Source organism: Dryas octopetala, chromosome 1 (assembly GCF_963921425.1).
Source record: "Dryas octopetala chromosome 1, drDryOcto1.1, whole genome shotgun sequence".
NCBI classification, from domain to species: domain Eukaryota; kingdom Viridiplantae; phylum Streptophyta; class Magnoliopsida; order Rosales; family Rosaceae; genus Dryas; species Dryas octopetala.
Window position 1 is genome coordinate 24,201,046 of NC_141366.1, and position 56,428 is coordinate 24,257,473.

A 56,428-nucleotide genomic window follows, 5' to 3' on the forward strand; every position below is an offset into this window, starting at 1 on the left:
CTTAAAACGTGTCCAACTAGCTTAAACATGTCCAATAATTGATATGTTTTACCTTAAAACGTGTCCAACTAGCTTAAACATGATATTGCAAACGAGGTGTTTCAAGAATTTATTTAATTTTGTTATTCTTTACATAACTTTTATTACCATAATGAATTTGGTAACTTGAGATATTTGGAAGAATGTAGTAGCATAATATATAGTTTTACCTTTCATCCCTTCTCATTATAAATGAATTCAATAGACTAATTATGATCGTAAGATACTATTAAATTCAGACAATTTGGTTTATATTTTATCAAATTATTGAGTTCAAGATGTTTCTATCATATAAAATACAAACATATCACTATAGTCTATACCTTAAATTAAAGGTAAACGTGTCCAACTAATACATTAAAATGTTTATAGCAAGTAAACTAAACATTCATGCTCACATTTCGGACAAGAACAAGATATATATATATACATAGACATAGACATATATCTCATTTACACCTTTACCATAAAAGGTCTATTCAAATTTCAGATCAATACATGTCCATTCAAATTTCAGATTAAAAAAGTAAAAATCACAACCTAATGTCCCAACTTGTATTATGAGTGGCCCAACTTCTCAAGAATTTCTGAGAAAATGACACATCCAGCACCTCCCACCACGACGGAAAGAGTGAGCCTTCCTCCTGGAACTAACTGAGGCAATTTCATAGATGAGGATGGACTAGAGTACCTATCGGACCAAGACATTGCAGCTGGAAGAATTCCAAACAGCACCAACACTAACAAACACGTGAAATGAAAGCACGTTAGCTGTATCAGGTTGAAAAGGCCTCTAAGATGAATATATGAATTGAAAAAAATGTGGAAATACAAAATTTTAGTTTAAAAGGAATAAAATTGAAACGCATTGCTATGCAAGACAAAGTTATGATGATGGTAGCCATCTTCAAACTTAATCCATAATGATAAAAAATAAACAGTTATACACATCCAAATTAAAAATGTAACAAAGACTAAACAGAAAAACTACACCAGGCCAGGCCACACCTCCATATGTTCCAGCAAAGTCCAAGGCTTTGAAGAATATTTCTGGGTCTAGCAATGACAACACTATTGGTGGAATCAACGTTAATAGGTATGGCAAAGGCCTACGACCAGCCGGGAGTTTCAGCACTGGATATTCAGAAATTGACATTGGATATTAGATTAGCATGTTATACATATCAATATACCACAGTATTGTACTAATGGTTATAGGCTATGATAGTTAGGACTATATAAGTGATACCCCAAAAAAAAAAACTTCACAGTCCACAATATAAGTGATGCCAAAATTAACGCAACTACACCAAATCTCACATATCTAGAAAATTTCTTCAAACCAAAAAACAAATAAATAAAGGTTCAATGGGTGCTTATACCGAACTGGCTTCTGGAAAATCCAAATGGACTCCCATCATATAGGATTGCAGTAAACAAGGTCATATATATGCCTCTTCCATATCTAGCTTCCAAAATGGAAAACACGATATCTGGTGTCATGAACATTCATTCGCTAAAGTAAACTACAACCTTCTATTGCCAAAATTGAAACTACGGGGACTAAAGTGGAAAATCTAGTAAGAATTGCTGAACTGATCAGTAGGGGGTACAATCTCATGGACTGATTCAAATATCAAGCAAGCCGTTACCTATCTGATCGTCTGGACTGATTGGACAACTGATCACTATGATCTGGTCAAATGACTACGATGACCTAGAAGTACATAAAGCACGTAATTGCATGCATATGGCAAAACCACTTGGATCAAGATCCACAAACTCAAATATGATCACAGGAACATGGAAGCCAAAGAACCACATACAAGAACACCTTTATAAAGAATCAGAGTTTAACAATCAGGTACACAAAACTTTCCTTGTTCAAATAGTTAGAATTATTCCAGAAGAGATTAACATGAGCATTAAAGTGTTTTTGGGAATTACCCCCACCGTCTCCCCAACAAGAAAAACATTTCTCTCGAACTGAATTGTAGTCTGTGACATAGAGAATCCAAATGCATGACCTTATCATTCATACCACATATGCTACTATTGAATCTCTGATATAAACTTGATTTAATAGTTGGCTTTTTTACCATAAACGCTCCATGAGCTTTGACTTGTGTGTTGTTTGGCTCCTGAACTCTAATTTTTCTCATTTAGAACTGTTTTTTGATGTAATGATTTGTGTCACATCCTAATGTGGACTCCTCGTCCATGCATTGTATTTTTTTAAAGGTTTTTGTTTTATTATTATTATTTTTTTACATTAGTGGGAATCAAAATCGAATCCTCAACCTATCATAATCCTAACCCTTTACACCAGTCACTCTCATCACTTGGGCTAATCCCAAGGGATTTTCAAGAGAATAGATAAATGCCATTGGGTTTTTAAAAGGAGTTTCGTAAGTCTAGAGGTCGTTAAATAGAGGTTTTATAAGGAGTCTTGTAAGTCTAGGTCATTAATGCTTGGATATCTGCTGTCTTCTGGAATATACAAGAAGTCATTAAAACTTATATTAAAGTTATGTATTCTAGAAAGTTTAGGGAGTCTAAGAGCCATGGTTTTACAACTATATACGTCATGTAAGTCTGTTATCTGTTATTTGGCAGTAATGAACAGTATTCCGAAAATTACAATTGTCATGTGAGAGATTCACAATTCCAAGGTGTGAGGCCTTATCCTATATGGGAGTGGTTCCAGAAATCTAAATTCATTAAATTTCCTTCATTTCCTATCCTTCCCTTACTGTTCTACATCAACGTAAGAGTCGGAGACAACCACAGAATGTCAACAATTCATTAACAAATTATCAAACAGGTATGCTAAATGAAAAGAATGACTCATCTTCAAGCTCTAATGCTCTAGGGATACTACACCCAGTTACAAATTATTGCCATTCTTTTCTGGGTCACACATCTTCTTCCAGAAGTACATATACACATTCATATCAAATAAAGATGAATAGTTAGGTAGAAAAGAAAAAGGCACTTACGATCAGAAAGGAAGTCAGAGAGACCCAAAACAAATCCGATGTACGATGTTGCAATAGCAAAAAGTGAGAACACCTCAACTATAGGCTGAATAATTGTTATTTTTTTCAAGTAAAAAAAGGGGAAAAAAAAATCAGTCCTTTAAATCCTATTTGTTACTTAAAAAAAAACTCAAAAATTGGCTGATAGACTTACTCCAACAACTTCGTTGGTAGATCGCAACTGCTGTAATGGATCCATGATCTTATCTGAGCCCATTTCAACATTTGTGATGCTTCCTAGAATCACAGCATTCCAGACTAGAAATAACAGAAGTGGTATAGTTGTGCCTAGAACAATAGCAGTCCTGAAAAATAACAACGTACAATATTACAATGACAGAATACTAAGATAAACCTATCAGACAGAAAATCATGTTTTCCTTTTTTGAGAAGAAAGAAAATTTTACTGTACAAACTCAAAAAACAAACAGTGTCCACTCTTATATATCACAACAGAACAAAGCAAAACAACCAACTCAACATTACACACACCTAACTAACAGATGCTTTCCAATTTACAAAATTTATGAAAGACCAACTCCCCTAAAAGCAACCAAAACAGATTCCCAAAAGGAAGACCAAAAAACCACCCTATCCCACAATTCCTCCACCCCAGCCCCTCTAAGATCCTTGCTTGTTACCTGAAACATCCTATCATCTTCCTACATTCTTCTATTTCTCTCCACCCCAATCACCAAAAAAGAGCTAGCACCTGACAGTTCCACAGTACTTTTGTCTTTCTTCTCCCCCTTCCCCCTGCCTGCCCGCAAAATGCATATTTAACAAAAAATTGCTGAAGCTAATTGTAGGACAACCCAGCCGATTCCAGCAGCTTCAAACAATAGCCACCATAATCTCAAAATCCCAATGCATATGGACAATGAAAAACGTATGTATGTGTGTATGCATGCATATATATATATATATATGCATACATTTAAATACATACAGATTCATGCGTGCGTGAGTGCGTACGTGTCCATGTTTATTTGAAAGTAGAATTATGAGCATCAGCTATGTCATGAACTTCTATAAATTTTTTTATATTAGTACAATGAAAATTTCCAACATTTATATTGTATAGATGAGATTCAAGTTCAGGTAAATTGTCTGCATTTATCAATCTTCATTATTATATCACCAGGTATTGTTCGGCTGTTCTATTTAAATCATTTTAATACCATTGACTTAGCATGAAAATGATACCAGGTTTGTTTGTTGGTTTAGATATTACACTTTTAAAAACCTTGTTATCAGAAATAATCACATCTATATAATTTTTCATATCAGGAACTAATCACATCTATACACTTTTTCAGCCTCAAGAAAAAGTTTTATAATTTATCACCTTACTTTTGACAGGTCTCCTTCAAGATCCGTACAAAGAACAGGCACTACATTCTGGAAAATTCAAATACAAATTATTAAAACCGCTTCAGTATTGAATGACTACAAGATGGTGACGTTACCTGGTAAACAAATGACAGCACAATTATGGGTATACTCATGGGAACCGCTTGGAAGTTGGCTTTCAAAAGAGCATCCCATTGTAGGTATCCACTTGCAACTGTCTAAGAAAGAAGACTCAATATTTGTTTGTTGGGAAAAATGCATTTTTAGTCCTTGTGTTTTACCTTGTAATCAATTTTGGTCCTTGTGTTTTCAAAATTGCCAATTTGGTCCATGTGTTTATGTTTGCAAGCAATTTTAGCCCACCCCCACCAAAATCATCCCTCTATTCTCTTCCACCACCGACAGCAACACACCACCACCATCCTCACCCTCCCTCCATCCCTCTCTCCCCCATCAGCTTTCTTTCTCTTTCTCTCTATTGGGCATAATAGGTGAAATCCACCACAAACCCGCCACCACAATTGGTGGTGGTGGACTAAAATTGCTTGCAAACATAAACACAGGGACCAAATTGGCAATTTTGAAAACACAAGGACTAAAATTGATTGTAAGGTAAAACACAGGGACTAAAAATGCATTTTTCCCTTGTTTGTTGTAACATGCTAAAAAGTACACTCACCACTTGGATCATTTTTTTTACTTCTATTAAAGCATAAGAAACTGACAGTGCTTGTGTCCACAGAAATAATTTATATAACACATTATGTGAAACAATAAAATTGTGCATGACAATAGATATGAGAGAAAGAGGAGGGTTGGTATAGCAATCTAATTTAAATTTTCCAATCACAACATACCCAAAAGAAACTCTATAATCTGAAATTTCTTACAAACTCTGCTGCATACAAAGCCTCTTAATAGAGTATTTAATTATTTATACTACAGTTTCAGAAGCCCTAGCATCCTATCCCTTGATTACTTAACTTACTATTTAATCCTAGCCCTCCAAAATACTTAAAAGCTCTCATGACCATCACATGACTATTTAAAAAGACTAGGAGCAATAACTACCGACAACCAAATTAAACATTAAAACCAAACAAACCAAATAAAAGATAAACAAACAATTAAAACCCCAAAATAATTAGAACCCAAGCCAAGTGGTTAGGGGATTATCTGTGTCAGTGATTTTATTAGACAGAAAGCAGGTGTGAGGTAAATATTTGATTAGGTTTGTAAGGTGTGCAATAGTTGTAATTCTTCTGTGCTTTCAGTGGACAACTTGTCCACCATGTTGTATTGGTTGATATTTTTATAAAAGTTTTTTTCTGCTAAAAAAACATTGTCGAAAACACTAATGTATAAGAGTAATAATTATGCAAGTCCATTTTCATATATTGCACATAATTTTGTTACTTTTGTGACAGAAGATGCATTTTCAACAAAAGAAATGTGAACATCTTTCTCTGCATCAACTGCATAATCATCACAACTAGTGTAACCGATTGATCCATATTTATTATTTGCATAGGCTATACTAAGGCAAGTAACTATAGGGGAACTAATATAAATTCACTATTGCACCAACCAATTGGTCTGCAAAATCTACAATGCTAGTTTCCAATTTGTGCTTTCAAAATGAAAGGAAAAAAAAAATTGTGAAGATACTACCAAAACAAAAGGAAAAATAAAACAATATGTGGACACTTACTCATAATCTTATTTCTATACGAAAGTGTCTGCTTTATATTTTGCATCATTACTCATCAAATTGGGGATTTTCTTTAGAGGCCACAAGTTAGTGCTTTAAAGTAGAGTAATGAAATTTGGGTCCACCTTGTGTATAAACTTTAGGAGGTTATTTGGAGAAGTAGTTATGTTCACCATCTTCAAAGATTAATGAGTTCCATTACACTTCTATTTTAAATATTATTTGTACCGTTATATTCTTGCTAGGAAAGCCCCGACTCTCTAACAAGCCATACCCATAATGTGGACATGTTGCAGATATGTTTCAAGCTTTTTTTCTTTCATGTTTTTAATCCTACAGAAAGAATTTGAACTTCTTTGCATGATTGATCTCGGTTCAAAGAAGTTTTGTTTGATCTTTGTTAAAGGAAGATATTCTAATTGATTACTGTGCAGAAAAAAAATTTAGCCAAAACTGGACTAGAGCATCAATTTGTAGTCGGGAGAAAAAAGTCATGAAGTGAGTGGAGTGTGTGTGTGTGTGTGTGTGTGTGTGTGTGTGAGAGAGAGAGAGAGAGAGAGAGAGAGAGAGAGAGAGAGAGAGACTTACCACAAGAGCAACAAAAGATATGATGATTCCAAATACCAGAACCCCATTAACCGCACCGATGAAGCGCTGACTACATATGAAGATATGTTTACAGTCAAGTTTCAACTGGAAAAGAGAGAGAGGGAGGAGCTACAGAATTCCATCATATTTAAGTTGTTTTGGAAGTTAGCATGTCCCTCTTGTTAGCTTGATAAACATTTAGCCAATTCACTAATATTTTTAGCTTTTGGGATCAAGTGGTAATCTAACATGGCATCAAAACTTTGGTTCTAAGGGGTTCTGCATTCAAAACCTATCATCCCCATTCCATACTTATTTGCAAGGTTGCAAAGCGCAGGGTGAGGTTGAACCCATATACTTCTCTCTATTTGTATTTGTGCAACTCTTAGCGTATATGATGAGACTGCACGTAAAGGAGAGCATTAGCTTGATATACATTGTTGGCTCATTCCCTAATAGCTTAAGTTTTTGGGGTCCAATGGTTGTCTAACAAATGTATGTAAATACATTCTCAAATTTCCTCTATAAACAAGTTAACTTTCCAATTTGAAATTGGCAACGATTTCATTTTCTTAAATGGTGTAGAACTTAAACCATGTGAGAAAAACTTCAAGGTAAGAGTAAAATAAGCATGGCACAAACATGCAAATTATTTTATAGGCACATCTGCACACACACACTGATGGAGATTAGTGTCATCTACTTTCATGGTTATCACATTTTATATTTATCACTTTTCATATGTATCACTTTCATTATTGGTTGTATGTTTTTTTATGAAAATGTAGGTAATTATCTAGGGTTTTAGTGTTTATCGTAGGATTAAGTTTATGAATATCATTTAGTTTTGGAGTCTATTTATTGGGCCTATGTAACTTCTGTTAGTCAGACTTGAATATTGAATTAAAGACTTCTTAACTCTCCTCCTGAATTCTTCACGTTAAGCTTCTCTGCCTATTCCCTTCTGATTCTACATCACACACACTCTTGCTCACTCCTGCATGTGATCACACTCACACATACAGACACAAGCACACTCAAAATTAACCTGTATAATCTGACCGTAAGTCCACAACCTTGTTCAAGCATGTTTCTAAAACATGCAGCATAACATTCTATTTTCTTTATTTTTTTCAATAATGATCGGCATTCACAAATAGTGGTGATCTTACTATATCAAAAAAGCCCTGGGACCCCAAAACTGCTTGCTTTGATTCATTCAGTATATAGTCTGTCGACATTAATTATAGGAACTTATTACTAGAACAAAATTGATTACTTTCACATACTTGGTTTACAGTATAAAACAATAAAATAACTGTAGAGAACTCAGACCAACCTTCCAAAGTAGCATATGCCTCCGAAAAGCAATGAAAACAAGGTTGCACTTTCCCATCTGCAACCATAATGCTGCTATCAACACCTAACAAACATAGAAATGTACTTCAAATATAAAATGTACAATTGCTACTCATAAAAATACAGATGTGAAAAATAAAAAGTCGGCGTGGACCAACATTTTGGCACAAAGGAAATGCTATAGCTTTTGGTCCTTACAAGGGAATGCCAAGAAAATTTGTCAAAGTTTCTGAAGAGCGAGCCACATAGGCAACAAGAAGTGCGTAATGTATAAAAATGTATGACCAACTGCAGGAAAATGAAAGTCACCGTCAGAAACTGATAAAAAAAAAAAGTGCAAATAAAATTGCAGTAGGTCATAGTATGTTTAGATTATTATTGATAACTATACCTTCCACTCCACAACAGTAAACATTCTCAAAAATCCAAACCAATTACATTGGTTTTCTTATATCCTCGAAACGAGATTTAGGTAGAATACATTTGAAAGCAAAAAAGGACATTTATTCAAATTTATTTGAAGAAAAGTAAAACAACTAGTAAACGCATTAAAAATCTACAATAATATCACCCTACCAAGCAATTTGAACTCCCACATTTCCTACAGTCCTCCTGGCCATTGATACCTGAAGTCAGTCACAAGACAATGGACTATGTTAGGTTTCAAATGTTATGAAATTGACAGCCTAAATTTGTTCTTGAAAAAAGACAATTGCAAACATAATGGAGGGGTTAACAATTGGAACAGATAGTAGACTAGTAGGCTATTGATCACATATTTCTATATTGTTCTTTCACTTCTCTTTTGTGGGGGAAGTTGCTTCAAGTGTTTGGTATCATGAGTGGGCTGCCTAGTGATCGATTGCAACTCTTTCTTGAAGGAGGATCCTCTAGGGGTTAGATCAATAAGAAAAGTACTTTGTGGCGGTTTTTGAAAATTTGGTGGAATGTGTGGTTGGAAAGAAATAGAAGAATTTTTTAAGGTAAGAGGGAGGAGATGCAGATTTATGGCTTCTATACGGGCGTCTTGGATAAAACATTTTAGGAGCATTCCAGTTAGTTTGATCTATCTAGATTGGGGAGGTGTATTGTTTTGAGATTGGGGTTTTTGTATATTTGCTGTTCTGGTTCTTTATGGTCTTCTCTTGTTTGTGATGTACCATACTTCTGTAGCCTTGTCTTCTGTAGATTGTGGGTAGTTCATAAATTTCTGTGGACTGCTGGTCCACATTGATTGTACTCCCTTTCTACATCTTATCAATATAATCATTATGTTTCCTACCAAAAGAAAGATAAGAATTAGAGTGGAGATACCTCATTTACAATTTGCAGATGATACTATCTTTTTCCTTTCAGGAACAGTGGAACACACAATATATTGACATTGCTAGAGATTTCTTGTGCTTTGTCAGGATTCGAAATCGATAAGGCAAAATGTTTACCTACTGGAATGAATTCACAAGCTAGCTTCATCTTTGGGATGTGGATGGAAAAATGGCCTTTGAAATATTTGGGACTCCCCCCTGGAGGCAATCCACAGGCAATTAGTTTTTAGGACCTAGTTGTGAAAGGTGAAGATTGGAAGAAAGCTTTTCTATCAAGGGGAGGAATGCTTACTCTACTTCAATATATCTTCAGTGGTTTGCCAATTTACTATCTTTAAGTCTTTCGAATTCCAAGTAAAGGACAAAAAGGTTATAGAAATTGATGAATTAAATTTTTTTTGGGAAAGTGTTGAGGAAGGGAAGAAAGAACACTTGGTGAGTTGGGACGTCGTGTCGAAACACTTGGTCAGTTGTAGAGCTTTCCTTTGGATAGGGATTCCTTATGGAATGCTGTCAACAAAAGCAAATGCGGGTTGCTTGAAAATGGTTGGGATTCCTAATTAGTGGTCAGGGGATTAAGTGGTTTCCCATTGAAACAATCTCACAGGATTAACTCATTGTCTTCTTCTTATTGTTTTGTGGTGGATGATGGAGAGAGGGTCAGGTTTTGGGCACAGTTGTTAATATTGAAACATTATCATTCTTCAAACTGAAATTTCATCCTATAATCAGTATACCACATCTTTCAGGTAATCCAAAAATTTGTGTACAGATAGGAGAAAAGTTTGACAGGATCAATAAATGAGTATGTCATGTTATGTGTCTCTTTTTCTCTTGAGGAAAAAAAAAATAGCATCCTATTTTTAAATCTGCAAACTGAGGACAATACTCGAGAAAAGAAGACAAAAAACTAAATTTTTGTACAAGTGATACACCACCAGAACCCAGCTCGCACATAGTGTTAACATTTACTTCAGCTAATAGCAGTCCTGTTGCAACCTGCAGTTCACAAATTAGCAAAGGGAAAAGAAAAATAGAAACAGATTACGTTGATTGTGAAAGAAAGCGACTTAATGGACCTAAGTGATCATTTATTTAGAGAGGAAAAACAAAAGTTAAATAAAAAACAATGCACAAACTGAGGTGGTTACCATGTATGCCCAACAAAGGATGCATGTAATTGTAGAGGCCAGAAATCCAGATTCTTCGGTCACTGCAGGTATTGCAAGGATCCCAGCGCCCACCTACAATTACATGAAATTCAATACCAACTGATCGTTCTGAAAACTAAAAAAATAAAATAAAATAAAAATACACCCAATAGGAAAACAGAAAACAACCCATTATTCCAATTAGTTTCCTAACAAGAATTTGTGACTTTCCACAAAGATTTGGTTGAAAAAAAAAAATATATATTACTCTTTCAACGAGGAAGTATGTAAGTGAGTTAAACAACCAGCATTTTAGCGTTATTGTAGTGTCTTAGTAATTAACATTAAAGCATATAACTTTCATATAACTAAAAAAAAAAACAAGAAGAAGAGTTCCATTTCCGTACCGTAGTCCCTGCGACTAGAGCAATAGCGCTGGATAGACTTCCTGTAAACCAGCAAAATTAGAGAATGAAAAATAATAAGAATAATAGTACTAAATTTTTTTTTTTGGACGTAAATAATAGTATTACTATTAATATTAATAAATAAAAGTGAAATTCAAGTGAGAAATAAGTATAATATGGAGGGCAGGACCAGGTTCTCTCTTGAATGTGGTTTGGTTGAGGTTGGAAAAGAGCCTCTGGAACTCCAATTCTTGTTTTGGCGGCTGAGAGAGGCATTTGATGAGTTTTGTTGACCTGCCATTTTGGTTTGAGAAACTGCTGCGTCGTCGTGGAGCTTGCAACAATCTTAATGATGAAGACGGAATCACAACGCAACAAGGAGGAGTAGAGAATGCCATGGGTTTTGGCCTCTGTCACTCTGTCTCCTTTTTTTCTTTTTTCTTTTGGCACCAACGCTAAACCTCCCTATCTTATCTATCTCTGTTTTATCAGGCCTGATTCAGTAAGACAGGACCATTTTCTAACGCCACTTAACATGTTGACTCACTACTACGGATGGATAGAGAGAAAATTAGTTGACTTTATGTTTTTGACTAGAGCCTACATTAAGTCAATGACACATTCTTGACTAAGTACAATACACATTTTTAGTCTATGTCGAGCTTCTATATCAATTACAGATGCATATTACTATGATAAGCCTTTAAATTCATTTGGATCCAAAATGTCTTTCTTGTTGTATAGTTTCATTATATTCATAGGTTTAAATTAGTGATTTTATGTGACCTGAATAGTTTTATGGTATACCATTTTATGTAAGTTCACATGGATTATAAGTTAAAATTAGGACCGGTATAGGTTTGGTAACCGAACCGAAAGCTCCCAACCGAGGCCAGTCGGAATACCAAAATGCCAACCGCAACCAATCCGACAGTGGTCGGTTATCGACTGTGTCAAAAGAGATCGGTGGAAGTCGGAGTCAGTTTTGGCCGACCGAAATAGAGGGAGGCAGAAAGACTGCGAGAGAGACTGGTGGTGGTGGTGGTGGTGGTGGAGATCGCAGGTGGTGGTGACTGGTGATCACCGGAGAGAGACTAAGAGTGAGAGAGATGCAAAGACATAGAGGTTTGAGAGAGATGAAAGAGATGCAGGGAAGAGGTGTAGAGATGGGAAGTTGGTCAATTCGATTGGAAGCCCATTTCAAACCTCCATACCCGACCTCGACTCCGACTATAGTTGGTCGGTATGAAAATCCGACCGTCAACCGAGCTTCCACCGAAAACCAAAAAACCGACCGGTTCGGTTCCGGTCGGTTTCTCGAGAAAAAAAAATCAGCCCTAGTTGAAATGTATTATTAACATAGAAAAACTTAATACTCAAAAGACAAAAAACCATTACTCCATATAAGACTACATGAGAAGAAAATCTACAAGATCAAATAGGTTGTAGTTAAGAAAGAAAATAAGTACAAAAAGCACCGTAACCAAATATACGGCAAGAACAATTGGACATATGGGAAGTGGAACGCACAAATCATTACTATAAATCAATAAATAGAGAACAATTATATCAAAACAACAATTGTTTTGAAGAGTAAAAAGTTACTTTTGCTCCCACTTTTTGAACATAGTACAAACATAGTAGAATAATCATCATTAACAATTTGTAAAAGCAAGTCATATGTTTATTTTCTCGCAAGCATACGAATCGTGTAGTACGGTTCATATAAATCCAAGGTCGAACCCTAAGGAGTGTTGTAAAATGGACACACTAGTTTAGAACTTTAGTTAATTTATCTCTAACCTAGCTTGGAAGATTTTTGAGTTTTTATATATAAAAAAAAAAGAAAAAAAACACCTAAATAACAACTAAATAAAATGGTAAATGTAGGTGTAAGAATCTAGAAATTGATATGGAACCAAGGTCTAGGGTTCCACAGTACCATGTGCAAACCTAATAAAATTCTAGCAATTTCTCATAGAAAGGAAGGCACCTAATTAAAACTCAACTTGATGTCTTCACCAAAGGTATGTATTTATATATTTTAAGCACAAAAGAAATGATATTTTATGGTAGATCTTGTTTAGCTTAAGATTACAAACTCTAAGCATCCCAAGTGAAACCAAAATTTAAGTAACAACTAAGGATCAAAGAAATTTGCATTAAAAACCAAGTATAAATGTAGAAAAGAGCCTTCTAACTACCCATGATACATGGCATAATGGGTGAAAGTTTGCTCTTTTCTCAATTCATAAACAAGATCTAAAAGACTTTAAGGAACTAAAACATGGGAAATTAACTAGAGAATGTTCATGGATTGCTTCCCCCTTACCTTGGTAAGAGGGTTTAGTGACCTCCCATGATTTTTAAAACATAAAAATAAATTGCAAGAAATAAAAGAAAGAAGAATTCTAAAATGAAATGACAAGAGAAGAAAAAATAACTAAGGAACATAGATTAAATTAAAGCATAAATTAAAGTACTACAAAAGAAATTAAAAAAAAAAAAAAGTTTCACAACTCTCCCATAATTTCTATCCCCAAGGGGATGGAAATTCCCTTACTAAAAACTAGAAAATAAAATTCAGAATAAAAAGCTCCCTAAAATGTGCTAACTCAAAGCTTTTATAGACAAAATACAAGTGGAAGGGAGGAAAGTGATAGGAAGGAGCAACACAAAAATATCTAAAAGAAGGACAATATATATCGCGCTTTGATTAGGCCAGCAAAGGGGAGAGAAAATCGGATACAAGGAATGGCTGGGAACAGCTACCAAAGGACATCTAGCGCACGCTGAGAGGGACAAAGGAGAAAGAGAAAGACCGGCTGGCTCACTGACATGTGGGGATGCGCGTTAGCTCAAGGTGAGAGAAAAGTGCGACGGAAGCTTCTAGGAAGCTTCCGTGTGACTATTCGCCTCTCAAATGAGGCAGGTCTGGGCCCGCGACTAGGCTCACTCTTTTTGGGCCTTCGTCTCCTTCGTCTCCTTCTTCTTCCTTTCTTCCTCTTTTATTTTGTTTTGGGCTTGGGCCACTTTTCTTTTCCTTTTCTTTCTTTGGGCCTTTTCCTCTTCATTTTCTTCTCTCTTTTATTTGGGCTTTCAAATTTAAAATCCTACAAAATAAAAGCAAAATTAAGTAATAATAATTAAAACTCATAAAATTAGTTTATTCTAGATAAAATCTAAAAAATTAGATAAAAACTAATATTGCCCAATATTTAACTAAATATTTAAAAGAAAAAATAAAATACTAAAAATGCTAAAAGATAAGGGCTAAATGTATGTGTTGATGCGCAAATTTTGTCAAACCATCAACATAGCCTCTGACCTCCATGTCAAGGCCTTCGTCAATCACTCTCTTTCTACCCTGCACACTAGAACAAAAAACGCTAAGCGTAAGAGGGCACCAGTGTGGTATCGGCTAAAGACCCTCTGATGCTCAAGTCAATAATCACACCTTTCAAGAGTAGTCTAGAGAGCTAAGGTTGCCTCTCTTATCTGAGGACTAGCGTGCTCTATTTATAGTGATTATGGTCAAGGGTCTCTTAGTCCTTGTACAATTAGAGTTCTCGATAGCTTGCTGCCTAAGTCTAACTTAGGATAGGCCATGATGTTCAAGTAGAACACGCCTTCTTATAAGCTAATTCTCACGCAAGTTGGGCCTTCTATCAAAGAAGCCCATCTACTCCACCCTAGTCGCCTACGGACCTCACCACTTGGGACCTATGGGTCCCCAAGTGCCATCCTCCCAGGGCGTCCCCTAGGTGCAGGCCTCCGAGACTCCCATACAACGAAGCCTTAAGCCTATATTATCGAGCGTAAGCCTTCTTTTAGTGTCGAGGCTATGTTATCATTGGCCTCACACATTCAATGCATTGAGGCCCACTCAGGCCTCGCGCCTTTATCATATCGAGTGCTCGTATCCATGGGTGCTAATCCATAGTCCATCACAGGCTACTAACCCGTGTCTAAGCCGAGGCTAGCCTAGCCTTTCTTCTTTGGGTCACCAAGCCTCACCGGCCTTGGTCCTTTGGGTCTAGAGCTCATTCTTGGGCCTTGCCCCATCCACTAGAACTTTCGGGCCTATAAACACGTTTCTAGTCTCTTGGGCCTTTTTCTTAGCCCATGTCTAGGCAAACAACAATCCGAAGACCATTCAAGCCTCATCGTTTCCATTTCTACAACGCGTAGTTCTGATCGATCACTATAGGCATCAACAATATGATTTTGAGGATTTAGAATATATATAAATTAAGCTCAACATCATAAACCAGTTGTCACCATAATTAGAACTTCATCTTTCATCTTAACATCCAAGAACAATTACTAAACTATAATGAAATTCAGAAACCAAATATTCATATCATAAATAAATTATTAATCCATTGTCAATAACAAATCTAAACTAAATCAAACAACTAAAATAAAGAAAACAAGAGAAGAAAGCATGTAAAACCACAAAGAAGGATGCAGCAAGGCTAAGGGAGAAGCAAGGAAGCTGCGGCAAGGCTAGGGCTAGGTTGCGGCTAGGGTTGCTCCTCACTTCTTGTTGCGTCTCTCTCTCTCTCTCTCTCTCTCTCTCTCTCTCTCTCTTCCTTTCTCTAAAGTTTGCAGAAAATCATAAATGCTGAATTATGAGGGAGTAAGGGGGTTTATATAGGAGTAAGGCGATGGAGAGTCCTAAGTGAGCAAAGGAAAAGATTTTCCTTGCACCATAAGGTAAGGCTCCTTGTAATTTGCGGCAAGGGAAGCTTCTAGGCTCCCTATAGGCTTGCGGCATCACTAGAGCCCAAGGTCTCCATGTGCCACCTCCATATGGGCTCCTTGTATTGTGCGAATGCTTCTCTTGGCCCAATCTTCAATGATTGCTTGTATTGAGGCCCAATCTTCAATGATTGCTTGTATTGAGGCCCAATCACTTGTAGAAGCTTCTAGAACCCTTGACTTGTACGTTGACTTTGACTTCACTTTTTATAGTCCAACTAGGATTCCTTGTAGAGGTAGGATTCTCTGTCCAACTTGGATTTAACTTTGACCGTTTTGCTCATCATGACTCCCAATAAAGTTAGGACTCATTTTCCTACTAGGATTAGGTTTCCTAGTCCAATTAGGATAATGATGATTTCTTCTTCCAATGGCCTAGGACAATGATGATTTCTTCTTCCTTAAGCTTTGAACTTTCCTTGTGTGACTAGGAATCCTTATCTTACTATAGGATTTCAGCTTTCTTAGTTTGACTAGGATTTCTCTTCTTGTCCTAGTTTGACTAGGAAATGTCCAAAAATGACTCTTTTAGCTTCTTTCTTTATCTTTGCTTCATTTTACCTACAAAATACAAAAAAAAAAAAAAAAAAAAAAACCAATACACACAAAAATGTTGAGTTCTTGCACTCTAAGTGAGAGAGTTAGTATGCTAAAATGATGTAAATTAAGCACTCAACAGTGTTCGTTTGTCTCTTCCCATTTTACTCTATTGTGACAACATTAGTGCAACGTACTTGGTAGCGAATCTAGTATTGCATGCTCGCACTCGGCATATTGAGCTTGATTAGCACTTTGTCTGTGAGAAGGTTGCTCTTGGGAGCCATCGTGTCCTCTATGTTCCATCTACAGTTCAAACAACCGATATCCTAAAAAAGGGACTCTTTAAACCTCGTCATCTCCATCTTAGGGCCAAACTTGTTCATCCACAAACACCCAGTTTGAAGGGGGGAGGGCGGTTAGAGACGTTTCCTTAGTTGACAAGGTTTCCTAGGATCTAGAGGTTTCCTATTGTAATATCTTGTAATTTTTACTTGCACACCAAGCTTGTGTTTGTGTAGGATTATGGCTCACATATGTACTGTATATACTTGTTGATTGATTTAATAAAGATCACCAAAGTTACCAAGTTTACAAAGGTGAAGCCTTTGGTGGTGGTGTAGCCGGCCACACTCATTGGACGGCAAGAATCCACGAAGAGAGAGGTCGTGGGGAAAGAGAAAAGAAAGAGAAAATAGTGAAAGGAAAGAAAGAGTGACATAGTGACGGGTTTGGGGAAGAGATATGAGAAAATAGGCTCGGCTTGGGTTTTTAAGTTTCAAAACCCAATTTCTGAATTTACAAAATTACCCTTTGATAAAAACACCCATAAATTGTTAACCGTAGTTTTGATTCGTGCCTCGTTCATGTCTGCATGCTCGTTGTCCCAAGCCCTTTTCAACTAGGACAAAAATCCGTTCGAAAACAAAAAATTTAATTTGGTCAAAATAAAGTCAAAGGCTAAATCAATTTATGAAATAAAATCATTTCCTTTAAAATAGATATTTTCGTAAAATCCTCAAAAATAAATTTAATAAAATCAAATAATGGGAAAGCAATTGAAAATTTCCCCAACTCCCAATAAATTTCATGGATACTTTTAAAAAAATTTCGTGATCTCACAAAAATTGTTTAATCAACTATTAATAAACTAATTGTGCTCAAATAAATAGACGAACACAATTTTTTAATATAACCATTGAATTGATTGTGATGATAATAAAATGGCTAAATAATTTTTTATTTGAATGATTTTTGTAAGAGTGATCTTTGAATGGGGAACTAAAAAATGAGCGGTTCAGATTATGAGATCACGTTGTGTAGTTAGCCCAAAATGATAGTTGGCACTGTATTATCTTACTAACCAACTGTAGCTCTAGAGCGTTTTTAAACAAATACAATATAAATCAATAAAACCTTTCCATAGTGCACAATAAGCACTGTGGGTCCCATAAGGTCAATGAGTTTTGAAATTATGTCTTGCTTTGGTCAATGGTCTTTTTTCCCATAAGGTCACTTGATGTTATCCATTTTAAGATGCACCAAATTGTCCACCGCTCTCTATGTCTCACTCCATTCACGTTTCTCTCTCTCACCACGATTTGGTTTCTATTTGGTTTCCAAGAAAATCCAAGGAAATATTTTTCTTCTCAGTGGCAACCTTTGCTCTCAATGTCACCTTGTTTCTCAATCCTTCGTTCTACGCCCCATGGTAATCATAATTCACATCTCGGTTTTTTATCACCATTGATCTGTTTAGGTGTATGCTTTGATGGATTGTCATTGTTCTTCCTTTGCCTAATTAATTTTTCTTTGATGGACATTGTGTTTAGCTTTGTGTGGATCTGAATTTTGCTTAATCTAAGACATCTCGTAGGTTCTAATTAAATTCGGCAGTGACCCTAAGACATCTCGTAGGTTCTAATTAAATTCGGCAGTGGGTTTAAGACACATTCTTAAATAAACCTTATTAAAAAAATTACTATTTTGTCCTTGGTCTCCACAAAGCCAAGATTGACACTTAGTAGTATGTCATGGCTACTCGGATTAATTACTGGAAGTGGAAAGAACCTTTTAGCCTTGATTACAATACAATGTAGTCTCTCCTTCATTCTATGTTTCGAATCATAGTCAGATATGGAATTCCATCAACTCTTAATATGATTCTTGAGATATACTCCTTATATGTATGATTCCAATGGATCACAAGAGTTTGTTCCTTGATCACGTACTCTGGCTAGAGATTCTTTAATCTAAAGATTGGTAGCCTTATGGAACATCTCCCTATTACCAAGAGTGACAAATCCTTTAATGAACACACACTTGTCCCCATATGCCAGTGACTATACCCAATTTTTTCCTATTGCTAGACTCTAGAAGCCTAACATTATAATACAGTAAAAGTATAGTGACCAAACCTACAGTACTATGGTGTCTCAAGTCTAGGGACCAATTGTATTACCAAGACTTAATGAATTTTGAATTCTTGTTGACTAGTGTGTAATACTCCATTACATGCATTCATTATGTGTCACGTTCAATGAACCATCTGATGACACCCATGATTTTCTCCTAATGTTCCTACACCGATAATTTGAGACTGATTATCCTAGACATTAAGCAAAGATAAATCATGCTGGTCTTATCATATTTGATATTGTCTATATATCAATCCTACAACCAGGAACATTTTAGGGTTTAAGTACTAAGAGATATTAGTTTCTTGGTCTATATATTAATATATATATATATGAGAGCTGCTATTTGCACACCTTTTTTTTTTTCTTTTTGCACACCCCTATTACTTAATTAGTGAAATTATAAATTTACCCCAATGTGAAAATACACTACACACCCCTCTCTCTTCTTCCCAAATTAGTCATCCCCCTTCCCTCCCCTTTCCCATCCATCTTCCCCTGCCGCACCACCTCCCCCTGCGACACTCCTCCTTCCCCCTACCTATTCCACCACCCCTCCTCCTTCTGCCATCCCCCTCCCCTCCCCCTGCCGCACCACATTCCCCTGCTGCACCACCTTTCCCTTCTCTCCTCCCTCCCTTTCTCTCTCTGGCTTTTCAACCCAGCCACCCAGCACGTACACACTCCTCCTCCTCTAGCTCTCTCTCTCTCTCTAGCTCTCTCTCTCTCTCTCTCTCTCTCTCTCTCTCTCTCTCTCTCTCTCTTTCTCTGTGACCACATACTCCGGCGACCACCCCGGCGAAAGGAACCCAGCCACCCCCCAAACATCCAAAAAAATATATATATACAGGTGGTTCGGCAGACCAGCGCCAAAACTGGTGGTTTCATTTGGCATGTAGCCGCCGAATAGAATAGGATTATTTGGCGGGTACCTACCGAATGAAACCATCGGTTTCGGCACTGGTCCGCTGAACCACTTGCAAATTTTATTTTTTTGGTTTTCTTCTTCGGCAAGCTGGGTAGGTTGGGTGGTCGGCGTGGTCTTGGCGGCTCTGCATGCATGTGTGCAAGTTGGGTGGGGGGAGGAGCAAGGGAGGGGGTGGGCTGTGTATGGAAAGAGAGAGAGGGAAATAGAGAAAAGACAGAGGGAAGAAGAAAAATGGAATGAGAGAAAGGAAAGGAGAGAGGGAGAGAGAAGGGAAGGGAAGGGTTGAGCCGCCGGCGACCTTGCTGGCGGTGGGGGTGGTTGAGGGAGGTGTCGGGGTGGGGGGTGTGTGTTGGTTTTCAGGGGTGTGAAAACTTTGGGAGAGGTGTGTATAAGTATATTTTGGTAATTGGGAATGGTGTGTATATGAGAAATTTTAATTGTTGGAGGAGTGTGGGGGTGTGAAGTGAGAAAAAGTGAGGAAAGGGTGTGCAAAAAGAAAAAAAAAAAAGTGTGCAAATAGCAACTCTCATATATATAACATGCATATGGAGGTTGTGACATAAAAGACAAGTTTACCCTTGACTGATAGAAATATCTACAACATATATTATGTAAGCAAAACGATTGGCGTTAAGGTAAATATCTAACAATCAAGAACCTAATACAATGCCTTATGTGTTATAGGGATGTCCGCATGCTCGGGCTGTATGGGATCTCCCAGTTTTGAGCGACCTAAGGGTTTTGGCAGCAAGGACGATTTTCTTATCTTTTCCGTTATGCTATGGTTGTTCTCTCAACTAAAGAGCTACATTAGTTTGCGTATTTGTGTTAGGGGCTGTAGAACTCACAAAATGACCATTTTTTAACAACAAAATTTTTGGTGTTGCTGAACATTATCATAAATTGCTGGGCTTGGATGATGAATTTCGGATTGCGCATGCGAACTTGGTGCATTGGATCACTCCTCAATAAGGTGGCAGAAGCCTCCAGTGGGCATATACAAAATCAATGTCGATGGGGACTCTCTGTCATGTAGCGGGTGCTTACGGGGTGGGGCCTATTATTCATGATAATAATGGTGGTGTGGTGGCAACCACTTCCATTATATTGGTTGGGCGTTTTCCACCGCGTGATACTGAGTTTTATGCAACCATTCATGGTTTGTAGTTTGTCTTGGGTTCGGGTATACAAGAAGCCATATTAGAGTCGGACACAAAACAAGATATTGAGGCTGTGGGAGAGTCGAATTCTTCTTCAGCCTGAAGGGTTGCAGTCACTCACCCGCCACCTCCGTCTAGCCACTGGCCACCACTTCTACCCAACCATCGGCCACCACTTTCGACCACTCGGAAGGGATTCAAACAACCACACAAAAACAAATTGGCATGGAAGGGATTCATACCTCTTTCATGTATGAAGAAGAAACACCTTCCCCCACTACCCTAGTTATTATTTTGTGTAAAGATATAGCTTTGAACTCTATTTATACCATATGATAGTACAGTTTAAAAAAAAAAAATTAATTCAGTCAAATCTCACAATTTAGTTGTGACTGTCATGATAAGTTGAAAGAAACATTTCACACCACTACATTAGTTATTATTTTGTGTAAAATAATTGCTTTAACCTCTATTTATACTACATTGTAGTATAATTGTTTTTAAAAAATTCAATCAAGTCACAACTTAACTGTGACTGTCTCACAATTTAGTTGTGATTGTTTTGTAGTCACAACTGAATCTGAAGTTGTAACTGTCACAACTAAATATGAAGTTGTGCTCGGCAGTGTCTTTTTCTTCTTCTCCCAAGAGCTCGGCATTGGTTTGTCGACTTTATGTTAGGTTTTAACTCCGGAATTTTGAGATGAGCTCAAAATCCCGGAATAAAAACCTAACATGCAGTCTTTACAAACCTCATTCTACACCTTAAGAAGGTATAAGGTGCACCGGTCGCGTATGTACCCTTCAACTAGGCGGAGGAAGAAGTGTTCAGCTGTTATATAAAAGTCACTGTCGAGTGCTTGATACCATTACTGAGTGCTACATACTCTAAACCTATAAACCTCAATAATCTCCAAGAAACTCAATAATAACATCTGACTAATTATCCAAAAAGAAAATTAAAAAACATAACCCCCTAAATTTTAAAGAGCATTCGATAATTATCCATAATTGTGCAGTTCAAAAATATTTTTTTTACAAATACTTTTTACAAATAATTATCCATAATTATGCAGTTCAAAAAGAAAATTAAAAAACATAACCCCCTAAAAATATTTTCTTTTCAATTTCAGTTTGCTTTTGATATTCTTGCATAAGATTTATTTCACATAGTAAAAAGGATATATTGATAATTGTACAAGGTCTTAGGCAAGCGGACAAAGAAAGTTGTGACCTAATCTAAAAAGCAACATTTAAAATTAGTAGTCAAACTAAAAAATATTGAGCATTTCAGTTTTTCTAAAACATTAGTGAAATTTGGTATCTAATCCAAATTTTCTAATAAATAAATAAAAACAGTCACAACCTCACAGCTACCTCACTATATTCTATCCTCCACCAATGATGAACTCATCCAGATGAATTCTTCATCAACAGTGTTAATGCAAAAATCTGCACGATGATGCAACAACTTCAAACAATGGACTTGGCTTCTTGTTTGATCTTCTTGTGAATGATCTGGAGTGTTTGTGATGATCCAGCTTGCTGATGTGTCTTGAAGGATGTCACTTGCATGAACAAGGATCAAAGGAAGTAGCACCAGTGTGGTACCAACCAACTACACTCCGATGATGAAGTCAGTGATGAACAGATGAAGGTGGAGAGGCAAAAACAAGCAAGAACAAGGTAACCGTTGTTGAGCTTGTGGTCACATGTTGCTAAGCTGGAGTGATGAGTTGGATGATTGGTTTGACCAAGTCAACCGTTGAAAAGTCAGAGTGCCAAGTAAGCCCTCATCAGGCCACGTGTGAGCATCTGATTGGTCCAATGAATCCAGGTGGATTTATCCACAAACAATCAACTTCTTCAAATCTCCAGCTCTTGGACGGAGTTAACAGAGACCCACAATGAAAGAGAGCTGAGACCCATAAAGAGAAAAGAGATCTTGAAGTTTTAAGTATTGTTCATCGCCTGTTAAGAAGCCAATAAGTGACAAACATGTCTGCACTATCCCTCTCCAGCTCAAACACATGCTGAACAATTTTGTGTTTTGGTTGAATGTATTTTTGTTCTTTTGGAAGCAAATTAAATCTAAATATTTCATTGGGAGAGAGAAAATTGACACTTGCACAACATTTTGTATTATTATTCTCAGTATAAATAAATTTTTTACAAAGCAATAGTTCTTATGAGATTCAATTTTAACCATAAAAAGTACTTTATAGAATCAATGGTTGAGAAGTTGTCATAATTTACATAAAAAAATGTGGCTCTTCATCCTCAGTCATTCCTGATCCTCTTGAATTATAGGAAAATGATCTCAATTTTCTCTCACAAGTGATTAAATCACTCAACTGATCGGGAGAATTCAGAGGATGAGCCATATGATGCACTACTCGAAGCAGGTTCTCTGTACCAGTGATTTTCTTCACGAGTGAGAAAATTGGCCTCTGCATATAAGAATTCCAAGAAAAAACACCATGATTTGAAACAAGCCTTGACATACCAGAAAAGAATCTTTATATATAACCTTTTCCAGTTCATTCCATCAAGTATAAAATTATTTCAACAAAATAGGCCATTGAAAAAACTTTAGACAGCCATCCATCAAGTGATTAATTTTCCCATTCCATGGTCTCTCTCTGGCTATTTTCACCACAAGCTGCACAGGCATTTCACACAACAGTGCCTTCTATCCTCACTTTTATTTGGAAAGTAAATGGGACCTCAAGATATTCTCCAATGTCGCAATTCATGGCTCGACTTAATTCACACACAAAGTATACCCTAGTGTATTATGCTGGGGACAGACTGATACCATTTTATCAAACATGATGTTTTCATGAAGATTAATTTCTGCTTTCGTCAGACCATTGATGTGGATTACCTTAATACTAGGGGATTTAGGCATGAAATAGAGAATAAAGCATAGATATTTAAGGGGTAGAACACTCACTGTTTGTAGACAGCAATGCATATTCAAGTCAACTCAATTAATGGGATCCAAATCTGCCTGTAACTTATGATTAGTGACCTCCGAACATTCATGTAGAGACTAATTGCTTCCTGTGTGACCATATCTAATATTTATACTGGTTCTAAAAACGAAACACGAGCTTCCATTTTTCTGATATTTGGCACTTCAAACCTAAGAAATGATTCAATTTCACCCAGTTTTCAACGCTCTTATTAGTGTTTATAATTCAAAATTTAAAATGAATTTTAACATGTACATCATACAAATGTTTCCTAATTTAATGTGTTTCTGTAACAGTTTAAAACGCGGACTTCTTAGGACACAATTTAGTTTCTACTACCTTGTAAAATAGTCAATGATTAATGTTAGAGGGAAACTTTTCACGTACGTATAGACATACTATACATCAACTTCTCTTGCACGGATGTCAAGCTAGGGTTTTCTACATATATAAATGATTCAGATGACAGCTTGAGCTACCTGCTTCATGGTTTATATTTCTAAACTGATATAGGGTAGCATGATAAAATTCGCCAAAATTACTCTTTTTTTTTAGCAAGTTGGTTGTCACAATTACTCTCTTTCTTTTTTAGGTCAGCAATCAGCCACAATTATTAAAGCATGCTTTTGATGAATTACTTTAATATCATGAGTGTTAGTGATTGATATGACACTCTGAAGATAATCTTTTTTTTTTTTTAAAAAAAAGACACTCTGAAAATAATACTGATACAACCAAGTTGTAAAATATCAGATATAGTAGTACATTAGACTGACCTGACAAAAACACATCCTTGTATTCATTGTCATCATATACGAATTGGGGAGGATCTGGAGAACCAATCCCAACAATAGTGCTTCCACTGTATCAAAAATATTGAGAGAATGAAAATGATGGAAGTGAGTTTGCAAGAGTAAAAATGACAATAATACATGGCAAAATATGTTGTCTAATTTAATATAATTCAAGGAAATAAGAATAATGAGACTGCCACTTCGCAGCTTCCTTCCCCTTCTTTTATATTGGCAGCCTTCTTTTTTACAGCTTCTACACTTGCGCATACAGAACTTACAAATAGAACCTCAGTTATTATGATATTGTGTCAAAAGCAAGTAAAAAATAATGTACCAAAAAAAAGCAAGTAAAAAACTTCTTTAAAACCAATCCCAATTTGATTTAGAAAACCAAATCAAACCCAATACCATAATTAAATCCCATAACTATATGAATATTGTGCATGTAAAGTTGGCTAGTGGTTTTCACTTTTTAGACATGCCATTACTTGGTAAATATTGTGCACATGAAAAGTTGTTTTATATGCATGATGCATGCATGTTATTGTGGTTTGATCATGGTATTTATCCCTTGTGTTATCTGAATTGGGATGGTTCTTTGTTTGTTTCTATTTTCTTTTTCATTTTTTTTTTCTCTGTATAATCATTGACTGGATTCCTTAAGGTTTGTTCTGATGCAGATGCTTTGGTGGTTTCTCATTGTCATTTGCAAGCGATAGTATGCAGATGAAGATCAACATGTAAAATTTCACATGTACATATTAACATGATATAATGAGTAAAGACAGAGTTTAATTGATTATGTCAACAGGTGCTGCAATGAATGTACCTTCCAGACATAAAAACAGCACCATATTGTCCACGGCTTGCAGCAAGTACACGCTGTTTTAATCTTTTAAGAGACGGGAGAACTTCAAATGCTGGAGGTTCTGCAAAAAACATAATAAACAGAACTTGTAAATGCAGTCATTTCTGGTTAAAAGATGGAACTGTGGCAGTCTGAAACGATTTTGACCCTGTGGAGACCTACTTTCAAAAGCAGGCAGGTTTCTCTAGTTCTGGAACAATGTCAATCCAGTCCAAAATCATATGCATTGAATTTGAATTACCATCACAAGTGGAAGGATGTTTGAACATAATGATTTATAATTCCAATGTGTACTAAAACACTTCAAGATGTAAAACAGTTCAAAGTCAATCAAACAATGAATCGCTCTGAACATTTATGCACCCAACCTGGGAACAGGGCTAGTATAGTAAAGGTTCACTTCTTTTTCTTTCTTTTTCCTTTTAATGTCAATATATTCACAAAAGAAAGACGAGCATAAGCAAAAAAATAAAAAATAAAAACCAGAGGTTAAGTTCCAAAGAGATCGAGGAGAGTGTCCTTACAATAAAGCCTAAGGCTGTTCCAGAACTCCAAAAAAATCAAATGAAAGGCACCCTGTTATCCAAAAAGACAGAGTGCACAAAATTGGAAATGCTTAAGTATCCGAAAAGGTTAACTACTTTCGAAGATAAGGGAAAAGAAGAGCAAATGAAAGCACTCAAACATAAGGGAAAAATAAGAGAAATGAGGTGTTAAAGTATTAAAATGTTGGGCCAACAATAGTTTTATATTCTAGCACTCCTTGTAACATGTGGATCTCCCCCACCACTAAAGGATACAAGAACTTCAGTCCAAAAACAAAAAAACAAAAAAATGGGAACAAGAATTGGGAGGACTAAGGTGCAGGAATTTGAACTCAAGATATCCCACTGTAATAAAATGTTAAATTTTCTTAGTTTATCCCTATAACCAAACATAAACTATTAGGAAATGGAATTTTTTTTTTCAGTCAACTATTAGGAAATGAGCTTATAATAGGCTTTAAAACAGACAAAAGTGTCTTGTAACCAAAAACAAACAAAACACATCTCTTAGTATCCTTCATGAATACATACCAAAATCATTGATGCAAACATCTTGTGATATTCCATTTCTTGAGATTTTCTCCAGCAATGTTAAAGGATCAACCTTACTAGTTTTATCCAAGTGCAGGCGCTGAAAGATCAAAAAGTTGACTTAGAAACGATGGTGAAATATATTGATGCAGATTATTTATAATCCATTCGCTACACTTCAATCTGCAATACCTTGTAAACTTCAGCAGTTGAACATGCCTGCAGGGGCTTTATAAGAACCATTGGAATGTCCAATGGTACTGGTGGAGGAACATTTTGAACAACCTGAACATCCAAAAGCAGAACTCAAATTGGAACTCTCACAGAATATGAACCATGGTATGAAGCACAAACAATTCTCCAAGTATTTCAAGGCAGTGTCAGGAAGACACTCTAAGGACACAGGCAAATTACAGTACAAATTGCGCCCAACCGTCAAATTGTTCCATACATGTTGGAATTAAGAATAATAATATTTCTCTTCCAAACAACACTAGAAAACATAGTGACATGCCTAGACATGGAAGCGACATGCCAGTTTACAACTTAAAGTTAATTATGAACTTTTTTCTGGTACAATTATTTCTTTTATTATCATATATTTAAAAATTAAAAAACATAAAACTATTTATTTGATCTTTCTAATTGAAATATTGAGCTTCATGATTATAAATTTTTTCTTATTTACATTATAGAATTAAAAGAATCTGCCCAGCCTGCACCAAACCAATTTGACCACGTACACAAAGCGTTCAACAATCAGGGTCTCAAAGGCCTGTATCTTGTAAAAAATCATTGAAACTCTTCATGGTCCTTGTCAGCTCCCCCTGTTTGATTTTCTGAGACAAATCGTACCGCGTTTAAGTCACCCCCTACGTACCACCTCAGCCCACATAGCCCATAGAACCCCGCCAGCTCTTCCGTAAGCCCTTTTCTCTCCCTGTAACCCTCCCCTTCCTTCTGCTACCAACCCCCAAATGTCCCAACTAATTATTTTGAATGTAACTGTGTGTTCTTTATAAAAACAATTAAAGGCATACAGATTATTTATTATTAGAGAAGAAAAATAAAGTCAAGTTTCCATTTCCATTTATGGAATTATAAGTTGGAAAATTAGCTCTAGAAGATAGTACCCACAATATCAGCCCTCTGAATGCAAGTAATATTCACAGGTTTAAAACGCATAGATGACCCACCCTTTTTTTCCAAGGATCCATCCTATACCCTGTGAAAAAGACGTCTCAAAACCATATCAAGGTGAAAAGAGAGAGCTTTCATCATGAATTTTTCTAAAAATCAAAGCAAGGAAAAGAACTCCTATAGCAAACCAATAACCGAAGTTTCCATTGAGACTGCAAGCATAAAATATAAGTGTCATCGACTTTGTTGCATTCATAATTAACAATGAGAATTAACAAACGTCTTGCCTCTTTAACTCATACCAAATCTCTCTATATAATGTCAACGCTAGTTAACCTAAGGATGAACCAATTTCAAATAAAAAGCAAGGTAAATAAAGAAGGACAACTTTGAAGTATAGCCTACTTTCTAGGGAAAACGAAAATCAATTATGATTATATGTGCAGAGCCATCTTGTGATTTGTGAAATCGCTTAGAATGATGTAAACATGAAAAGAAACAGACTCACTCTGATTTTGTAAGACAAAGACAAAGGCATACCTCACCTCGACCAGTACAATAGGCTGCTCCTTGAGAGAAAAAGAAGGGAACATCTGAACCAATCTCACTCGACCATTCTTGGAGCTCCTTCTCAGTGGCAAGAAAACCATTAAACTCATTTGCTGCCCATAGCGCAGTTGCAGCATTGCTGCTTCCACCACCAAGCCCTGCTCCAGTAGGCACCTTCTTATCAAGATGAATCTGCCCAAACAAAAAAAAAATCAATGGACCTTAAATGTTGAGTTATTTACAGCACCCAACGTTCACCAAATTCAAAGCAATCTCAAATGAATATTCAAAATGTTCTAAATCACCTAAGCCTCACTTCTTACCCAAAAGAAATTGTCACTACCAGTCTTCTTCCTGTAGAGGTTAAGGGCCTTAATAATCTGCAGAAAGAAGGTTCCCAATCACAATGTTTCCAAGATTAGGAGCAACACGAAGGGCAAAAAAAATGTGCCTTACCAAATTTCTATCATCAAGGGGGACCCCAGGCACATTTGTTGACAAACGATCTTTAGTTTTCAAGGGTGACAGAGAGAACTTAATTACATCTCCAAGGCTTATTACCTACAGGCACAAAACAGAAAATCAATAACAGAATAACATGGAGACATTTGGCCTGGGGTATAAATATATGTAAAAATAAAAGTGAACCCAATACCAGAAAAAAAGCAAGGCATAAATTTCAACTTTCCACTTCACTCATATTTTATATGTATGTGACCTAAAGAAGATTATGATAGCAGCAAACAGATACAAATTTGGATGGAACTTACATGAAAGAGAGATGCCAAATCATGAAACCCATCTTCCCGTTTGTTAGTTATTCTCAAAAAAATATTTATCTGCACAATATAAACTTGCAAAATTAACACAGAATTGAAAAATACAATTGCCATCTTTCTAAAAATGCAAGATGCCGTAGAAAGACTACCTTGCAAGGTGAGAACAGAGTGAGCCTTGAAAGCGGAGCTTTGCTGTCCACCTCATCTGCCAACTTGTTTATCCTTTCATCAGGATCGTACCTTATCTAGTCACGAACCCACCAACCCAAAAATAACTATAACATAAGCATTTATACATAAAGAAAATTGAAAGCCCAAAAAACTATAATCACAAAAACAACAAGAATTGAAGAAAATGCAATTTGAATTTGAAGCATAACTAAGAATTGACATTCTAGTACAACCTCTACTTGTTGTTTGGCAGAAACCATGATTCTGACAGTTGGGGTCCTTCGATTTCTGGACTTTGAGTGATAAGAAGAGAATCCATGTGACCTGAACGAAGAGAGATTGCTCTTTCCGAAAAAATTGGTAGAAGAGTGGAAGACGGGGTTATGGCAAAGAAAATGAGAGGAAGCCATGGTCCCCCAACTGCGAAATTTGAAGATGAAGAGCTCAAGCTCGAGTGTTGTCTTCAATTTATGTGGTATTTGTTGTTTATTAATGTCAACGAACAAAAGGAATCAATTTAGGCGCAGGTTTTGCTACTCCTCCTTGTCTTGTTCAGTGTCGGGTTTGATGAGATTATGAGAAAGAAAAACGGTCGATTAGACTGTGACAATAAAACGTTCGAGTTTATACCCAAATTTGGAAATTTCTTTTGTGTTAATTTGATAAATTCACAAATTAAATTATAGAGGTGTACAAAAAAAAAAAAAAAATAAGTGTACAAATATCAGTTCTCAAAATAAAATACATTTCCACTTAAAAAATAAAGAGAAATTTGCACAAATACTACACAGAGGGAGTGTCTACATTTAACACCCAAACAAATTTTTTTTGTTAATTACTATCCACACTTTATACTATGTACCAATGTCACAGGCTCACAGCTAGGTGATATTTTTTGTTAAATTATCATATTTTTTCACCAAACTTCCTATTTTACCCTTAAATAAAAATTATAAAAATTAAAGTTTTTTCTCACTCATCTTTCTTTAACAAATATATTAATTTTAAAGTTTAATCAAATTTAAAAAATTAAAAATTAAAGAACACACATAATGTACCCCCTCACCTCTGTCCAAAAAAAAAAAATTAAAATTAATAACCCCTCCTCCCCCAACATGATTGCAACCTGTCCCAGCCCTAACCATCTTTCCAGCGCCGGCCGATCTTCAACCATCTCCCACCACTCTCCCATCTTCTCTTTCTCTCTCTTTCTCTCCCTCCCTCTCTCTCTATCTGTCTCTCTCTCTCTTCCTCATTGCAAATCTGATTCAATGCGGAGAAGACGGCATTGCACTGGGAGCAATTGAAAGAGGCGGAGGGGGAGGGGTGGGGCCGGGTTGCAATCATGTTGGGGGAGGAGGGGTTATTAATTTTAATTTTTTTTTTTTGACAGAGGCGAGGGGGTACATTATATGTCTTCTCTTTCTCTCTCTTTCTCTCCCTCCCTCTGTCTCTATATCTCTCTCTCTCTCTCTCTCTCTCTCTCTCTCTCTCTCTTCATCATTGCAAATCTGATTCAATGCGGAGAAGACGGCATCGCACCGGGAGCAATTGAAAGAGGCGGAAGGGGAGGGGCGGGGCTGGGTGGCATAGTGCCTTGAGAAAGAGAGGAAGAAAGAGAGAGAGAAAAAAAGAAGGAGAAAGACGGAAAAAGAGAAGGGGGAGAGTGGAGGGGACGATATACAGTGCAAATCTGTCGACTTTTGGGAAGTGACGTCGGCGGCAGCTTTTGACAGACCAAAATGGAAGCAATTCCTCATTTGCTCTTCTAGGTTATGGGTTGGGCGGGGAAAGGGAAGGGAAGGGGGCTGGGCATGGAAGGGGAAGGTTGGGTTTAATAAATTATTTTTAATTTTTAGAAATTTTAGTTTTAAATAAATATTTTTATTTTTTTCTAAAACCCTTGTATATGGTTTTACGAAAACACCCCTTATGATTTAACAAAATAATGGACAGAATGTGACGGAGGTGCCATAGTGCTACACGGCACAAAGTCTGGGTGACAATTGTGAAAAAAAAATTGTTTGGGTGGTAAATATACACACCCTCTATAGTCTAGGTGGTATTTGTGCAAATTTTTCAAAAATAAAAATAAAAAACATTCAAGCGAAGGATTGCCTATAAAAAAAAAGGGTTATTTTGTGATGTAGACATCGAATTGTATCAAATACACCCATCATTTCTCCAACCTAACAAAAAAAAATTAGGATTCATAATTTTAATTAAATTATACAACACTCGTATTCTCCAACCAAAATTACTAAACTTGGTTATAACACACCCTATTGCTTCTTGTATTTATTTTTTCATACATTACAGCAAACAAGTGGAATATTTATAAATAAATGTTTAGATTGCGGTTTGGGAATCTTCAAATGAGGTATGAGTATTAAGTTTTTAATTTTTTTTTTACTATAACCAAAAATTGATGTTCTTTTCAAAACTGAAATCGCAACGTGTTCGAAAAACCACAACTTGCAGACTCACGCGGCGCCACGGAGGCGTTGAGCTCACGAGCTCGCAATGAAACGTGCCTCACCGGATCTGCCACCCACATTTTAATCTCAGCCGTCAGAGATCATTAAAGCTCCTTGATCTATATCGTTGATTCCTTAAAGGAATCGATCACAATTCAACCGGGTCACCTTTGACCCACGTGTCTTCTATCTGGGCCGGCCTGCCCGATTTGTCTCACGAAATGGGTAACCTGCAAGACCCAACTTGTAACGACCCGACCCAAATTTCACGAGAAATTTAAATTTTATTCTGATGGCCATGTAGAGGCATAGTGGGAAATGAAATTAAGAGACCTAGTATTTTTTTTTTAAGGATTCATTCTAAATATTTGAGATTTTATGTTGATTACTTTGGGAATTTATTTGAGAAATAGAAAAGGGTTTTGGGCTAATTTTTAATTTTTCGTTTTAAATTGGGTTTGACCCCAAAGTTGACTTTTCTTGTTAGTGGACGTTTGATTTTGACTTTGGGTCCGTTGAGAAGGTCTCGAGTCTACGAATTCGTAGACACGAAACACGTGTAAATCGGAGTTACGGTTTGGATTTTACGGACGTTTAAAGTGAGGGGCAATTTTGTAAATTTCATGAATGGGTTTTAAAATCCCCAAAGGGGTCCAGAAAATTCTGGATTTTCTCCCCCTCTCACGACTCACTCTCTCTCTCTCTCTCCCTATTTTCTCTCCCCGACACCCCCCCGGGGACTCCCTCCTCTCCGGCCTCCCTCCCTCGCCGTCCAGTCAGGAGGCAGCGACGGCACTGCCTCAGCCCCCCCCTTCTCTCTCTCTCTTCCCCGATCTCTGTCTCTCCCTCTCTCGCTCGCGACCTCCTCTGTGCGCGCGGCCTCACCACTGAAGGTGGTGGCCCGGCCAGTTTCCCGGCGGCGCGGGGCCACAGGCGTGATCCCTTGGAGCCGGCTGTCCATCCCCGAAGCCTCCCCGAGCCGGCCAACTGTTCCCACACGCAGAAACCACCGGAGAAGCCAGCAAGCACCGCCGGTCATTTCGTCGAATTTTGGCAGTTTCCGGCCACCGTTGGCTGTGATTCTTGAGGGGTTTTACTCCTCTAGGTATGGGCTTCCATTTCCCTTTGGTTTGGTTGATCAATTTTGAGGATTTTGTAAAATTGAAAAATTGGGGCTTAGATACCCATTTCGGGTTATCTTTGATTTCGGCCATGGAGGTGGTTCTTGGTAAACTCTTGGGCAATTTCCACCTCTATGGACCTCTAATGGTGAATTGGAATCGACAATTGAATGGATTTTTGAGAATTTATGACCTTGGGGTTGTGAATCGCTACTCAGGGCGGCGACGACAGTGGTTTCGATCACCCAGCCATCAAATTCTTAATTCTTATGAAATTTAGGTTAATTTTCAGTTGGTTATTGAGTTTAGATGGGTTGAGGTTGCTGAGACGTGATAAAACCCCAATTTGGACCATAATTTGGTTACTTTTCGGTACCGAAGGACTCCTAGACAAACCCCGGCTAAGGTTTAGTGTGTATAAGGTTTATTTGAGTGAATTGAGCGGATTAAAAAGTTTGGGTGTTGTGGGATTTAGAGTCAGGAAAGAGCTAGAGGACTTTTGAGTGTTGGGGCTTTAAACGGAATTTTTATTATAACCGTGAGAAAATATAGATTTCAGCGGGACATGTAGGTTCACACACTCACCTTATTTCTTTCGTTGAGCCGAGCCTAATTTCACATTTATATGCTTATATTATAGGCAATATCAACGAGGCTCAAAACAATCCGACGGAGGATCGACGTTGATTTCGCACAGTGAGTGGACCTCTTGTTTTTAATAAACGATTTATGAATTTCATGATTTTCGTTCTAATTGTTATCTTGAGTTATTTAGATTGTTGCATTGTGGGATGGACTTGGTGTTCGAAAGAAAATTTAATAAATTATATAATTTAAATCCATATTCGTATCTTTAGACTTATATGAGCTTCGATGTGTTTATTTAGTTGAGGAAATTTCTCTTTGGTGGAGGGTGGTTTAAATTGGATGTTTATTTATACATGCACTGTGGAAACTTTGATTTGGGTTCTGGGGTGACGAATTAATTATAAATTTCTCACAAACATGTTCTAATGATTTTTGCTTAAGGGAGATGAAATTTGAAATTTAAGAGGCATGTATACAGATAAATTAGTTCGGATAATGTTGTGATTTGAGATTATGAGAGGATACCTGCCTGCCCGTACATCGATTTGCTCTGTACGGGAAGTGGCGAGCCTAGATTCCTGCCTGCTCGTGTATAGATTCGCTCTGCACGAGAAGTGGCGAGTATTCCTGCCTGCTCGTGCAACGATTCGCTCTGCACGAGAAGTGGCGAGCATCCCGGCCTGCCCGTGCATCGATTCGCTCTGCACGGGAAGTGGCGAGCATACTTACCTGCCTGCCCGTGTATCGATTTGCTCTGCACGGGATGTGGCGAGCTTAATTACCCAAGAATATGACTAGAAGCTTTCCCGGATACTTATATAATGTGATGTTTCATTTCGTAGCCTAGAGATGGATAGTTTACATGAATGACAAATGGAGGATTTGGGATAATTAAATAATTGTCTATTGTGGCGTGATTTCATGTTTATTTATTTACCTTGCATATTTTATGGAAGTTCTTATCGGACTATTTGTGTTTACTTAAATGATAAAAATATTTATGTGGAATAATCGTTGTTTTTGTTTGGAAAGGAGTTTCAACAGAGTTTTAAAACTGGGGAATTTCAAAGAATGACGAGAGGTCTTAAAGCTAACGCGTTTTAAAGGGAATTTTTTTGAAAATATTTAAACTTTAGCTTCCCCACGTATTTTAAAGTTGAGTCCATTTTACTTATTGTTTTCAAGAACTGTAGTGGTTGCATTGTATAGAAAAATTAACCTCCTAATAAAACCAAAATGAGAGCTCCAATGAGTAGCTCCAGGTCGTGACAAACTACGAGTCTGATTAGCCCCTGTACCAGATTCAAGCTCTCACTCTTCCAATTGTCTTGCAATTTCATCTTCTCGAGTAGACCTTAACTCAGAAATTCGTTTGGCAGAAGAACTAATCAAGTTCACAATATTATTCAACAATAAGAAAAACAAATAGACATCTTGCACACCTTAAGCTGCTGCATTCAAAGCTAGTTGTAGACGATGAGCAAAACAATGTACATAATATGCATATGGATAATTTTGAAGAAATAAAGTCTTTAATCCATTCCATTCACCTCTCATATTGCTAGCACCATCATATCCTTAACCACGCATATTTTCTACTTGAAGGTTGTATTGACCAAGCACTTTCTCTATCTCATTCTTAAAAGTTAAGGCACAAGTGTCCTCCACACTCACAACATGAAATAACCGTTCTTTAACAAACCCATTAACATCAACAAATCTTAAAATAATGGTCATTTACTCCTGACTAGATTCGTCAAGTGCTTCATCAATAAGTATACAAAACTTGGCATCCTCAACCTCCTCACGGATCTTACTCCTAACTTTGTTAGCACGAATATTCAAAATCTCTTTTTGAATCTTGGGAGAAATATATTTGGCATTTCCAGGAATTCGGTCTAAGACAACATTTGCAATATCTTCATTCAAGCTTGCACTATATTTGAGCACTACAACAAAATTTTCACGACTCGATGATTCATTACATTCATCATTGCCTCTAGAAGCAAGTACTTGTTTAGCAATCACTCTAATGGTTTTTATTGTGGCCTTAAGCCGCAACCGATTTTGTGCAACTTTTTGTGGTGGTTGTGGATTCATCACACACATTTTTCAAGCTATACTTTTGCATATTAAGATCATGTGGTGAATTTGGAAGCCCAACATGCTTTTGAAGGAAATAATGGGCCCCACCGACCCTCTTCTAATCATCAAACCCTTGAGAAGTGAATAAAGTATGACATGATGTTTCACTTTCAAAAATGAAGCAAGGAAAGCAATATACCTTGTCTTTATCTACGCAATACTTAAGCCATTCAAATCTTTTGAACCAATTATATTGAAACCGACGATATTACTCTTTATAGAGAGAGCGTGGATACTCATCTAATTTGGGTTGACAAGGTCCATAAATTAAGTATGTTCTACGAACATCATCACGAGAATTGATAGGATATGTTGATATTGCTCTATGTTTTCCCAGATCACATTTAATATTTGTGGTATCAACTTGTTGGGGCTCAACTCTTTGTGACTCAACTCTTTGAAATTTAGAAGGTGATTCCTTATCACAAATTGGAGCATCACTTATAGGTGGAGAAGCATGCTCACTTGATGTTGATGGTTAATATTTTTTCTTGAAAAATGAAAGAATAGTTTTTCTTGACTTAGAATTTTGATGTTGATTCGACATTATAAACTATAAATCATATGTAAAACATTAGAAATGTGTAAACTAATGTCTAATTAAACCTTTATGACTCTATATTTAAAATTCACAAATAAAAAAAAAATCATTATCTGCACAAAATAACAAACTATCAACAACTAGCAGCCCTTAAATTAAAGCAAATGAACTCTTAATTATCACCATCAAACATAAATTAAAAATCTAGAACCCTTAATTAAAATCCTAACTCAAAACTTCAAATTAAAACCCTAAAATTAAACTCAAAATTTAAAAGAATTTAAGAGAATTTACCTTTTCCTTAGGCTTTGGAGCTTGGTGATTGGTTGAAGGAGATATTAATTCAAAACTGCCACACCACATAAGTGGGAAAAAAAAAAATCTACTTTTACTAAATGCTTGGAATTTAACGACGCAAGCATTTCAAAAATGCATTTTAATTGAAACACAACGCTAAACATCTCACCCACAAAAATTAATACAATTCCAGGAGAATCCCCAAAAAGAAAAAAAGAAAAGAAATACCTCGTATCCATCAAATTCATTTGAAACAGAAGGAACCCACTTCACAAAAATCCGAGCACAAACCAAACAAACAATGCCCACAAAGATAAACACACAAAACCATAAAGAAGTTGAATTTGAGAGAGCGTGAACTTCAAACGTAGCTTAGACTTGGCTGACTAGTTGAGCGCACAGAGGAAGGAAGCAAGCCAAGCGGCGTAGCGAGAATCTCACTTGATGAGTTGTTGATGTCTGCCTGTCTTTATAAATGGCTAGTGGGTTAATTAATAACATAGGAATGGCCAATAGGTAATTGGGTAATAGACTAATAAGATTTTTTTTTTTTTTTTTTGCAAAAAAATAGCCTACCCCAGCCCATACATTAGGTCCGTCCCTAGCCCGTTCGAAGCAATTGCTCATAACTGATCAGGTAACAGGTCGTACATTTACTCAATTGCGAGTTTTTATCCCTGTTAACCATGATACTCTCTCTGTAGTAGTAAACTATCAAACGCAAGACTAAAGTTCGGTTGTATCTCGCCAAACACTGTGTGATTGCTTGTTTTTATTGAAAAGTGCTAACATTGGTCTTAGGGATAAGCATAAGCATAATATCTAACTGCATAATATCTTCAAGGTTATTACTATATATGTAGAGAGGTTAACTAAAGAAGATAATACTTTATTTGTATAAGGGATGGACCAAGGATTTCAAAATTAGGTGGGATAAACTTCCAAGCTTGTTTCTTATTTTTCTTAGTGAAAGTTTGTTTTCAAAATTTTGGTAGCATCTCATTTGATTTTATTACGTTTCTCAAATTTACATAACTTTCTAAAACACTTTTATTATTCTTTTGACATCCTTAACTACAAAATACATAGAAACTATTGTATAATTATATATTTTGATCTAATTAAAATTTATTTAAACAAAACTCGACAGTATGATCGAGTGAATTTAATAAGCAACAAAATATACACTTAGGCTTAGTTTGGTATTGTTGTGAGGAAAAACGGTTGTGAAGTAAAATAACTGTGAAGTAAAATCAGCTGTCAAGCAATACAGTTGAGTATTTGGAAAACTATGTTTTTAAAAGTGTTGTGAGTGCAAAAAACAGTATCAAGGTGTTTTGTAAATTTTCATGTAAAACTGTTGTGGCTGTGTATAATTATCAAAATGGACATGATGTTGAAAGTGCCTAAAATGAGGGATAACTCTCTGTCATTTTGAATAAAAATTAAGGGTATATTGGGCAACTCAAATTTTTTACTAAGGGGCCCACAACTTTCATTTACAACAATTTTGAAAAGCATGTTGATAGGATTGCTTTTCAAAACTATAATGAATGACATAAAATTGTGAGACGCTACAGGTTTTGCTTTTATTACTAAACACCAAAACTGTTGTGAGTGACCTAGAATTGTCATCTATAATAGCTTTTGGTTGTCCAACTACAATCTCAAACGGGCCCTTAGTCAATAGGGGATGTAATAAGCCTTATCCCTAAAAATGCATATTCATACAAAAAAAAAATTAAAACATCAAAATAAGCATGGAATTCATCAAATACAATATAACCTTGAGTAAGTTTTTCCCTACATTTCTTTACATCGAAAAAATTATCAATTACCATTTAAAATTGAAAGTATCAACAAGACCTTTTTCAAAGTGGATAATCATGTAGTCTACAAATAACTCATCACACATCTTGTTTCAAATTTGAGTTTTAATAAGTTTCATAACTAAAAATGCTCGCTTTTTTGTTTATGTAGAAACATGAAGAGTCAACATTAAACGAATCAAACTCTCAATCAATCAATATAATTTTTTTGTGCTAACAAATTACCAACATAATTTAGAAAGAGAAGACACATTATGAAATTGTGAAAATTCACGGGCCTCCTATTCATAATATTCCAATTGTTCTCTTAAAGTAAACAATTCATGTTCATCAAGATCTTGAGGATAAAATTTCTCAGTCAATCTGAATATTTCATCAAGGTCAAATGATCGATTTGAACCCATCAAGAGGATCCAATATTGAGCTAAGGGTAAGGAATTTCATTGTTTCCTCCGTGAATCTACTATCTAACTCAATCAACTGATAATCTATTACAATGTATTCTTTGGAAGATTTTTAGTGAATATATCAGCTAGCTGATTCTGAGAAGGCACAAAAAGAGTAACAATGTTATGTAACCATTTTATTTAATTTATTAGATTTACTTTACTAGTATTAGTGGGTCATGTACGTATGGAGTAATGAAGACAGTCTCATACAAGTGGTCTTTGAGTTAATAAAGGTTTAACATTAGTGGTAGGAGTTTGTTATGAGAATGAGTCTTTTGTTGAATGGGTTGTATGAGTCATTAGGATGTTTCCCTAGTTTCTAGTAGTACTTGAGTAAATGAAGGGATATGATGTAGTGTGTGGTTATATGTAATGCAATCTCCTATTTAAGGAGTAGAACTATTAATAAAATGAGACGTTGAATATTGCAGTAAAAGATTAGACATCACCTTGTGTGTCTTTAATGGAGGTCAGGTTCTCCTCAGTTTAAACCAACGGAGGTCTTGCCCCCTTGAAGTGGCATATTCTCATCTATTTTTTATTTTATTTTTTTCTTGTTAATTTAAGATACAACATTTTAGGCTCATAACACACAATCTCATTCGAAGCCACTTTAGAGCGAATGAAATGACAATGCACTTCAAAGTGCTTTATCCATTCATGAAACATTAGATTTCTAGCAATATGAATAGTTTCTTGGGTAACACAATAAAGAGGAGTTAGATCTTGCACTAAGATTCCAAATTCTTATAAAAGATTTTTCAACCAAGTTAGCTCACAAGTTATGTGAGCCATTGCACGATATTCCGCCTTAGCACTTAATCAAGCAAAAATTGACTACTTCTTACGTCACAAGATTTCCTCCTATAAAAGTACAATATCCTATTGTTGATCTTCCATTTGAGCAAGAACCTTCCCAGTCTGTGTCAATATACTCTTCAATGCGAAGATGTCTTGAAGAAATTGGTAGAAAAGCTAGACCATGACCTCTTGTACCCTTGAGGTACTTTAAAATATGTATACTTGCATTCATGTAAGGGACTTGTGGGTCAGCCATGAATTGACTCAGCACACAGTGTGCATATAAAATATTTGGTCGAGTAATAGTTAGGTAAATTAATTTACCAACTAGTCTTCTATACATTTTAAGATCATCAATTAACTCACCGCCATTAGTCATCAATTTTTAGCTTAGCCTTCATAGGTGAAGCAACCAGTTTAGCTCCAAGATAACATATATCTCTCAAAAGATCAACAACACATTTTCGTTGAGACAAATAAATACGTTTATTAGATCTAGCAATCTCAATACTAAGGAAATAACAAAGCTTGCCCAGATCTTTAGTATGAAAGTTTGAACTAAGATGACTAATCAAAATCTGAATTCACTTACTATCACTTCCAATAATAACAATGTCATCAACATAAACAAACAAGATCACAATACTACGTTATGTTTTCTTAAATAACATTGATTGATCAACTTGACTTCTAGTCATTCCATAAGTAACCACAAATCTATTGAATTTATCAAAACTATGCTCGAGGAGATTTTTTAAGTCCATAAATAGATTTATGCAGATGACAAACATACTCCCCCTTAGATTCAAACCAGGTGGTTTAGCCATGTGCACGGTCTCACTTAGATTAGCATGCAAAAAGACGTTCTTAACATCAATTTGATGAAGTGGCCAATCAAAATTTACAACAAGAGATATAACAATACAAACAAAGTTGAGCTTGACCACTGGAGATAAAGTTTAGTGTAATCAAGACCATATGTATGGGTGAAGCCTTTTGCAATAAGGCTCGCATTTAACCTGTCAATTGTACCATCTGGATTTTGCTACACTGTAAAAACCCAACAACAGCAAACAATGTGTGCACTAATAGTTCAAAACAGCATGATCACTAATTTGAATTGACAGGCACATATGAATGGTTATTGAATTCATAGAGGGTATATAAGTGTTGTTATTTCATAATGACGCATTTTTATTCCATCAGCGTACTCACCATGACTTCCCTCGATGTTTGATCAACAAGGTTACCATTAGCTCTCCGATGAGTAAGTTTGAAAACCTCACTCCAGTTTGGCTCTTCACCATTGTGATCTTGAGCCTGGAAAAATCACATATTGTTATACAAATATGAAACTACCCAATCAAAACTAAGTTGCTTATTTCATTGTTACATCTCAAGTTATGACATATTGCTTGCATATTCATCTTTCACTTGGGCATGTGATTTTTTCCTACTAGTATGGCCCATTAATAACCTCCCACAATTCACGGTGTTAATTTCACATCGAATCTATTGCAAACATCACACCAAAATCATAAAACGATTACGAGCTATATACTTTCATTTTAAATCTTTAGATAGATAACATGTGCACTTCAATATCATTCATGTTGTTCTCACCACCTTGGTAGACTTATAATATGCAACAAAAATCATGTTCTCACATTTCCCTCATCTGAATCCTAGTGTGCAACAAGCCTCAACCACTTATCCAGATCAACATGGTCATCTCCACACACAAACCTTTTGTTGGTGTTGTAGAAGGACTCGTGCCAGTCCTTCTTGAGATGACACTTGTGGTGTTTCCACCTAGCTATCATTTATTTTTCCTCTACAGCCAAGCACATCATGTGACTCAAAGACCTTGTCCTTTCATCACTCCAGTCAATGGTAGCTTATTACATATAATACGATTCAAGAATTGGATCTATACCACTGATATAGCAACTTTATAACAAATGTGGATTAAATTGAAAAAAACTAACCAGTACATATATGCTATTGGAAAAAATGATACCTCAATCTTTCTCCATGCATAGTCTAGTAAATATCCCCTAAACCTTCTCCAGTCTAGCACATCTATTAAGAACAGTGTTCGATCAATCGCATATTGCTCAAGATATTTATCATGCCTTGCTATTGTCTTGGAAGGGGTAACAGCCTATCCATATCTGTTAAACCTAACCACCTTAGGGTGCTATGTCTCAGTTCTCCCTATTGCGACCCATGTGAGCTTGAACATCATTGACAAGGTTAAGGGCATCATTATTCACCTGTGATTTATCTTGCAAATATGCTTGTTCCACATCAGTACCTATTTGGATATGGACTCGTGCCTCATCACCCTCTACGACCATGTTTTGAGTTTCAATAACTATGTCAACTTCCATTTGGAATTGATCAATGTCTTCTAGTTAGGGATTAGTCATGTCAATGGCTTCATACTAGGAAACACAAAACATGAGTTGTAAATAGACAATCCTTGTGATTTCTTCATTTTGATAATGAAACTCACACATGTAACACTAATAACTCATTGCACATACATGTGGTGACACTTTTTATGTTAGAAACATTTTGCAAAGTACTATAAACACCAATTAAAGGGTTTATTGCATCAAATGATTAAGTTAACAGCATGTTACTATTTCTTTTGTAGTAGTCATGCCCTGTTTTTGAACAACATATTTAAAATAGGTTATCTATTATAGACCATTAGATATTTACTGCTAACACAGTCAAGTGTTTATTGAGGGAATAAACAGTTATATTAATTGAGTGCATAACCTACTATTAACAATCACACACTACTACACAAATAGGGTTAAAGGACACATCGGTAAAGGGTAAAGAGAACTGTTTTTCAACTACACGTACCCTAAGGAGTGATTTTAGGACATTAAGGATGTTTAATTTTAATAGCATCCTCTTATATTCTTTTATCTGGACACTTTCTTTACTTTAATGTTCTAAAGGGTGTTTTAAAATATCGAAAAGTTTATAAACTTTCTCACTCAATTCATTCTTGTTCGTCAAGACATGTACAGACACAAGCCATTTAAAAAAATCATAACATAGACTTGCAATTGAGAGCATGAGTTGTTCTTAAGAACTGATGATTTATCTATGTTTCCTATCCTACCTTAATTATTCTAAATAAAAAATCTGAAAACAAACAAGTGCATTTGGATGCATTGACAAAGTTCCTTATTGTTATTCAATGACTCCCAAGAGCAACTTAACTTTTCATTCTTCATATAGTATTGGAGATGAATTAATGTTTAATTTATATATTTTGGTTCTACAAATGCAATGCATCAAAGTACATAACCTTACTAAATTCAAACACAAACAAATTCCAAGCCTCATAATTGTACAAACAGTTTTAAATAAAAAATGTTGTTATCATGAACATACCAGTTCAGAATATGAGACCACTTAATTTAAACCACTTAGTAGTCAGGATTATTCAATATCATAAATAATCATGTTTACTCAATATACTTATGTTTATCTTGAATATTCATTATTTATTCATTAATACTGATGTTCATTTAATATCATCAAAAAGTAGTGCAGTAAAGATATCTTGAGACCACTAAATTCAAATCGCTAACACAAACATGGAAATGAAAAAACTGTCCAAACTGCTGTAAACTTAAAACATTCAAAACTGCTACAAAAATAACATTGAGTAAGATGATAGTGTCTTCTTAATATGGTACAACTCGTGTATTATTTAACTCATAAATGTTTCAATCTCATGCTTACCTGATTGCTCAGTATTTCCAAGCCTGTAGTCCGACCAATTCTTGAAATCAACAAAGTCCAACGGGCGCCAACCTTGTCACAAAAACAACAAACCCAAATGATCATCTCTAAGTCATCAACCCCCTTCACAAAGTTGAAGGAAATTTCATGAATTTCCATAACACAGCCACAGATTTCAATAACAGTAGGAAGAGAAGAAGCTCATATCTAATTTCTCCCACCTTTGCGCAACATTAGTGGCAGAGTTCATCCCCAAATTTTTCTGCATAAGAAACCCTTCTGCAACTAGGTGGAAATGGTGTCTCAAGGGGTAGCATCCATAGATTTTGGGGTTCTGTGCACCAACCACTCTCCATTGTGCCTCTGTTTTTCCACATTTACCCTTGCCACCTGTTGTGTTTTAATTATTACTCGCAAGTGTATGAGTCTAGAGTATAGACGACACTTTACGAGGTCAATCCTCAAGGAGTGTTGAAAAATAGATACACTAATTTAAAACTCTAAATCAATTTAAATCTAACCTAGCTAAGAGTTGGTTGGTGATTATTTAGTGTAGACTAAATTAAAAAGGAAAATAAATGCAAGAAACTAAAGTGCAAAAATAAATACAAAAGAGAAATGTATAGGAATTTAGACAATGGTTGAAACTAAGGTTTTGGATTTCAAACCACTATTTGACAACCTAGAGCATTTATCTAACAATTTCCCAAAGAAGCTAGAGCACCAAAGAATCAATTTGATGCTCTCTCCAAATATTTTTATATTTTAAGCACAAAAATTACATATTTAGGTATAGCATTGTCTAGCTTATGGATGTACAACTTCTAAGCATTCCATGTGAAACCAAATCTAAGGTAACTACAAGAAATCAAAAGAGATTGCTTATAAAAATTACAAAACCAAACATATTGTAGGAGTAGGCTCTAACTACCCAATATACATGGCATAATGGGTGAAAGAAACCATTTTTTCACTTTAATGACAAATGATATTTATTAAATATAAGTTAAACACATAGAGAAAATGTTAAATAAATAACTAATGGGTCATACCATGGTGGTGTTTCCTCCTCAACCTTGATGAGGAGGTTAGAAACCTACCATGGTGAGTTTCATCCCCATTAAATAAAATAAGGAACTACTAAATTAAAGAGAGCAAGAGAAGGAATAACTAAATGACATATATTAAATAAAAGCATAAGATAAAAATGTGCTACAATAAAATAAACTCTCAAACTCTCCCATAAATTCCACCCCCAAAGGGGTGGATAATTCCTCACCAAAGAACCTAGGTAATAAAATTGTAAAATTTAAAAGCTAGAATAAAAGATATCTGAAAGAGGCTAAAAGCTTCCTTTAAATAGGCAAGAGCTAAGGTAGAAAATATCATATGAAGGGGACACATGGCGCATGAATAGAGGCTGGGAGGAGAGAGAGAGAGAGAGACGCACGGAAAGAGAGGCTGGCAGAAGGCTGGGAACAGCTGCCTCCTCCACGTGGTGCGCGCTGATTGGAGAGAAGAAAGAAAAGGTTGCGGCTGGGCGGAAGAAAGAGAGAGCAAGATAAAGAGAGAGAGAGAGAGAGAGAAGGAAGCAGCGGCTTGGGCTGGATGTGGCTCGGCTTGGACTGGGCGCATAGAAGATGACACGTGGAAGGGACTAAGGGAGAGGCGGCTCATGAGTGAGTGAGAGAGAGAGAGAGAGAGAGAGAGAGAGAGAGAGAGAGTGAGTGAATGAGTGACGAGGAAGCTTCCCAGAAGCTTCCCCTTGTGACCGTTGGGCTTTCCGGGCCTGGCAGCTGGGCTTCTCCTCTTGTTCTTTTCTTCTTTATTTCTTCTCATGGGCTGGGCAATTTTTCTTCTTTCTTTTCTATATATATAAGCATAATGAAAATATTTGGAGCATTAAATAATTAAATGGCATAACTAGTTATCAATAAATATGAATTTTTGTATTTTTCATAGGCTCTTCATGGGCTCTAATTGATTTATAACTTATTCAAGAATTTGAATACGTTGCAACACATTGGATTCGAATATATATTTATTTATTTATCAAAATACGTACTCACTGAGGCAACTTAGACCATATTCATATTAATAAAGTTGAGTATATACATTAAGTTTCCAAATCTTTGAATCCTTCAAAGATTTGTTTTAAGCAACCCATCTATTTCATGGCACATCATATCTTTCAATTTGAGAATTATTTCTAACAATTTGCTTTATATCTGTTAAAAAAGTACTATAGCTTGGCAATATGCTTCAACCTTTTCATAAAGTATGTATATCTCCATGTAGAGTGAACAAGTTAGATTTACTAGATTTCTTAATTGAATCGTGGTTGCATCTATAAAAAATAATATTTTTCTTTGTAATCTCATTTCACATTGAGAACCTTGTGCCATAATTAGCAATGAAATTTTGCTTTACTGCAAACATCCGTTTATAACCTTTATGGTTTAACATCTTTCCGGTATTTGAGCTATACGTTTCTCAATCATATTTAAGTTTCAAAGAAAATTCATTAAATGCATCTCCCTTATTATAATGTATGAATAGAAAATCTACATTGCATTCATTTAGAAATTGCTCATGAGGGCTATCGATCACTCCACCAAAATGGACCTAAGAACACTAAGATGCCTAATCTGAACAAGGGGGTTAAACACTTTGCATGATCGATTCCAACTTTACTTAATGAAGTTCAATTGATTTCAAATCTTCTTTCTAATTCTGTGTTCCTAATGGCAAGCAAGTGTGGATCAAAAAGGAAAATCATGCTCCTCCTCATGCAATTCATTGAAGTCCCTAATCCCTATATATATATATATATATATATATATATATATATACAGGCTCCTTCTGTTGAGGTATACCTCAACTTATTTATGTTGAGGTATGACCTTGTTGGGGCCCACAAGAGTCGTTTTGTGTCGATCCGAACCATTCATTTTTTACATTTACATGGATAGATTATCCTTGTAAAAAATTAGCCAAATCGGAAATTATTTGCCTATCTAACTTTGATCAAATAAATGGACGAACCAAATATTTTCGATGAAACCGTCCATTTGTTTTATTAAAGTTAGATAGGCAAATAATTTCTAATTTGGCTAATTTTTTACAAGGATGATCTATCAATGAAGATTATCCTTGCGAACGGTTCAGATCGACACAAAACGACTCTTGTGGGCCCCAACAAGGTCATACCTCAACATAAATAAGTTAAGGTATACCTCAATAGAAGGAGCCTGTATATATATATATATATATACAGGCTCCTTCTGTTGAGGTATACCTCAACTTATTTATGTTGAGGTATACCCTGTTGGGGCCCACATATTTACATTGATAGATTTGTATTAATGCATTGTGGCATACTCATCCATTTGCACATATTTTTAAGTCTTTATCAAACTTATTTCATGACCAAATGTGTGTGCTACAAGGGTATCCTGTCTTGACCTATCAAGCTTATTTCCAAGCATTCAATCAACACCAACAATCCTTACTCTTAGAAACCTAAATAGGAAGAGTGTTACACTTACTTGGTACAAATTCATCGCGAACAAACTGGGGATGTGACCTGATGAAGATGACAGCCCCAACTTTTCTTCCTCACATGGTGAAGATTCTATCACGATCTTGGAATATTTTTTTTACCCAAAAAAAAAAAAAAAAAGCTTAGGACATATTTCTTTGGATTTTGAATAATTCAACACTTCCGCTAAGGGCCATTGGAGTAGAACTTATCTAATCGGTTATAAAATCCAAAGGGGGTATGCTAGAATTAATTTTCCATATGTTCATATTATGATCTCTATTCTTGTTAATTAGTATATATTGAGTGGTATTATCATGATTCATCGAACAACTAATATCAACTAAGTACTAGAATTCATGGAACTAAATTTGATTTAGTAAGGTGCAACATGACATGATATTATACAAGCTAGCTAGGTAAAGCTTAGAAGCAGGGCTAATTGTGTGGCCAATAAATAATTAATAATTACAGGTAGAAACATTGACGTGCACGCGCTGAACAACGAGGTTTCTTCTTGTGTTTCTTTGAATCCGTGCTACTACATCTGCTGCTCAAGCTGCTCCTTGGGTCTCCGTTTCGCCTTCTTCTGTAATTAAGTAGAGAGACATAAAATTATATAAGCTTTCCTTGTCACAAATTCCTTCACGGTTGACATCACATCATGACTATACCTAGCTAATTACCAACTCGGCTTGATTAACCACACTTAATTAGACGGTAGCTAGTTTGAGAATATTCTTAAATAATTACATGTATGGACACACTTTACATTTAGATGGTATTTTGTGTGCGACTATTGAGTGTATACTCAGGCATAAGGAGCAGTCAGTGGAGGACTCACTCCAAGCACATGTTGATCATTGATGCTGTTACTACTGTTGCCACCAAATCCCTTTTCGAGAGCCGAATCCAAATGCCATGCCCTAAACTCTAAACCCTAAACATGCCCTAAACTCTAAACCCTAAACCCTAAACTAAACGCACACGATAGCATGCAACGACATCTTACACTATTATACTTTGACAAGAACCGGAAGTTGTTGTATGATGTTGTTCCACTGCCTTTAAATAGATGTGGTTTTTGGAGTTTAAAACCAGTTTTCTTATACAAGCTTGTCTCCAAAGTTACTTTATACTATAACAATGATACACACACATAATTTGTGATGAGATCATGTTCTAGGCAATCGAGTCTGGTACATCATTTTTTATCAAAGTCTCGTTGGACAACTGTTGGCAGTTGCAGAGGCTACGCATGGTATTTCCACTTTTATCAAATCATTCTATGTGGATGCATTAGCATTGTTAATAAGAAAAACATTCCCATCTAACACAAAGGTTGGTCCTTAATTATAATGGCGCATATATGCTGCTGCACGACATAACTTGTAATAGAAAGTGAATCCATGCATGATTGAGCAACAAGAAACAATTGTCAACATCAAGAATGGCTTCTTTTTTCACCAAGGCCCTGGGGAATCGGATGCTTTATCTAATAGGACCGACTATGGTAAAATATGGACTATGGAGGAACAAATATAATGAATGCCTCACCCTCAAATCATTCACATCTTCCATCCATCCATTCATTCACAAAAAGTTTACGAGAATCAGAGAACAGTATCGCCACACCATTCAGTCTAAACCCAGATCGCCACCATGAACACACAAACTATAAGAAACCAGCTGCCACTCATAGAAAGAAAATAGAAAGCACATTCCACATCTTCAACTTTTGTTGAAAGCATATCTACAATGAAGAAGAAAATAGAAAGAAAAAAAACAAAATCCTATTTACTACTGGCACGTCTGTATCTTTGTATCATTAGGTTTTGGTTTCTTATTTTTAATAAAAGATATAGGAGGAAAATATGATGAGAAGAAGATGATAGAGACTTAGAGATGAAGAGAAGGAATAAAATATATAGAAAAAATAATTTAAATACATGTCAACTTTTAGTTTAATGAATTACTTTCTTTCTCATCTTTCTACCACCCACCATATATAGCAATTATTTCTTCATTAAGAAAATAAAACGGTTTACCTTAGATTGCTGAGTGGCCCGCCTCATTCAACCACCAACTAAAACAAGCAATTATACCAGCCGCTACTTAAAATTGTTTAAAAACCAAATTAAGTTAACATCACAATCAAATTTAATGGTTTACTGAAAGCAGACCAGACCAACCTAATTTTATCAACCTCATGACCCACCCAGAGTCTAGGGTGCCCTTAAATTCAATGTCCCTAGTTAGAGAAGTCATTTTCCTATGGCAATCACTAACTCATTTCAAACAAGCCTTTAAGAGGTAAATAATAAGCAAGACATATGATATGACAGCAAACACAACTGCACACGCACATAAATTGAAGAGAAACTAATATTTCATGCATCAATGATGGAGTAACTGGTTAAGTTTCAACATAAAAAGCAACTGGGTATATAATTTCCATTTGCACTTCCATCAAAATCTAGTCTTAGTCTAAAATGAAAACAGCAATAGCACAGACAACACAACCAATCAGTCTAGCACTTCTCCGCATCAAAAAACTTAATCCACACTGCAGGAATATAGCCACCACCACATTATGCAAATTTATGGTTCAAATCATCTAGACTTGATTAAACGTCTACAAGTCAAACAATGGGCAAACTAAAGGCTTCTCCAGCCACTTCTGTACCCATAAGAGTATGTTGCTCCTCACTCTTCCCAAAATTTCAGAAATGGTCTGAAAATTCTTTACACATTATTTTAGTTGCAATGAAGACCAAGGGAACCACTTCTTCACAAGAGAAGCAATTATGAGTGTGTGTGTGTGTGTGTGAGAGAGAGAGAGAGAGAGAGAGAGAGAGAGAGAGAGAGAGAGAGAGAGAGAGAGAGAGAGAAGGCGAGGAAAACGGATATGCTTGCATACGAAGACGCTCTATTATCTGTGACAACTTTCCTTCTTAGGTTAGACTGCCGACTACCCTTTACGAGGGGTGGCCATATTGGGATAAAAAACGAAAGGGACAGCTAAACTGACAGCTAATATTAAATATGTATCCCTCCCACAAAAAGATTCCATGGTTGGTCAAACAGGAATTGAAAACAAAGCTACCATTAAATTCATGCTTTTAAGATAATAAACAGCAACAGCAAGTGATCACAAGGACATGACAAGATTCATACAAACAAGAGATGGTAAAACTTGCAATATTAACAATGAGTCACCCATAAGCAAGAACATCAGATTCACCCAATTGTTCTAGGTTCATGATAGCAAAAGTAGAATGAAAATACCAATGTAAAGTAAAAGACACTACCAAACCGAAACTACAAAGAGACAGCAAACAAGTAGATACTAAAGGAACAGAACCACAAATAGTGCATACAAGAAAAGAGACAATGAACCAACCAAAAGCTAGCAATACCAAATGAAGATGTCCTAATGGGATATGCAAATCTCTTTAAACTTATCTGCCCTGTTCCCTTTTTTTGTTTTTATATCAAATTTTTGGTTTTGGTCAATCGATCCTCACTTGGCCATCATGACTTTGACGAACTCCTCATAGTTGATCTGTCCATCACCATCCACATCTGCCTCACGAATCATCTCATCAACTTCCTCATCTGTCAGCTTCTCACCAAGATTTGTCATAACATGGCGAAGCTCAGCTGCAGAAATGAAGCCATTCTGGTCCTTATCGAACACCCGGAAGGCTTCCTTGAGCTCCTCCTCAGAATCAGTGTCCTTCATCTTCCGGGCCATCAGGTTAAGGAACTCCGGGAAGTCAATGGTACCATTCCCATCAGCATCAACCTCATTAATCATATCCTGAAGCTCTGCTTCAGTTGGGTTCTGCCCAAGTGAACGCATGACAGTCCCAAGCTCCTTGGTAGTGATGCAGCCTGCATCAGAATTTAGACAAAAATTATGACGGGATATAACAAAGAAATTGGTACTAGGTTTTAGTAGGAAGAAAACCAAGCTTCTTTTACATTTCTGAATTTTTTTTTTTTTTGGTGGGCAGGGATGCGTAACAAGGCTTAATGAACATACCACTTGTTTTCCCAAAATTGATACTAATATATTATTACTGTTGTTGTGAGAGTTTATGCCTAATATGAAAAAACACAAAAAATTATCATATTCAATCAAATAGCAATATTGTAAACACTTGGAAAAATAAAGATTGCAATCAATTATCCAGTATATCTAAAACCAATATCTGTCGGAAAAGAATGCTAGCAGAAGACAAAAGTAATTTACAAACACACCAAAAAAAAAAAAAAAGAGATTTCAAAGACTACATAACCTAACCCAAAGTGAAACAATTGGATCAGCCAAAAAATACCCAACAAAATGACCCAACCTTTGTGACAATTATAGTTGCTTTTCAAAGCTCAAACTCTTGACAAGAAAAAAACTCAAGAGCCAAGACTGTAAAATATAGATAAAAGATGTCATATGATAAGAAAAAAATAGTACATCCAGATTTCACAAAAACCATACAATTAATATTTCTAAAGATTCTCATATTTAGAATATAGCATTATGGTATGGATCCAAATACTATACATATTATTTCTGCAACCCGAAGAACATATCAGAGAAATAAAATCAAAAACCATTTTTCTCCGGAAAAGAAAAAGTAACCCAAACAATGGAGGAAACATATACCAAACAAAAAAATGAGAGTACATAATCATAATCCATATACTCGAATTCAAACCCAGAAAAGTTTCGACCATGCCCAATGATTAAATCTAACAAAATCGTATTGCCCTAACCGATCAAAACTCACTCCACGGATACAGCAATTAAATCGCTAACAAACCCTAGATCAACCACAAATTTTCACAAACGAATACAAAATTTTGAAGCCGATCACGAAATTAGATCTAAAAATCAGAGATCAATTAGACAAAATAAGAAAGAAAACAAAAGAAGACTATAAAAGAGAGACACAAAAAGAGGGATCTGAGAAAGAAGACCATCGCCGTCCTTGTCGAAGAGACTGAAAGCCTCCTTGAACTCCGAGATCTGATCGTCCGTGAGCTGATCAGCCATTATTGCACGTTTGGTTTCAGGGATAATCATAGAGAAAGTGTCCAAAGGGAAAAGTATAATATGTCTGTGTGTCTCATATATATCGAAATGAATAGTGGTTGTCTATCGGCATCTAATTCTCTCTCATCCGCACATATTCTTTGCTTTTTCTTTTTTTCTTTTTTCTGCTTTATTACACTTTACTCACTTGAATTTTAAACTTAATTTCACTTCACCACCTAAAAAAAAATTTTATCTCAATTTATCACCTAAATTAAAAATTTGTTACAATATACCACCTCTGTCACATTTTGTCTAAATTTTTGTTAAAAATAAAAGTATTTTGATCTTTTCAAGTCAATTTTTTATTGTGTCAAAATAAATAAAGCGTAAAAAATAACTTTTTTTTAACAATAGGAACTTGAAAAACACCAAAACACTCTTAATTTTAACAAAAATTAAGAAAAAATTAGCCAAAGGTGGTACATTGTAACAAATTTTTAATTCATATAGTAAATTGAGACAATTTTTTTTTAAGTAGTAAAGTGAGATTAAACCTAGAGTTCAAATGGATAAAATGTAAAAAAATATTTTTTTTATCGCCAATATTATTCTTTTCTTCAATCGCACGTATTCTTTTCTTTTGGACCTATAAACTGCTTTGTTAAAAAGAAAAAAAAATTAAATTAAAGAAAGCAAGACTAGGAGAAAGGGGGAATTCAATTCTTTTCCCAAATGCTCATTATCTCTTATTCAATTTCTTTCATATTTCTATTTTATCCTCAAAAAATTTAACTCATCGGACCACCCCACATGTGGTTAGAGGCAAAATTTTTGACACGTCACAATAACACGATTTAAACCCAACAAAAAATTACTAAATTTGGGTTGACCATTGCTTGACACAAATATAAATATATAACACAATCTGTTAAACACAATATTGTCAAACATGTGTAACACAATTGTGATATAATAAGCATGTTTATTTAGTATTATATGTAGTAAATGAGTAAATTTTTCTCATTTTTTAATATGTACTATACAGGTCTTTGTATAATTATATAATTATTTTTTATAGTTTTTTTAGTACCATAATTAAATACATTTTTGTTTTTATAAGTGATACATAAATTATAGTTTTGATTTAAAAATAAAGAAAATTGTACTTTAATTTTTAGTTTTCAACATATATCAATTAACTTGAACACAACATGATTCTAAACGGCTGACTTAGGTTAGGGTTGACTCATTTGTAGAAACGAATTGCGAACATTAAATGTTTTGACGGTCGTTGATTTCTTTGAACTTCTACATCATGCCAATAATGAATAACTGAATATTTTAATGAGAATTATGAGCTCGTGCTAAATGAACAAATGCACCACAAACCCTTTCGAGGGTTTTTCTTTTCTTTTTTCTTTTTTTATTCTAAAGAGGCTCTAATGCTTAAGTCAATTTTCTTTGTTTTAATGTTGAATAAAAAATATTAACTAACATAATTTCACTCGCCTTCATGGAAGAATAGAGTTTTTATTATTTTTAGTATGACTCATTTGATGGAGTGCATCTCTTAATTATACAAGGACATACTCATTTTTTAAGCAACAACCTAATTAATCTCATTAGTCAACTCTTAGTTGTGTAATTACTTGAGTTTAGTCAATTGAGTTGCCAAGTTTGTACTTAGGAAGAGGCCTCAAGTTGCCTACGTACCCTTTGAGAGGATCCAGTCAACTCATAATTTTCAGTTTGAATTAGGATTTCCAAAATGATCCATTGGAAATTGAGATTTTTGGAAAAGTGTTTTGGAGAATTTGGTTGAACTGAACCAAGGATTCGGTTTGAGATGCAATTGAATCTTGGTTCTTGATTGTCTACTTACGCTTTGCGTAATCAAACTACATGTAGTTTCAAGATTTTGACAATTGAATTTTGAATATGTCCTAAATTTGAATCCTACTTCCCCATATCAAAAGTACTTATATATAGAGAAATTTGAGATTTGGTGTACGAGTACCTTTTAAAGACCCTAAGAAGGGTACAATAGCAAACTAAATGAATCAAATAAAATAAAATATATATATAATTGTAGTTTATTTCTGCTAAGTTTCATGGTCTTTTATCCATTATAGAAAAAGCCTATTAACACAATCGAATGTCCATGCTGTAATCATATAATGGATAGATTATTCTCGATACATTACTTTATGATTTATAATGTAGCCATTACCATATAAGTACATTACTTTTTGACCCAAAAAAATATAAGTACATTACTTTATTTTGATTTTTGTAGTTTTTCTCTATTTTTTTATAGAAGATTTTTAAGTTTTTCTAGAGTTTGTGCATTTTCTGCTTCTTCTTTTTTCCTGAGATTTCTACAATTGAAATTACCTAATAAGTTGTGGGAGTTTAAATTCCATAAATTGTGAGACTTTAAATACCATAAATTATGAGACTTCAAATACCATAAATTTTTAGACATTAACTCCCTCAAATGATACTATAGGGAAATTTAGAAGAACAGTGCTATTCCGACCACCCTAAATTGCTGAGTTGACCACCCTATTTCAAAATTTCAACTTTACCCTTAAAACAAAAAATTTTAATTTTGTTCGTCGGGTCATTCGACAGTTATCTACTGAAATATTTATGGTTATTTGACAGTTATCTGCTGAACATTGGTGGATTATTCGGTGAATAACTACCGAATAGAAATGAAAAAGGCATTCGACAGTTATCTTAATACTCAAAAGACAAAAAACCATTACTCCATATAAGACTACATGAGAAGAAAATCTACAAGATCAAATAGGTTGTAGTTAAGAAAGAAAATAAGTACAAAAAGCACCGTAACCAAATATTCGGCAAGAACAATTGGACATATGGGAAGTGGAACGCACAAATCATTACTATAAATCAATAAATAGAGAACAATTATATCAAAACAACAATTGTTTTGAAGAGTAAAAAGTTACTTTTGCTCCCACTTTTTGAACATAGTACAAACATAGTAGAATAATCATCATTAACAATTTGTAAAAGCAAGTCATATGTTTATTTTCTCGCAAGCATACGAATCGTGTAGTACGGTTCATCTAAATCCAAGGTCGAACCCTAAGGAGTGTTGTAAAATGGACACACTAGTTTAGAACTTTAGTTAATTTATCTCTAACCTAGCTTGGAAGATTTTTGAGTTTTTATATATATAAAAAAAAAAAAAAAACACCTAAATAACAACTAAATAAAATGGTAAATGTAGGTGTAAGAATCTAGAAATTGATATGGAACCAAGGTCTAGGGTTCCACAGTACCATGTGCAAACCTAATAAAATTCTAGCAATTTCTCATAGAAAGGAAGGCACCTAATTAAAACTTAACTTGATGTCTTCACCAAAGGTATATATTTATATATTTTAAGCACAAAAGAAATGATATTTTATGGTAGATCTTGTTTAGCTTAAGATTACAAACTCTAAGCATCCCAAGTGAAACCAAAATTTAAGTAACAACTAAGGATCAAAGAAATTTGCATTAAAAACCAAGTATAAATGTAGAAAAGAGCCTTCTAACTACCCATGATATATGGCATAATGGGTGAAAGTTTGCTCTTTTCTCAATTCATAAACAAGATCTAAAAGACTTTAAGGAACTAAAACATGGGAAATTAACTAGAGAATGTTCATGGGTTGCTTCCCCCTTACCTTGGTAAGAGGGTTTAGTGACCTCCCATGATTTTAAAACATAAAAATAAATTGCAAGAAATAAAAGAAAGAAGAATTCTAAAATGAAATGACAAGAGAAGAAAAAATAACTAAGGAACATAGATTAAATAAAAGGCATAAATTAAAGTACTACAAAAGAAATAAAAAAAAAAAGTTTCACAACTCTCCCATAATTTCTATCCCCAAGGGGATGGAAATTCCCTTACTAAAAACTAGAAAATAAAATTCAGAATAAAAAGCTCCCTAAAATGTGCTAACTCAATGCTTTTATAGACAAAATACAAGTGGAAGGGAGGAAAGTGATAGGAAGGAGCAACACAAAAATATCTAAAAGAAGGACAATATCACACTTTGATTAGGCCAGCAAAGGGGAGAGAAAATCAGATACAAGGAATGGTTGGGAACAGCTACCAAAGGACATCTAGCGCGCGCTGAGAGGGACAGAGGAGAAAGAGAAAGACCGGCTGGCTCACTGACATGTGGGGATGCGCATCAGCTCAAGGTGAGAGAAAGGTGCAACGGAAGCTTCCTAGAAGCTTCCGTGTGACTATTCGCCTCTCAAATGAGGCGGGCCTGGGCTTGTGACTAGGCTCACTCTTTTTGGGCCTTCGTCTCCTTCTTCTTCCTTTCTTCCTCTTTTATTTTGTTTTGGGCTTGGGCCACTTTTCTTTTCCTTTTCTTTCTTTGGGCCTTTTCCTCTTCATTTTCTTCTCTCTTTTATTTGGGCTTTCAAATTTAAAATCCTACAAAATAAAAGCAAAATTAAGTAATAATAATTAAAACTCATAAAATTAGTTTATTCTAGATAAAATCTAAGAAATTAGATAAAAACTAATATTGCCCAATATTTAACTAAATATTTAAAAGAAAAATAAAATACTAAAAATGCTAAAAGATAAGGGCTAAATGTATGTGTTGATGCGCAAATTTTGTCAAACCATCAACATAGCCTCTGACCTCCACGTCA

General features: G+C 35.5%; 4 protein-coding genes across 7 annotated transcripts; all 4 read right to left on the bottom strand.

Annotated features, from left to right (window-relative positions):
- Positions 1–462: 462 nt before the first annotated feature.
- LOC147299321 (Tryptophan/tyrosine permease) lies at positions 463–11,462 on the bottom strand. Of its 3 annotated transcripts, XM_086254592.1 has the most exons (14): positions 11,162–11,460; positions 10,972–11,012; positions 10,565–10,657; positions 10,338–10,412; positions 8,665–8,714; positions 8,287–8,376; positions 8,069–8,125; positions 6,730–6,799; positions 4,547–4,648; positions 4,426–4,478; positions 3,232–3,382; positions 3,039–3,123; positions 1,048–1,173; positions 463–779 (listed from the first exon to the last, which is right to left on the bottom strand). In XM_086254592.1, the coding sequence occupies exons 1-14, from the start codon at positions 11,367–11,369 to the stop codon at positions 598–600; spliced, it is 1,383 nt and encodes a 460-aa protein (XP_086110718.1). In that variant the 5' UTR covers positions 11,370–11,460; the 3' UTR covers positions 463–597. The 3 variants fall into 3 exon arrangements, with proteins under 3 accessions (XP_086110718.1, XP_086110727.1, XP_086110735.1); XM_086254609.1 differs by lacking the exons at positions 463–779; positions 3,039–3,123 and having other exon boundaries at positions 11,162–11,462; XM_086254601.1 differs by lacking the exons at positions 4,426–4,478; positions 4,547–4,648; positions 6,730–6,799.
- Positions 11,463–22,902: 11,440 nt separating this feature from the next.
- Positions 22,903–29,710, bottom strand: LOC147299322 (4-diphosphocytidyl-2-C-methyl-D-erythritol kinase, chloroplastic-like). 2 transcript variants are annotated; one of them, XM_086241854.1, is made up of 11 exons: positions 29,366–29,710; positions 29,111–29,206; positions 28,953–29,021; positions 28,639–28,743; positions 28,506–28,562; positions 28,174–28,374; positions 26,686–26,778; positions 26,494–26,593; positions 25,379–25,478; positions 24,532–24,617; positions 22,903–23,227 (listed from the first exon to the last, which is right to left on the bottom strand). In XM_086241854.1, exons 1-11 carry the CDS (start codon positions 29,540–29,542, stop codon positions 23,124–23,126), a joined length of 1,188 nt encoding a protein of 395 aa, XP_086097980.1. In that variant the 5' UTR covers positions 29,543–29,710; the 3' UTR covers positions 22,903–23,123. The 2 variants fall into 2 exon arrangements, with proteins under 2 accessions (XP_086097980.1, XP_086097989.1); XM_086241863.1 differs by lacking the exon at positions 22,903–23,227 and adding an exon at positions 23,300–23,925.
- A 5,345-nt stretch (positions 29,711–35,055) lies between these two features.
- On the bottom strand, positions 35,056–35,427 carry LOC147299323 (uncharacterized). Its single transcript, XM_086230145.1, has one exon. It carries the CDS (start codon positions 35,425–35,427, stop codon positions 35,056–35,058), a length of 372 nt encoding a protein of 123 aa, XP_086086271.1.
- A 14,438-nt stretch (positions 35,428–49,865) lies between these two features.
- Positions 49,866–51,838, bottom strand: LOC147299324 (calmodulin-7-like). Its single transcript, XM_086239531.1, has 2 exons — positions 51,679–51,838; positions 49,866–50,592 (listed from the first exon to the last, which is right to left on the bottom strand). Exons 1-2 carry the CDS (start codon positions 51,782–51,784, stop codon positions 50,219–50,221), a joined length of 480 nt encoding a protein of 159 aa, XP_086095657.1. The 5' UTR covers positions 51,785–51,838; the 3' UTR covers positions 49,866–50,218.
- Positions 51,839–56,428: the final 4,590 nt, after the last annotated feature.

What these genes read in the sequence shown, in the direction of transcription:
- LOC147299322 (XM_086241854.1), bottom strand. Translation starts at nt 29,542, where the DNA reads ATGGCTTCCTCTCATTTTCTTTGCCATAACCCCGTCTTCCACTCTTCT. An exon ending in ATTTGGCATCTCTCTTTCAT is followed by an intron (nt 28,744 to 28,952) that starts GTAAGTTCCATC and finishes TTGTGCCTGTAG; the next exon opens with GTAATAAGCCTTGGAGATGT. An exon ending in CAAGGATGTGTTTTTGTCAG is followed by an intron (nt 23,228 to 24,531) that starts GTCAGTCTAATG and finishes TCTTATATGCAG; the next exon opens with AGGCCAATTTTCTCACTCGT.
- LOC147299321 (XM_086254592.1), bottom strand. Translation starts at nt 11,369, where the DNA reads ATGGCATTCTCTACTCCTCCTTGTTGCGTTGTGATTCCGTCTTCATCA. An exon ending in CTCTAGTCGCAGGGACTACG is followed by an intron (nt 10,658 to 10,971) that starts GTACGGAAATGG and finishes ATGTAATTGTAG; the next exon opens with GTGGGCGCTGGGATCCTTGC. An exon ending in CTTTGCTGGAACATATGGAG is followed by an intron (nt 780 to 1,047) that starts GTGTGGCCTGGC and finishes CGTGTTTGTTAG; the next exon opens with TGTTGGTGCTGTTTGGAATT.
- LOC147299323 (XM_086230145.1), bottom strand. Translation starts at nt 35,427, where the DNA reads ATGTGTGTGATGAATCCACAACCACCACAAAAAGTTGCACAAAATCGG.
- LOC147299324 (XM_086239531.1), bottom strand. Translation starts at nt 51,784, where the DNA reads ATGATTATCCCTGAAACCAAACGTGCAATAATGGCTGATCAGCTCACG. An exon ending in CTTCGACAAGGACGGCGATG is followed by an intron (nt 50,593 to 51,678) that starts GTCTTCTTTCTC and finishes ATTCTGATGCAG; the next exon opens with GCTGCATCACTACCAAGGAG.